Genomic DNA, 70484 nt, shown 5'->3' with positions numbered 1-70484 from the left:
GCTTGGTTTGCTTTGCCATTTGGGCATTATCAATTGTAAATATTAATGCTATTTTAAAAATAAACATAATATAAATTACTAGATAAGCTCTTGCAGCTATTTTTTTCCCGCTGCTGCTTTCTCCACCTTTCTTTCCAAGAAAGTACAGAAATTAATTCTGTCAGAGTATTGAGCCAGGAGAATCCACAGCAACTTTGGTATTTTAACAAAAACTTGTTGATGAGACACATTGATGGGTGTCAGAATAGCACTAATTTGTGTTCATCCTGAAAGGTATCTGCTTTCATTTTGGACTATTTGCTTTCAGCTATAGGCAACGTTCAGCTCTAGATTCCTCCTAAGGAGCTTTGGTGCTATCTTTGTGTGCTTCATGAAATCCTCTGTGAAGAGAACAACTTGTCTTGGTACTTCCTGTTTCTTTTGTGTTTGGTAGCTGGTGCCAGTTGATGTGGTTCTGTATGTTCATGTTCTGAGAGGGTATGGCACCCTCTGAACTGCCTTCAGGATGTTGGTCAAATTATTCATGAAACTGGGACAGCTTTGGGGACCCCCAAAGCAGAGCAAAAAGAAGATTTTACTGACTTGGTTTTTAACCTCTTTGACCTCCCAAAATGAATATTTCTCATAAGGTCTCATCTAAGAAATATGTTGCAACCATGCTGATTTGAAGAGATTAAAATTACCAAAGGACTTCCCATCACCACCCACCCCCTCTGAGTATGAACTCACTTCATTTTAGATCCTGAAACTAAGGCTGAAATGAGCAGAAGAAACAGATGGAACTCAATTTGCAATAGTGAATTTTGCCTGTATTGCTGTTTTTATGCAAACTGAAATCCTGATACACAGGATTTTCTCTCCCTAACATGTTGTAACAGTTTCTAATTAAAACCACTGATACCTGCCCTCAAGAAATGCCTAACTGACTGCCCTGGAGATTGCAATCTTCACACAGAAGGACTGCAAGTTTGAATACTTGATAAGCAGGACTTACAATACAATGTTAATGTGGCCTGTCCCTTAGCAATTGCAGTGGGGTTTTGAAGCTGATTGACACACAAAAGCATATCCATCCCAAGTGCTGAAGTGCTGTTATGTAGTGTAGTTGATGCCAGGAGCTGGTAGAAGAAAAAAATTTATAGAAAACAAAATTGCAGTTACAAATGACTGCTGCAATAGGCATCTGCATGTCCAAAGCCCCACTTTCCCTGCTGTAGTCATCTACAGTTAAATCTGTGCTGGCAGTAAAAACTATCAGTGGTTTGGATGTGTAAGTGCTGAAATTAATGAAGAGGCTCTGGGCTGGAACAAGCCTTCCTAGTGGGAAAAGTACTTCCAACACATAATGTTATCCCTCTGCCTCCTGACAGCAGCTGATTTGAGTGTGAGTGCTGCAGTCATTTTACAGCTTCTCAGCCTGCTCCAAAATATGTGTGAGGTGAATAAAACATGCTATAATCACAGGGATAGCTATTATCAGGGAGAGACAGCTGTGTAACAGCATTCTGGACAATAAAGATGGCTCCTGGGATACTGATCAAGAGACCAGTCCTGCCAGATGAACTCTGCAGGAAGGATGAAGATCACAAATGCCACATTGCAAGAATTATAATACACAAACAGCTGCTAACACTAATCCAGGTCTATTGGAATAAAATTATAGAAGAAACATCATGATGAGCCAAAGCAAGCATTTGGCATTTAGCAGCTTTAAAAATCAGTTATGTTCTGAATCTGCAAAGAAGTGAGCTGTTAAAAGCTCAAGAAGGTGCTTAGTGGAGCAGCAAAAACTGTTGTTGAATGAGGAGTTGGTGAGCTTAGCTTTTCTGCAAACATTGAAAAAGAGTTTTAGGTAGAAATTAGATCAGAGATTTAACTTGACTTTGCAAGGAGAGAAGATTCAGAAAATGGGAAAAGTAAATTGCAAGGTATGTGATATGTAATTACTCTGGAATATAGAGATGAGAACCTGAAAAATTTAAAATTAACAATGAAATATGGGTTAGAACTAGACCACTATTGGAAAAGGAGTCTGGACCTGATAACTGCTGCTTTAATTTCATTATGAAAGATAGTTTCTCATCATAGGCATAATAATGGCTTTGGTCTGGATCAAACTTCAGATTACAATGAGAAAATATTTGTCTTTTCTCTTGTTACTTCATTTGTATTGTTTAGGGTTCTCTAGTCCAGAGAAGTGGATAGTAACTGTTTTAAGTGAAGTTCACCAAATTAGCAATGTGCAGCAGAATTCCCAGGGATGTGGGGGGTCCTGTTTAAGTTTTCCAGTTAGTGGGAACTAGAGGATGGATGACAAATGTGTGTTCACTTAAGACACAACTTGCACAACAGGTCTGCGGGAGATTGGATCATGAGACTTGGTCATTTCTCTGCAATGGAATCCTAAACAAAAGCATGATGCCCTTTTGGTTTCCGGTAAAAAAATGAAGTGAAATAAAAATTATGATAAGCAAACCACTTCTTGTGAAACTCTAGCATCATGGTTTTGCGTTTGTTTCCTTGTTTCCAAATTTTCATGTTTGAAAGGGAGTGAAAAGTCACAGTAAGTTCAGAGACTGAAAAGTCACAATAGGTTCATAATTATTTTTGGAAATGTCACATGTACCTTGTGACTATTTTGACCTTTGTAAATATAATACAGTGGCACTGTAAGTCCTGAATAAAGTACAGCCGGTACAGTAACATGAAGTAGATATTTATTGGCTGAGGTGTGGTCAATGTGAATAAGCAAGCACTGGAACAGGGGCCTGGAAAGGTTGTATGTTCTTTTTCACAGAAGACATCAAATCTTCCACTGAGTGAGGTCCTGAGCAACCTGATCTAACTTTGGAGTTACCTTACCTGGGCCCAGGTGGCTGGACTAGATGACATCCCACCAAAAACCCCTTCTAACCTAAATTATTCAGTGGTGAGAGGCACCAATTTCTGAACCATACAAGCAGTGATTTTAACACATCATCTGCTAGTGAACAGAGGCACTGTGGACTGCACAGCCGGGCTGCCACGAGAGGGAGGAAATGCTGGGTTTTTAACAAGGCACAGCAGAAGCCTTGTGGGGCTCCCCCGTGGGTGTAGCTCAGCTAAAAGCTCGTGCACAGACCGTGCAGCTCAGAAGGAGGCAATTTCCAAATGCCTGCTGTGTGTGCAGCCTGTGACACGAGCTAAAGGAGCACAGGAGGTTTCTTGGTCGCTGCTGTGATGCCAGGTAGGCTCAGTGCCAAGCTTTAGCTGCTGGATCCAGCACAGTGGAATGTGGATTTCGACTCGGCTGTGTTATCTGAAGAAGGTAACTGCTCCAAGGAGCCTCTAGATAAACAAAAGAAAAGCTGTAAATCTTATTTCTGCTTCCACTTCTCAGCTCTGCTCAGTCAGCATGGGAAAAAGCTCTGTGGGGTTTGTATTTCAAATGTTGTTTAAACAGGGATGCTAATATCCCATGTTCCTAATTTTGTGTAGTGTTTGCAATACTCCTTCAGTTTTTGAGTACTGATCTCTGAATGATGATTTAATTATGAGTCTTTATTTATACCTAAACAGTTTCAAAGGCAAATGAGTCTGACTGTCAAAGTATAAAGAATATTTTGCATGAAACTGAGATGATAATTTGATATAGCAAATCAATAGAAAATTCTTGTAGCTACAAAGAACTGCATTTTTGTACACATACACAGAGAGGGGATTTGGTAATGTATATATGAAAATAATTTATTTTAGCAGTCAAACCACTGGAAGAATACTTAGTTCCTTCTGAAAAATCTTCCTGAAAATTGCTGTTGAATTCATGGAAAAAATTGTAAATATTTGGACCAAAATGTGTATCAGCTTTTATAGCCTCAGAACAGTTTTATTGTGTGAAGAAGGTTTGCTACATTTTTGTTAAGCAGTTTGAACAGACATGTTATATGAACTTCAATATGTATATGAGGCCAGAGCAGATAATAAGCTATAAAATCTTGGTTTTTCCTTTAGAGTCCTTTTGTCAGGGTCTGGCAGAGCTCTAGAGATTCAGGCTGCAGATCTGTCCTGTGTTTTGACAGATTGAGGAATTTGCAACCAAAACATGCCTACAGAAACTAATTTGCCTTTGTGGTACTAACTTGTCAGAATTCTTCTGCTTGGGCAGTTTTTTGACCTTGTCTTTTTAACATTTCACATCCTGAGCTGCCACAAACAAGTTTACCATTTTCTAGATTAGAGATAAAAAGACTTTTTTCCCTGTGGTAACAAAGTCTGCTTTTGTGGTAAAAGGGTAAGTCTGTATTTGTGCTTTGACAATTGAAGGAAATCTCTATGGTTGCCACAGAGCAGAAAAGAAACAACTTCTGATTGCTCTCTAAACTTTATGGCTTTGTAGAAGTGCTGTGCCACTGAAGTTTTTGGGTCTCACAATGCATGTATATTTCTGATGCATATTTATGAAAGAAAAACTTCTAAGACTCTACTGCTATCAGATGAAAGATTTTGAGGATGGTTTTGTTTCTAGCAAACATTGTTCCTTTCATCCCATCTGATGTTCTCTGTGCTTTAAGTTCACTTCTCAACTTTCTCAGAAAACAGTTTCAGTGCTCCTTTCAGTGTGACATTTCCCACAGAAAGAGAACAAGCAAATTAACATAATGAAAAAAATGATCTTCTTCTGCTGTTTTGGAAGCTGATTTTGGGAGCTGTGAGCCCAGGGTGTAGCAGGCTCAGCCTGCCAGCTCTGACTGAGCAGTTGGTTCCCTTCAGCACTGAGCTGGTGGCAGCAGCAGAGTTTAGGGAGAGGTCATATGTCCAAGAGCACAGATAGCCAGAGACCCTAAAATCTTTGGGAGAATGTAGCAGTTTCAGAGTTTCCAATGCTACCTTCCCTTCTGTTTACTATTATTTCTTTGTTTTTTTTCTTTCTTCCTCCAGAATTCACAGCAGCCTTATCAGAAGGAGGAGCATGCAGCTCTGCCTGCACTGTTAAGCCTACAGTCTCTGCAGACTGGAAATTTTGCTGTTTCATTGTCATCAATGAACAACTGTGGTATCCCTGTGCTCTAGCACTTTTTCCACTGGAAAATGGAAAAGAAGAGAAATATGGCAAAGTTATTGTGGCTGCTGATGTTCTTTTCTGATATTGTGCCATTCAGCTGTGAGAAGTCAATGAGAGAAAGAGCTATTGAGCTGATGCAAGATGCACGTTTGATAGATGGGTATATGAAATATGTCCAACTAAATCCTCTTTGAGAGTCTGACAAGTGAGGAGGAAATGCTCAAGTGTCAGATTAGCAAAGACATGGGCTGTTAGAGCACACAGCACTGAGCTACCATTGCAGTGATACATTGGGAAGGAATTTTGGTTCAGAGGGTCCTTAATGCAGGATTGTGTTACCCTAAACACCATTTTGATTTTCTGGCCGGTGTCACAGTTTAACCCCAGCTGGCAACTGAGCCTCACACAGCCCTTGCTCACTTGTCCCTCTGGTGGGATGAGGGAGAGGATCAGAAAAGTGAGAAAACTCGTGAGTTGAGACACAGACAGCTTAATAGGGAAAGCAAAAGCTATGCACAAACAAAGCAAGACAAGGAATTAATTTACTACTTCCCATGACTAAGGCATTCAGCCATCCCCAGGAAGAAGGGCTCTATCACACATAACATTTTCTTAGAAAGATAAACATCAGTATTCTGAATGTCCCCTGCCTTCCTTCTTCTCCCAAACTTTATATGCTGAGCATATGGTCTGGAATGTTCTTTGGCCAGCTGGGGTCAACTGTCTCAGCTGTGTCCACTCTCTACTTATTGTACACCCCCAACCTGCTCACTGGTGGGATGGGGGGAGAAGCAGAAAAGGCAGAAAAGAAGAGAGACTTTTAGGCATCCATTGCTGGAAGGACTCTTGGCAATTAATGGCCTAAGGGATTCCAAACAGTGGAAGAAATTACACTTGGGTCAGAAAGGGAACTACTTATTTCTATCACAAGCCCTGTTTGTTTTCCATTCTAGCCACAATGACTTTGTACTGCAGCTGAGAATACTTTACCAAAATAAAATCAGTGGAGTCAACTTAAGAGAACTCAACAGGACCCACACAAACCTTGCAAAACTTCAGGCTGGTTATGTGGGAGCTCAGGTATGTACTGCTGTGGTAGCGGGGCTCAGAATATATTTCTACGTTTGCTTCCTTCCTAGCCCTGATTTAGGTTCTTTATGTTGAAAAAGAAAAAAATAATAGAACTGAAAAGCCACAGACATTATTTCATGATGGTTGTGTTTCAAAATTTGGGTTTTATAATTCAGGTACTCTTAGTCAAAACAGCAGCCTTTGTTTTGTAATATATATATTGAAGGAAGCTAGCTTATACTTGCTTTCCTCCATGTACTGTGGAGTAGCTGAGTGTAGCAGGAGGCCTTAGTAAGGAGTTGGAGCTTTTTTGTCTGGAGTGGGTGCTTTTGCCTTGCATCTTAACCCTTTCTTTGGGGAAAAAGCTGTAGTGGCAACTCCCTTGTAAACTACAGGAAGTTATTTTGGTCTGTGCTCCTGAACTATGAGCAAACAGAAGTTTCCAAGTCAGAACACAAGTTATCTGGTTCACTTGTCAATGTCTCTTTCAGTTTTGGTCAGTGTATGTTCTTTGCAGCGCTCAGAACAAGGATGCTGTGCGCCTGACCTTAGAGCAAATCGATGTTGTCAAGAGGATGTGCAACAGCTATGAGGAGCTGGAACTTGTGGTGACTTCCCAAGGTGATGCTCCTTCTTGTAAAGGAATTTTTTAAAATGTGATTGCAGGAGGTGTGTACAGAGAGATGCAAGCAGGCAAGTTGTCCTGCTTTAAAGAGTAACTTCAACATTTCCTCTGAACCACAGCCATTGACTGTGCACAGACCTGGTCCACTGCAGTCATGAGAAAATTTGCCATATAAACATGTACTCTGTAAGCTCCAATTCTATGAAAATGTCTTTATTATTGCTTGCAATTTACACAGACAATTGCTGCTTGGTACTGCTGGCTTCTTATCTGTCACGTAATTACTTAGGAAGTATCTCCCTCTGTGTTTTCCAGGTATCTCTGACAGTAGAGGGATTGCATGTTTGATTGGAATAGAAGGTGGCCACTCCATTGACAGCAGCCTGGCAACACTGAGGATGTACTATGACCTGGGTGCTCGTTACATGACTCTAACACACACCTGCAACACCCCTTGGTAACTTTTGTGCATATTTTTGTGTGACTGTCTAATGCAAAGGAGTGGAAGCTGCATGATGGGAGGAGTATGGATTCAGACACAAACCCTGTGAAAGACTTTGAACCAAGTCAAGGTGATAGGTTTTGGGGATTAATAATTTTCCATGTATACGGTGGGAGACTACATCCATTATGTAGTGCTTGTTATGATCATAATTTGGACGCTTGACAATCTGATTGTCTTAAATTCCTTCACAAAAATCACATTAGTGAACCTGAAAGCAGTTATGAACATAAAAAAGCACTGTCCAAACAAGATTCCTATTACATACCTCATTATGCCCACTTTTGGCTGTGTGACATTGTAGTACTTGTGTGTAGTGCAAGAGTTTTCAGCTGCTGATACTGTATTCTCCAGAATAATCAGATGCTTCTTCTCCCTCACTCCCCTTTTTAAGGTCTGAATCATCATCCAAAGGAATACACAACTTTTATCCTAGTGTTATTGGTCTGACTGCATTTGGCCAAGTAAGGATCTCTTTCAAATGCTAATCTGGGCAATCTGTCATGCAACTAACAACTTCTGGCCTTATCTTCTCAAGAGCAAATTGACATTAAAAATTAATTACTGCAAGTTCTTGATAGGAGGTAATCAGGATTTAGTCAAACCTAATTCCCTGCGATGTTTCTTAGGGTAAAAGAAGTGTTAGATTTAATTACAATTGTTTAAATACAGACTAGATGTAAGAATTCATATGCTCAAGCAGAAAGATGTGAATAACACTTCCAATGACTTATTTTAGATTGACTAAGTTTTCTAAGTTTTGAGCATGCTGGCTAATTTTGAGTGAATAAATCACTAATGAATTAATAGGTACATAGCAACCAATACAGGCACAGCATGTTTATGACTAGCTGGCAGCTGCAGAATTAATCTATCTGTTTCCATATACCAGCCAAAGAGCTTCCTTTCAGGAAACTTCTTACTGACACTGTTGTCTGTACATCTGTTTTAGGAAGTGATAAAGGAGATGAATCGCCTGGGTATGCTGATAGATTTATCTCACACCTCACACTCCACTGTAAAAGCTGCACTCAACATCTCAAAAGCACCAGTCATTTTCAGCCATTCGGCAGCATCTTCTGTTTGTAATCACTCAAGAAATGTTCCTGATGATATCCTCCAGCAACTGGTGAGTGATATGGTTCTTGGGTTTGTTTTTGGAGGAAGGAATTTGTTGGTTTTACTTCTTGGGGGTTTTGTTTTTTTGTTTTAATGGCAATGTTTGCATGGGCTGCAGCAAATGTGCATTCAAATCATGATGTTTACTTTCCATGTCCTCATCCCAGAATTTGATTCAGGAGCAGATCCTTGAGCAGCAGCTTACAATTGCTTCTGAGGCATTTTCTTTGGGTTGTGTTTAGCCTTTGACTACAATAATGAAGTGTTTGCAAATACTTTGAAATTCTGGTTGAGTTTGTTTGATGTAGTCACTGCACTTCTGCTGATTCAGTCTACATGAAAGTAAAATGGACCCAGGGGAAAGGACAGGGAGGCAAAGCCTTGTGTTGCCATCTGAACTTTGACTTAGTGTTGCTGCTCTCACTGGTGGATGGGTGTAGAAGATTCTACATAAGATGCCCACGACGTTTGCAGGGCACGAGTGTTCACTCATCACCTGTCTCTCCATATTTTTCAGAAAAAGAACAAGGGAATTATCATGGTGACTTTCAATGCAGATGTACTGGCCTGTGGCAGAAAAGTTGTTAATATTTCTACCCTTGCAGGTTTGATGTTTATAAACTGTTGTTTTTGTGGGTTCTACAAATTTGTACAAATTCTGTGAATGTCCTAGGGCATGCATCATTTTCAAGGCTGTGTAAATTACACTGCTTGTTTATGCCATCTTCACTTAGCCCAGCTCTAGGTACTTTCTGAGCTAATACTCATTAAACAATAACAAGAGGTACAAGATGTGTCTGTAGCTGGAGGACACAATGCTCACAAACAGAGCCAACAACCATTAATCCCAAAGTAGTTGTTACTTTCTGGAGAGCACCTTAAGCCTACGTAATTAAGAGTGGGAATCATAGGTGTGTAATGGATAGTGAAAATTCTATTGGTATAATTGGGCTGCTTGTTAGGAATGAATGCACTGTGATGATCATGTCTCTTTCCTCATTTGCATTCCATCAGTGTAGCTGTTATTTTGAAGGTTGCTGCCTGATGGGGTGTCTTTGGACTTTTTAAAAAAGGATTTGATCAAGAACCCATGATTAAGGAGAGCTGTTACCCAGTGCCAATATGTGTGAACTGTAATATTTTTTTCTTTGCTAGGTGTTTAAATGTTGTTTCCTTGATATTTTCTTTCAGATCATTTTGACCATATAAAGGAAATTGCAGGCTCAGAATCGATAGGAATTGGTGCTGACTATGATGGAGTGGAACGGTGAGTAAGGTTGTACAGACATTGACATCTGCTCCTTAAATTATGTAGGTTTGGTTCATTTAAGGGGAAAAAAAGAAGGCAGACTAAAAAAGCTGGTACCAGATTAGCTTGTAACGAGCACTAACCCAAATTTTATGAGAGAGGGGCACAATAATTCCTTTTTAGAACTGCACGAGGCAGTGCTACAAAAGTAGAGATGGATCCTGAAGCCACGTGTTCTAGGTGGTGGTTTGTGCATGCAAAACCAGTGATAGAGGTTGCATTTCTCCAAAAGCCACTGATGAATGACTGAAAAGCTACCTCAACCTTTATGTGGTAAATGGTTCAGTTTAGAGAGGTGCTGCAAAACTCTTTCCTCCACTAACCTTGGGGGAAGCCCAAAGAGTTTGGGTGCTGTGAAGCGACTCCTGCTTTTGGGAAGTGTTTGAGGCAAGCAGAGCCTGGTGAGCAGCCTACCACAAAAGCTTTCCTCACTCTGGACTACTGCAGTTACAGCAAAAGGAAACAAATACAGATTGGGTGGCATTTGCTGCTGTAGCCTTAATATTTTTTTTTTCTTTTTATCTTTCTGTTAAATCATGATCTCCATTTTCTTTTTTCTTCTTCTCCTGGAGTCAGGCCTGCTTGGGAATGAAAGTCAGAGTCAGGTCCCCATCTGTGAAGTACAAACACAAACCCATTTTGTCAGCTCCCATGATATCATTGCTCTGAAAGGGTTATGTTCAAAATAAAAACACAGTTTGCAACAAAAGGACATATTTTATCATGAATTTTCTCCAAGACCATTAGTTAAATTGGTGGTGGAGTTGCTAAGGTCCTAATTCCCTCTAGTACTGCCACAGATTTTTTTGAGATATGCTTATCACCACACCTTCATGGAACAGAAAAGTAACAAAAATATTAGTCATCTCAAAACAACATCAAATTCTCATGGAAATACAATTTAAAACAGCTGTTTAATGCAAGTTTTTCAGCTTTTAATTTCTAAATTATTTTTATTCTGACAAGAATTAGCACAAGACATAAATCTGTTTTGCTTTTTTGAAATTTCTTCAGTAGAGGGCTCTGAATAGGTTTCTTTCCACTGCCTAAACAATTGGCTTAATTCAAACTAATATTATTATTCTAATTGGGGTATTTTTTTGTAAATAGTTTGTAAACATCAGAGTTCACAAAATTGCCTCCAACTCCAGAGCTCATCATGTGTTTGTAGGTTTCCTTTTGTTCTCTGTTACACCAGTGGGTTGCCCCAACTTCATCTGTGATGCAGCTATTTCCTCTTATTCTGAAGGCCTGATGGAAAGTGTGGATTACCATAAACATGAATTTCTGGTTGTTTTTTCCCCTTTTGTTCTTATATCCTCCTATGCTCTCATTTTGCCTCTACAGAACTGCATCTTCATTCCAGTTGTGTTCTATTTATTGGGTCCTATGTGAAGAAAAAGACTTTTGTTGTGTCCTAGTCCTGTTTCTGTTTGTGAGCTGAATTCTCAGAGGAAGAATCGGGTCAAAGTCAGCTCACTTCAAAAGTCAACATGTGCAAAAGAGTAATTAGAACCCTTTTTTTCCAATTTGCCAGTGATGTGTGTTGAATGTTCTTGTGTGACTCTTGCCAACAGCTTTCCCGAGGGATTGGAAGATGTCTCTAAATACCCTTCTTTGATAGAGGAACTTCTTAGAAGAGGATGGAATGAAATTGAACTGAAAGGAGTCTTGAGGGAGAACTTTCTCCGTGTCTTCAGGGAAGTAGAAAATGTAAGATTAAAATCCAAACTGACTCTTGATTCTTACCACGAGGGAAAGAGGAACTGTTGGTGTTTTGTTGTTTATTTTTTGGGTGGGTTTTTTCTTTGTTTTTTTCTCCATTTAATGTGTTTTGTCTTGGAAGGTTTTTTTTGCTCAATGAGAGAGGGAATGTAAGCACCTAATTCAGTAAATCCAAACGCTGGGAAAGAAACCAAGATGGCAAGAGAGTGTTAGCAGCATAAAGGAAAATGAGAGAGAGCAGACAAAGCTCTTTGGAAGTTTTTCTCTCTGCAGTAATCTGATAAGCACACATCAGTGACTTCTAAATGGAATCACTTCATGGTTTGGAGAAGCTGCGGATGCACCAGCATCACAGTCTGGCTGTGTTCGCTGGGGCAGCAAGGAATGTTGACTCCTGCAAATCAATTTAATTCTTGTCATGGGATTGGGCTGCTGTTCAAAAGGCTTCTGCCATGGCTGTGTCACTAACTAGCCATAAACATAACAGCTAGATCCCAATGAGCTTTAAGTATAAATGGTAGAAGTTGATCCAGAAGGATGGGGGAGGAGAGGAGGGAAGGAGACAGGATAAGTGCAGGGCCCCCTCAATGGTAACTTTCACAAATGCCTCTGCTGAAACTCCAGACTGCTTGCCTCCGACTGCTTTTATTGACAGGGATAGGTAAGTAGATATTACACACAAAACCTTATAGACAACAGATATTTCACAGTGACTTTTCTTCCACTTGTCTTTTCCGGGCATGTTGGATGAACTGAAATGAGGGAAATTTGTACTATTCCAGTTAACCTGCCAAAATATCTCCATAATGCTGACCTCATCGTGTGGCAGACTGACAATATGAAGAGGCTCAAACTGATCACTCCTAACCAATCTGTGGGATTTAGTAATGTTTTTTCCCTTCTAAATTAGAGATGTTGAAGCTCTGTCTTGAGAGTGAGAAGCTCTTGAGAGCTCCTTTCAGGGAAGAAAGATCACGAGTTTGTTTGCTCCATATGTGGAGAGAGCCAAGACAAAGAGCAGCCAGACGTGTGACTCTTGCCTGTAATGTGCTGAATTCTGGGAAGTGCTTCCTAGGAATGCAAGGAGCAGAACAATGATATGGATTTCCTCACATTCAGATGTGGTTTTGCAATACAGTTTGAGTTGGGTAAATAGCACTGAATTTGCTAGCTGCATAAAGCTTTTTGCTGTTGTGCCAGTCTGGCTTTCAGGGACAAACTTTTGAATTTTTGTAGGTGCGGAACACTTTTGGAGTACTGGATGCAGGTGAAAGTGAAATTCTGCAAGAAGAAAAACATTCCTGTCGCCTAGACCTACAAAAGCCTCAGGGTCAGCCATCCAGGTCCTTTGCATTGCCTTCTGGGGCACAACCTTTCAGCCTGACACTTGTATCATGTTTAATGCTGTATTATGAGATCATTGGAGTCTAGAGAGATTTTTGGAATACTCTGCAATGCAACTACTTATCTTTCTGTGATTTGTTAATGGAAGACTATAATAAATTTTAAACATAATTTCTATAAATTCATCTGCATACTTGAAAAAACATATAAATTATAAATGATGTAGCAAAAGTGTTTAGAATTTGAAGTGATAAATTCTGTATCACCTTGGCTGGACTAGGATCAACATTGTTAATGGAAAATATTCACATTTAAAGAATAAATTCTGTAATACTCGATGGATGGTTTTTGTACCCATATTGTGGAATAAAGACTGGAGTCCAGAACCAGCAGTTTCACAGAGGAACTAGAGATTATGATTAAGACATCTGTGCCAAGTAGTTTTCAAATATTGCTTCTTGCCAAGTAGTTTTCAAATATTGCTTCTTGTTACATCATACAACTTCCATCAATAGTTGATAGCTTACTCAGAGAAGACCATCCCCTGCCATATGGAGAAGAGTGCTTTCTTGGTTTGCTTGGGGTTTTGTCTTGTTTTTTAAGATGACAAGATGAGTGACAAGCCTATTCCAGTTTGAACTGCATGCCTACAACTAGCTTTAGAGACTCATCCTGCAGTACTAAACTCCTCTTTGTGATCCCTGATCAGGGCAGTGGGCAACTGGACAATCACTGAAGGGTGGAGGTGGATCTCTTACATTCAGGTGCAGGCAATGCTGTAGATACTTTTCTATAATTTGAGGACAACTGCTTGCAGCATTTTCATGATGATGGGAACTAGAACAAGTCAGGATAAAGCAGGAATTCTGGCTACTAAAAGGGTTGTGGAAATCTTTTTTTTCACATTTAAACAATTATCCTTATCAATGTCATGTTTTATTATTTAATTTCTATTCTAGCTGGTTAAAATGGATTCATAGACATGAGATTAGACAGAGATCTTTTTATAATAAAATCTGCTGTTTTGGCCTTTGGAATACATTTTGAAATACACAAGGTATGTGGGGATAGAAGCTCCTGTTGCAGAGAAGAGCATATATTGAAATAGGCCTGCTCAAAATGGCCATTTGAATCAAATATACTGAGATTTATTATGAAATTATAAGATGGCAGCACCACATCTTTGTATGGTCAGTTCCCAGTGCTTGCTGGAAAATGCTTTCCCATGATGCTTGCTGTTGATGGTGATTTTGTGATACCAATTTTTATTTACTAATATGACATCTACAGAGTTTAGACTTAGTGTAGAATAAAAGCCCTGTAACTGATCTAAGGAAAGCATTTGTAAACACACAAAGTATTTAACAACAAGAGAAGGCCGAGCATGAACAGGATGAAAAATCAGCACATTAGGTTTTTTCTAGAGGAATGTGAGACTGTTCCTACCATCTATTTCTGTACTCTGTGTACAAGTAGGAAGGACCCTGTTCTTTTACAGCTTCAAAATGAAGCTTCATTAATTTTTTTTATAAGATGGTCTCCTTGATAAATATATTCTAATTATACTTCTGTATGTTACCAAACTCTTTACAAATCATGGGGAACAATCCAGTTGCACAGAAGCCAACTTTAAAAGAATAGTTTCTCAAGAAACACTGATCCTGGATATGCATGTAGAAAGGGGAATTACTGATTCAGAAGTCTGGCCTCCCTGATATTGCTTGACTGTAATGAGAACATGTTTTACTGGTAAAATGATTAATTCATTAGGGCAAACATTTAATTCCCATCAGTACTTCCTCTAATAGGTTCATAAGCCATTGGAAAACTTCCAAACATGGTCTCTTTTCTCAGAACTAGGGCTCTGATATTTACTTCATAACACAAAATGCAAGATGCTTCTTTATTTCCTCCAGCTGTTTTCTTTATGCTGTGTTGTCACTTTACTGCCTGCTAATTTTTACTTTTTTACCTTCCCATACTACAGCATGGACTAAAAATATGTATTCCTTTTCTTAAAGACACATAAAATACTTTTCTACGTCTTCTTATCCATAATGTATTGCACTTGTTTGTTGACTGTTTGTGCAACAAGTAATTTGTAACCTTATGGCAAAACAGAGACATGAAATTTCAATAAAATACTGTTTAAAATTGTGTGAGAACACTGAAGTAATCTCACAAAACAGTGTAGGTGTTCAGGGGCCCATGAGAGCCTGAAAGAACCTCACACCCCTGTGGCAGAAAGAAGGCCAGAGTAACATGAGGACTCTGGGTTGATAACAAAGGGAAGGGTTGCCCTTCAAGCCCCTGCTTGAAATTCAAGTAGGTTTAATCCTGGATGTAGGCAGTCAGCCTCATCTGAATTCAGATACTGCTAAACCCATCCAAGCAAGTGCTTGGGAAGGGATCAGGCACTGCAGTGAGTCCATGAGGACAGTGGTACCTGCAGCAAATCCCTGCTCCAGCTGTCAAGGCATGGAGAACAAGGCAAAAGGGGCTGCCTGCATCAGGGTTAAAATAACCTGTGCCTCACACCACTTCTCACAGATGTGTCATCATCTAAAAGTCCCTTTTTCATTACCAGTTACAATGTTAATTCAGAATGCTTCAAATAAACTGCTTGAGAGAAAAAAAATCAGAAGGCAAAACCAACAGATGAAATCTTGTGCACTGATTATCCATGTTATCTAGATTATTTAATAGATGAACCTACTTTGTTTTCCTTAAATTATCAAAACCACACAACTTGAAGCATGGTAGGAAGGCATCTTATTAGAAATTAATTTCAAAAGTAAAACCAAGTAAGATACAACTGTGACTGCTCTCAGAAAAACTAGTGACCCTTCACTCTGGTTCTAGTGTCTCCAGCCCTGACAGCAACTTGTAGTCTTCACAACTCTGCATTTGTAACAACTCAAGCACAAAATGATTGTACTCAGTTTCCTGCCTCCCAATGGGAGGATGATTCATGCTGCAATTGAATGCCTTTGCCCTGCCCCAATTAATAACAGCCATTTGCATTGGTAATTCAAATGCATTCAAGTTCACCTGACAGATTCTATTATTGCTGCTGGTATCAGTGAAGTACCAGATATAACTGAGATGCAAACTTTGTAATAAGCTCTGTTGGCTGCCAAATGAAACAATGCAAGTCATGACTTACCTCTTCTAAATAACAAGTTGTGCTAACATGAATTCTGAAAATATTTATTAATATTTCTGTAAATCTCAAAATCTATCTACTATGAAGCACCTTAGGGTGATTTTCAAAAGACCCAAAGTTGAAGGCATCTGAAGCAATCAAAGGCTCATGTTTTTACATATGTGATGTGAGCAGCCAAGAACTACAGGGATAATATTGATGCAGACTGTTGATTTGGTTCTAAAAGGTTGGTGCCAGGGCCCTTCCCCCAGTACTATCCTTTTCCTGACTGTAGCACCCACAGAAATAAATAACTTCACTTCTGAGTTGTCCCATCTGAGCAAGTGGTTATGCTAGAAACCAAACCTCCAAAGTCTGACACACATGACAATTCTGACACCTAAAATCTGAGCAGTTCAGCTCCTGTACCAAACTTCCACCCAGCAGGTGACTTGTCTGGGCCATGGAAGGACTCCTGAATGTTTTACATTGGATAAAAACCACTCAGCTCTGCTTAACACCTACATTCCTCCTTGCATGTCCTTGAGTTGCTCAAGAAACACGCCAGCATATTCCTGTTTCAAGGTCAGCAAACACTGTGCACTCAGTCTAACCACCTATATGCATAAGAGTTTATTAACCTTTGATTTTACACCTAAGGTTCAATGAGCATCTACCCACAGAACCAACTTTGCCAAGCCAGCTGTTGCATCCCCTCCTGCAGTGGAGTGAGGAGCAGTGTCCCAGCAGCTCATGCCACAGCCAGCTGTGACTGCTGCACTGCTCTGTCCCTGGCTGCAGGTTGTCTCTCCCGTTCCTGGAGACAGCACTGATGTTTGTCTAAGCTGGTTCAGCCAGCTGGTCTTGCAGAAAACTTTTCTCCTTCAAGGAATGACTTTCCCGCTGATGGTGTCAGTGATTGGGTTAAGCATGCTCATTGTTTGGGGAGGGGAGGAATGAAAAAGCAGAGTGAGACTGCAGAAACTTGGATTTCTTCCATTTGCTATTGAAAGCAGAAGTTCTGTTTGCTCTTCTCTGGATTTATACATATGGAAATGATCAAATTGCTTCAAATTCTGAAAACATAACATGTTTAAACTACAAAAGAATTAAATAACCAGAAGAGTCTTCCCACTAATACTGGCTTTTATTTGCTCTTAAGATTTGTTGGATTTAATTTGCAGACGCAGAGCAGCATTTTAGTTGATCTTCTGAATCGTTTCCAGGGCAGAATGTGGTCCTGGATAACCCTGCTTGGACTGTTCTGGAAGGCTTGATTCAGTGGTTCACGAATTATCTTTTTCTTTTTTTTTTTTTTTCTTACTTCTTTTTTTTCTTACTTTTTTTTTCCCCTGGTCTTCATTTTTTGTCTTGCTATCTTACTTAGAACCCTTACATCTACATAGAACAACTTGACATGGGAATAGTTATTTGCTGGCATTATAATTATCTTTTTTTTAATCTTCTGACACCAGAGAAATGGAAAAAGTTCCTCACTAACCTTCATGTTTATTTATAACTTCATTATGACTTTTTTTGTTTGTTTACAAACAAAAGCAACAACAAACCCCTCTTTCCAAAAACTGTGACCTCAGAGAGGTATTGGACTTGGTTCAGTTGCTTCTCTGTCATGAGACAACAAATAGTGGAGGGGGAAAAAAAAACCCCAAGCTAAGTAAACAAAGTTCAGCATTTATCTTACAACAGAAAAATGTGGCTGCTTCTAATTAAGGATCTGGCCCTGACAATCAGAACTCAAATGACAGGGCACTTAATTCCATTCTTTTGCTGTTGACTCTCCCCAGATTGTTTTTAAAACTCCATTAAGATGATTGTTTCCTCTATATAATGGATATTTTCCTCTGAAGCCCTTTCTCAGCACCTGGTCTATCTGTTTTCATAAAACATTTCTTTTGTCGATTCTGCAATTAAAGTAAAGGTTAAGCCCAGGAAACAAGAATTCAAGTTCCCCTGAGGGTTGCTGCTGAGAAACAAAATAAAGATCAAACTAAGTGAAATTAAAACTGAAGCTAATACAAGTTTCATCACACAAATCAAAAGAAGGTCCCTTTAGTCTGGAATACAAACATTCAAAAAAAGTATAACGCAGCTTTGGATTTGGATTAATCTTCCTGAGTTTCCTCCTGTAAATAAACTCAGCATCTCAAGAATCTTGTCTAGGCCTGTGCTCAGTTCCCTCTCTGAGCCCTTTATTAAAAATTAAATAGACCATGACAAATCTACCCATGCTAAAAATGCAACTGATATGAAAATTGATCCACAGAGTAGTATTTTTTTCCCAGCATCTTTATTCTACATTAAAAATTACTGCCACATTTAACAAGTTTGTTGTAGAAAACCTTGATATAGTTGTTCTTATTTGAGTGAGCAGAACCTGGCTGAGTAGGAAGGAAATGGTATCTCAAAGACTAAGCAACTTTTCAGTTTCTAAAGATGAGATCAAGGTTTCTTGTAGAAATGGCTATTCTGTGCATCAAATACGGTTATAAATAATTTTACAAGTGAAGCAAAAGTTCCTTAAAGTAAATAAACTTTGAAGGTAAGTGGCACCATAGTGTCCTCTGGTGGTCTTTTAATGTTTAAGCTGTGATATGTTTTCTAGCAGAATAGCAAAATTTCCAGTTGTCTTTAGCAGAAGAGCTCCTGTCTTGCTCAGTGTGGCCTTTCCTCGCCTCACTTTTCTCCTGGAAATGGCCCGTGGAGGATTGCACATTGCATCTCCTACAAGCATTGATTACATGGATGCTGCTGTCGTGGTCCTCTCCAAAGGATCTCTTCCAGCCACTGCCTGGCCTTGCCATGGGCACTGGATCCTGCTCTTTGTGAGTGGGGAGCCTTTACAGCCAGGCTGCCATTCCAGCCTGCTTTGCCCACAAGGCTGGTGTGATCCTCACACGTGGAGAAGCAGGAATGTGCTGAAAACCAAAGTTCACTCTGGTGAAATGCTGGCCATGAACTGGCAGAATTCCTGCCAAGCCTGATGTCCTGGGAAAATATGCCTTGGCAGAGGTGAACTTTGTTTTGTTATTTTATTTCTGATGGTCAGCTCTTGGCCATTTGTCACCCAGGTTCCACTCTAGTGGGAAAAATCTTTCAAACCAATAAATAACAGTTAAAGATTCCTTGCTGTGTTATGGGCAGCATAATTTTAGAGATGAATTAAAAAATATATCTGAATTGCAGTGTAATGACTTATTTCTATAGATGATACTTTTCACTTGGTCTTGATTCTCCCAGTTAGAAAGAACGAAAGTATTTAAAATTAGATAGCTCTCCATGAAATTCAGGAAGAATGGAAGATAAGAAAAGCTGTCCTCAAACACATTTTCAGATGCTGTGTTTATCCTTTAAACAAATGGGAAATCACTTGCTTTGAGAAGGAATTGAAATGATGCTGCTTTTTGTTATTTTGTTGTTTGAGGCTAACATCCCATATGGCAAGTCTGGAAGTTACCAACACTCCAGAGCTGTAGCAGGGCCTTCCATGTGTGCACCACACCCCTGGTGAGGGCTGGACCCTTGGAAGGGCTAACAAACACTGATGGCAATGGTCTCCTGGAGGAACCTCTGCGTGCTGCCTGCAGGGAAGGGATGAACCCCCTGCACACAGCGCCCAGCCTGCCTGACAGCTGGGGATGTGTGCAGCCCCTGTCTCATGCTGGGCTCTGAAAGCCAAGCTCCTTTTTTAGTGCTTCACAGGTGGGCACCTGCAGTCAGAAGTGTTCAAGGCAAACTTGACCTCACTTGCCTGCCCTGAGGATTTCTATCAGGCTCCACAGCAGCTGACTGAACTGCCCTTCTGGAAGACTCAGAGTTTCTCACACAGCCTTTATGAGTTGAAAACACAGTTTCTACTGTGGAAGGGCACTGACCTTTCAGCTGGAAGCTCTACCTGCTTAAGGTAGTTCACAGATATCCAGTGGCTTACTAATGAAGAACTGAACTGTGCCTTTGATTACATGATTTGCAGTTAGGACCAATTTAAAAGCAGTTCCTGGTTGTGTATCAGAGGGGAGATGATGGATTTGCTGATCTCCAGGCTGCTGATTTCACTGATGCTGTAAATGTAAACTAGACTACTGAAAACACAGACCTTTTCACTTCTAATAATCTAATAAGATTCTGCAGAGCTGAACTCCTTTTTTTTTTGCTGTGAAACCACCAGGCTTTTTTCTCATAACTGCAGGTTTTCTCTTTTGATATTGGAGTGGGGTGTGTAGAAAGATTAAAAAAAAAGAGGAAACTAAAATTATTGTCTCTGCTTTTTGTTTTCACTGACCAGTCTGTACCTATATAAAACCATAATCCCAAATTCTATTTAGCTTTGTAAAAAACAGGCCATTTTTATCCCTTTTATTTAATGAGAAGATACAATGTTGTTTCATGTAAGCACTGTAGTATTGTAGAACATCCAGTTTCATTCCAGCATCATATTCATATCAGACAACTTTTGATGGCCACTCATACCATTCAGAGCAACAGTCACTTATTATCCTCAGGAAAAAAAAAAAATTAATCACCCAGGTCGAAATTGTGTTCTCTTACAAACCAGATGCTAAACAAAGTTGATCTGGGTAGATAACTTCTCAGCTCTAAATACAGTTTTTCTGCAAGTCAGTAAAGGACCCTTGTCCTTAGACAAAGAAATATTTTTGCTTCAGTAGACTTGAATGGTTTCCTAGGGCTCAATTCTCTGCTAAGGCATTTGGATATAGCTTCCATTCCAGAGAAGGGAGTTGCTGGTATATGTGCTTAAGCCTAAAATTTTTTTTAAACTTTTTCTGCTCATGGGTTACAATTTCAGTACCACAGATTCAATGATGCTAAAATGTTTTGAGATGGCATAGAAGCAGTTTTGGTGCCTAAAGAGTGGTGTCTCCTTGCCACATCTGCTTTCAAAAGTGCCATGAGAGGGAAGCACCCATTTTAATGCTTCTTCCTGAATAAGCAGGACTCCAAAAACCTTAACCTTGGAGACTTTTTCTTACAGTCCCTGCCTCCTTTTTCTAGGCCAGCTTACTTAGAGCAGACACTTTCACTCAAAAGCTTTATAAAGTGGAAAAGAGGAAAGAAGACTGAACATGAACAAACATGCTTAATGGTGAATTAGCATCTTGCCCCTTTTCTATATAATATTATTTGTCCCCTGTCAATTAATTTTCCTGTTTTCTTGGTGGGGTTTAGCTTGTTAGGTGAAACCTTTCATGAACACTAATGAAATATAATTCAACCATAGAGGGTAAAACAGAAAATGCTACTTTTTGGCCTATTCTACTTTCCTCTGGAGGATACAATTATTGCTTGCTCAGAGAAATTGCAAGTAAAGCTTTATAGATCTCAGGTGATCGCATTTACAAACATGCTCATTTTAGGGTTACTGGAAAAAAAAAATAATCCCAACCTAAGTCTTCAAGAAACTAGGAGTTTTCAACAGAACAAATTCTGTTCTTTTTTTAAAATCTCCAGAACTGATAAGGCTGTTTACAGAGATATACACGACCACATGAAGATCCTTGTTGTTTCCTCCAACAGAGATAAGTGTCAAAAGTAAAATGTAGGTTACATGAAAGCACAGGAGTCTTAGAAGTCTTTCCACCTGTCTGATCAATACCAAGAGGTGGAATTACTCTGCCTTGCCCCAGAGGTGGTCCACCAGCAACCTTGTGCTAAGTGAACTGAGAGACCTCTACCCCCTTGGCAGCAGTTGCTCCACAGCAAGGATCCTTCATGTTCATTTCAAACCCCAACTAATTAAAAGTAGACTTATTAGTCAGTTCTCGTGAACAAAGCATTCTCCCTCGTGTTTGTCTCTCTCCTGGTCATTACAAATTTTTCTTCCTCTCAGTGACCTGGGGGGTGCTTTGTCAGAAAGGCAGGACATACTCAGAAAGCTGGGGGTAAGGTGGGAGCACAGGAAAGGTCCAGCCTTAGCCCCTTCCTCTGCTCTAAGCTTTGCATCCTCCTGTAAACTCCTGCGTGATCCAAAGACAAATCTTACATCTGTGCTGGAATGTCTTGTCACTGTACACCCATTTCTTGATTAGGGAATATTTCAGTCTACAGAAATCTACAGAATTAGTTTGAGTTGACAGTCCACAGTAAAACACACAAACTGTTTTCCAGAGTTTTTTCCTGATGATTACCCAACACATTAAAAAGACATCCTTCTACTGTCAAGGCCAGCTTTCAAAAGCAGACAATAAATGGCATTATCCCCTATTAAATCCAGTTTAAACCCCACGTGAAGGCTACCATATGCGAAATGAAGGCCAAGATAACCGCTGCTGGTGCCAGCTTCTACAAATGTGAAGGCAATATCTAATTTTGCTCACTCGGGGGGAAGACGCTGGGTGGCTGGTGTGCGCTGAGCTTTACGGAGGGGATGTCAACGCTCTGCCTCTAGAGTGGGACCGAACAATGGTGTCCCCCGGCTTCGCAGCCCCGTGCGAGCGGCAGGGCCACACTCCATCCGTCTGCTGCCTTAGCAACCGGCTGCTTTGCATCCAGCTGCCGACACCCTCGGCCCCGGCCCGCATGCAAATCTCCGCAGGCAGCGCCCTGCCCGCGCTCCCAGCTGCCATCTTCCCCGTTTCCCCTGGGCTTGCTCCGCTTGCCACGTCCCTGCCCAGGGTTTCGTGTCGCCGGAGCCGGAGGAGCACAAGGGAAACCGCGGCTCTGCCACCGCAGGCACAGGAAGCGGGGACAGCTGCACATGGACCGGTATCGGCACCCTGCACACACCCGGCTCTCGGGGCGCCACTGCGCCTTCCGCCTGTCCGCCAGCCCTACGCCGGGCTGGAACGGGCTGCTGGGAGCCGTGATATCCCTAACTAGGGATAACTAGCTGTGATATCCCTAACTAGGGATAACTAGCCGTGATATCTCTAACTCTCAATCTTTAACTCTCACTGCCCAGCCCGGCGGGGCTCTCGGGTCCTCTGTCCGTGGCTCACTTGCTGATGCTCGCCCGCACCACCCCATCCCTCCGGGCGCTTCGGGACCAACCGGCTCCATGCCCACCACCGCTCTCCGCGCATCGTTCCCGCCTAGCAAATGGCGGCGGCGGCAGGGGAGGGAGCCCGGGCCACGATGGAGGGGAAATTTCCTCCCCGAGGCGGCCCGGCAGCGCCCGCAAGGGAGGGCGGCGGGCGGAGGGCGCCCGCCCGGCCCCGCCCCGCTCCGCTCCCGCCGCCCCCGGGCCCGGCTCCTGTCACGATGAATGCGGGAGGAAGGCTCCCCCTTCCCCTCGCCGGCCTCGCCGCCTCCGGCCCCTCCTCCGCGCCCCCGCTGCTGAGCGCGGCCGCCCGGCGGAGCGACCCCCGCCCCCGCGCCCGGTGCTCGCCCGGCGGCTCCGGGGGCGGCGGGATCCGCACCGCCCCGGCGCTCGCACTGGAATGGGTGGAGTTGAGGAGCGCGGTTTCCTGAGAGGAAGTGACCGCACGGGGCAGGAATGCGCCGCCGGCTCCGCGCCGCGTCCCGCCTGCCTCGCCGCGGTGCCGCGGGGAGCCCTCTCCGCCCCGCCAGCCATGCCGCACTTCACCGTGGTGCCGGTGGAGGACAAGCCCCGCGCCGAGTACGACAGCGTAGAAGGGCTCAGCTGGGTGGACTACCGGGAGCCGGCCGCGGCGCCCGCCCCCGGCGATTCCTACGACACCGTCAGCTCCGACGGTGAGCGGGCACGGCCGGGCGGGGGGCGGCGGTGCCCACGCTCCGGGGCCAGGGGAGAGCCCGGCTCCCGCCCCGCTGCCGCCGGCTGCGGCAGAGACAAAGGCGGGGGCGCTGGCGGTGGCTGCCGGGCTGCTCGGGGCGCCGCGCCCGCGGGAGGAGCCCCCCGGGTGCGCCGGGCGGCGGCGGCTCCGCTGTTGCCACGGCCGGGACGCGGAGCTGCCGCCCGTGTCAGCCCGCGGGCCGGGCCGGGCCGGGCCGAGCGGGGGCAGCGCAGCCCGCCCGGCGCAGCCGGGGATGCCCTGGACACGGGGTTCCCCCAGCGCACGGGAGCCAGCCCGGGGTTCCCTCCGCCCCCCCGGGCGCTTGGTGATAGCCTGGGGTGCGCCGGGGAGCGGGGCTGGCCCGGGGTATATAGCTCTTATCGGTGCTCCCACAAGCTGCCTTCCCCAGAGGTGATAAGAGTACGTGGAGATAGGCTCAGATGTTTTCAGCGCTCCACTGCCAAAATAAACGGGTGATAGAGAATTCAGTTATATTAGCCGAATTTAACGGTGTCTGCTTTACTTGTTTATATCATCTTAAAAAACGCGGCTGCCCTGCAAGGTCTCTCTCCCGCAAACCGGGCCCTTGAATACTACAGCAAGTGCTTTGTGCCTGTGTGGCTCTCTCAACTGCTCCTGCCAGGCAGAGCTGCTTTTTCTTAGGGGTTAATTTATTCCAATTTCAGAAGAAGATCACGTAAGTAGGAGGGGATTTTGGGTGGTGAGAAGTACATTCTTTAACTAGGCAGCTGATATGAGCGCTCAGCCTGTCTTGGTGTTTTGCTGTGACTTTTAGATATAAATTACTTTAAATACAGTGAGTGTTTCTAGTGGGAATGTGAAGGACACTTAGATTTGGGCAGTAGTATAGTCCTGGTACAAGGACTATACTACTGTGCAATCTGTTCTTTTTTTTTTTTTTCTGCCTTCGTTATGTTTAGCTTTCTGTAACCTTTAGGAAGAAGATCTTCCCATGGGCTCATCTGGTGAATCTGACTTACCCTCTGTGAATCATGAGTGACTCTAGGCAACAAAAGAAAAAGCAGTAAACACCTGACCTGATCTTCCTTGCCAGTGCAGTCAAACTTCTCAGACTGCAAATGTTACTGAATGTACAGTAATCCCTGAAGGGAGCCTGCACTGCTCAGGCCTGTGCTTAAGGAAGGCAACAGGGTTATTTTGCTGAGTGATACTCAACTGGCATAAGAACAAAGTTCAATTCCTGCCTTGTTGACTTTCTCATTTCTCTGAGAATATGCTTTTCAATCTCCAGTACTTGTGCATTGGGAGTTGCTTTCTTTCTTTGTATAATTTTCAAGGAAAATTTAGATTTTGAAGACCAAGTAGCTTACATAGCCCTAATGCCTGTTCTTTCCATGCCTAGTGTGGGTGTTTTCAGGTGATGAAAGGCAGGTGCTTTTCCCAAGCTGTCTGTTACTACAGACAGTTTGAAGCACTAGCCCTAAAGGCTGTGCAGGGCCTTTAATTTGTTTTGTAAAAAAGGACTGTTTTACTCTCAGGCTGCTTACCATGCAGTCCCTGTGTGTAGGAAAGTAACAGGTGTTTTTTACCCATCCTGGCAGGTCGAGGTGGACACCTCGTGGAATGCTTTTTTCCAGTAGCTAGCTTTGGCCATTGGTTGGTAAGTGTGGCTTGTGGAAGCTGCTGCCATGGTGGATAAAGGAAGGCCAACTCAAACCACCTCTTATTTAGGTATGAGGCTGCCTGAAGGATGTGTGCAACCAACCCACTTCAGGATACCCGCTCGGCTCCTGTCACAGTCCATCAGTCCCTGGCAAGCTGTGGCCTCTAATGTGCTGCTGTCCCAGGTGCAGTGCACAGCCATGCTGCTGGAAGTTAGCTGAGTCTCTCTATTTTAAAGCTGATAAATATCTAGTAATTTCTCTACTAATATATGGTAGCTAGTTCTGTTTTTGTGTGAACTCTAACTGCCTTCCATTTTTAAATTTACTTTCACAGTAATTAAGTATTGTTTCATATCCTCGGGGTGTGTGTATAAAGATATGTGTCTTGCCTACCTGTCCTGACAAGCACGTTCTTCCTTACCAGCCTTTTCTGTTTTTCTCTGGGTTTCTTGGGTTTGTAGCTCTGTAGAGGGGAATCTGAACTCAGTCTTGTGTTATTCCTTTTGGTTTTGGTGCTGGTTTCTACATCCTATGCAGTTACCCTGGCCTCTCACATAGGGGGTGTTGAAGATATGACACTGCACAGGTGGCAGCTCCTGTTGAAGGCAGAATATCTCAGAGCTGTTCAGCACTGGCTGGAGCCTGCAGACTGGAGGCAAAAGGGTGGCCCTGCAGAGCCTTCTGTGGCAGCTGATTACAGGGCTCATGGAGGGATTTGTTGGTGTTGGGGATGCCCCTGATTGGAGATAAGATAAACTGTTTGGCTTGAGTGCAGAGTTCAAGTTGTAGGTTGTGGCCTTACCGAAGTGCACACGGTTGTTACTGACACATGGATGCTCACAGAGCTGCCCGAGCAGTGCCCATGGGCCAGGCTGTCTGTGCCATCAAGTAGCCCCACCACAGGCAGTGTGAGAAACTGGTTGCAGTTGTTGTGGTGAACCTTCTGCTGGGAAGATTTTATTTTGTCAAGTTGCTGTTAAGAACCTAATTTCAGGACTTGTTTGGATTGCTCAGTTTGGTTGGGTTGGTTGAGGTGACTCAGTAAGGACATGGCCCTTCCAGAGTGTGGCCATGGCACTGTAGCAGTTTATAGCTGCTCTGTAACAGTCTGCAGGCTGTGTTGTGCAGTACTCCTTGCAGGATATCTTGAGCTGTTGCTTATGATTCTGGTGGATTCTTTTTTTGGTTTGATCTTTTTACCGCTGCCTTCATTTGTCATATCGCTGGTTTTGAAGGCTTCTTTTTTTTTTTTTCTTGAATTTTGCTTTTTTTAGGACATCAAGTTTCACATCTGCAGATGTGAAACTGTTCTGCAACAGAATTTCTTGTCATCCATTTCCATAAGAAGACATTAGTCAGTGTGCAATAATTTAGCCTTTTCAGATAGTTCCAGTGCTTGCTTATGAATAAAATCAGCCTTTTATTTCTAAGTAGGTTCCACTGACTGCCTCTGCTTGTAATAGACTTTGACATCTTTCATTTAGAAAAAGAAGTACAAAGAATTATCCTGTGATCCTATGATAAACACGTGAGCCCTTCTTTATGGATCGTCAGGGATGAGAAATGTGAATTTGGCATCTCCACTGTCTTTGAAATAAAGCCAGCATATTAGGTTGGGTACACAGGGCAAAAAGAGGGACAGTGGGGTCTGAATAGTGTTTAAAAAACCAAATACACTTTGCTTTATCAGAAATCTCAGCTCCACAGTCGTTGTGCACCCAGTTAACCAAAGTGTGGCAATGTCATGTGTCCTGTGGGAAGTTATTTATCTTCCCTTGACTTTTGTGTGGAAAGGAGACACTAATCAGCTTGGTGTCACTAACTAGCTTTGGTCAGCTGCCACCCTTGGTTTTGCCAAGGAATTGCTCTGCTTATGTTCCAGTTATCACATGGCTTCCTCCAAGCACAGAGTTCTCTAACTAGACTTGAGACCTTTACCTCGAGCTTACATTCTGTGTCAGTGTGTTCAGTGTTCCCGTGCAGCAGCAGATTGTGCTGCTCATTTGCAGTGAGCTGCTTTGGAAAATGTGGGTAAAGTTCTGGTGTGATAGCAGCGTGCTTTACTTCAAACTTCCTGGTTCCCTGCTTTAATGTGTGGTAACTTACTAGTAAAGATTTTTAGTCTTTTGCAAGACTTGAAACTGAGCTCACATGAGATGTGTCTGAAGATACTTTTAATGGGGACACATAAATCATTCAAAAATTCTTCTTCAGAGTGCCTGATTCTTACATGTAGGTGTTTTGGCCAAGTTCAGAGATAAGATAAAATTAGTCATGTAATAAATTAGACATTAGGGCTAAATAGGACAACAGAAACATGTCCAAATTTCCTTTAAGTTATCTTAAGAACTTCTGCTGGCAGCAGTGTGGCTAAATGGCACTGTTATGGTGGTCATAGTGGAATATTTTTGCATAACCTCTGTAGCACGAGTGTCTTCAGCATTTTTTGTGTTGCCTAAAAGCTGCAGAAAGGTCATAGAGGAGGGAGCCTGGGGTGGAGTTGAGGCAGAACCTCTGAATTGTTTCAGAGAAAAGAAAGTAACCTGAGAATAGCAATACTGATGTCAGTGAACTGTCTTTTCTGGTGGCTTGTTAACTGTTCTCTTACTGAAAATGGAATGGAGACTGCATCTTTTTCAGTGTAGTGGCATTTTGATAGGAAAGGTTTTTTTTTTTCTTTCTGTTCTGCTGGTATCTGGTTTCCCCTCTCTGAAAAGTATGATGTGTAAATTTGGAGATATCAAAGGTGTCCTGTCAGTGCTAAATATGTGAATATGTCAATATTTATTTTTTTCAGAAAGAGTACTTGTGGGATCCACAGCAATAGTTATGGTTTTCAGTGCAGATCCTGAAAGGGGTTTTTGCAGCAGGGTCATACTTTAGAAGTCCTGGAAGGTTTTTTTGTTGTTAGGGCTTTTTTTCCTTTTCTTTCCTTTTTTCTTTTATTCCCCCATTCTTTTGCTTTCTGAGCAATCAGCAATTAGCACAGCAATGATTGCAGTGCTAAATTCTAGAATGCTTTCCTCAGCAATACAGGTGCATAGAGAAGTGGACTCTTGCTTCAGATAAGGAAAGATAAGAGTTTGGCATGTGAAAAATGAGAGTGGAGAAGTGCTTTGTGACATAATTAGCAGTTTGTAATAGCTGGGTGGGTGAAGGAGGTGATATATACTTCTTCATACCCTGTAATCAAAGGAATTTTTCTGAGGAGCTCATTTTCCTGGAGCCCGTGGTCGATACCTCTAGTTTATTTTATTGGCTTGTAATGTAGTAAGGTTTAGCTTGTTGAAATGCTTGTCTAGGAAAACAAAAAAGTTCTCGTTGCTGCACAAACTGCTACTTTTGCTGAGCATGTCTCCTACTTCTAATTTGTGCAGTGATTAGGACTGAGCTGGAGAAGCTGCAGCTGTCCAGTACCAAGGGGATCGTGGTGCCAGCTGCTGGTGAACAGGAGACTTAGCTAAATATAGGAAGACATGGGCCTTTTTGTGGGTTCTCTGGTATTTCAGTTATTTGGACAAGCTCTGGGAAGAATCTCTGTGATGTGTCTGAGTGATGTGAAAGCAGCTCCCGTACCCACGTGTGTGTGGGGCTGCATGGTGCCAAAACCCAAGGGAGGATTGTTGAAAAAACCCCAACAGCTCTCTGTTGGTCTTTTGCAGCTGCAGGTTTTTGGTGTTTTGGAGAACACCTGCATTAGAAGGCTAAGCAGTTGTACATGAAAAGATGTGGATTTTCTATCTAATTCTCTCTGCCTGTGCTTGCTAAGCTGCCATTCCAAACTTGAGTTGAGTCTAATAATGCTGAAGTGATATCTCCTGTACAGTTTCTGAGCTTTTCTAAAGAATTTTAAGTATATTTTTGGGTGTCTTGTGTTTGTATTACATCTCTCTCTCATGTATAAAATTGATCTCTGTGTGTTACTCAATTTCCCCTTAGAAATTTCTTCAGTGTTTTGCTTCCTCAAAGAAAATAGTGACATCTGCTTTCTTTTCCCTGCTGCAGCAAAATTAAAGCATAAGTTTTTGCGTGCTTTTCAATGTAAAATTTAATTTTGGCTTTTGCTCTAAAGTTCTGTGTAGAATGAAGACCAAGGTAGCTTGCAATCTCATCGACTAGGAAATGTAGCCAAACCTAATAAATTTAGCCTTGTAAATGAAGCCAAACCTAAAAATGCAGCCTAATAAATGCTGTTGGCTGAGGCTGGAACAACCACCTTGAGAGAGATCAGAGTTAGTGACCACTGCCTTGTTTAGAAGTGCAGGTAAGAGGATGGGGAATACCCAGTGCCACAGGGAGAGGCAAGCTGCATTTGATGACTTTTCCAAGACCAAGTTAAGGATTTACATCTGGTTTTGGTTGTGATGCAACAAATAATGTGCAGACTGCTTTAAATTACAGAAAAATTGCTATTAGCACCGATGCATGGTGCAAGATTTCTTTGATCAAAAGGTCCATGTCTTTACTTGTTGGTTCAAGGTTGTTCTTTAAATACTTTGTTCTGTGACCTGAATTACAGAGAAAAAAAATGCACCATTTTAAGACATGGTTTAAATCCTTTTTGAATTACATTTTAGGGGTGTCTCCTTTATCTTCAGTAACTTCTGAATTGGAAATTTTGCATCTCTTAATTGTATTAAGCTGATTTTTATTCTCAGATAATAAAGTTTCAGGGTGTTTTTTTGTTTGATTTAGTAAAACCTCTTTCTTAATTATTAGTTTTCAATAGGCAACTATTTAAATGCTGCCAAGTGATCCCTTAGCAATGAGTAGTACTTTTCTTGTTCTTTCAGTTGAGCTGCTTTGGATGATTTCTTTCAGCATACTTGGATTTTTTCATGCATGGAGGACTGAGCATCTTTCACAGTGGCTGCTGTAGCAATTGCCAAGCAAACAATATCTTTGTTTTAAGCAAGCAACATAAAATACACAAAAAAATTAGTCTTTTCACAGACTCAAGTATGTGACAGTTAAAATGTCTGTCTTTAAATTTAAAAGGTCTCCACAAAAGTACAGCCCTTACAGTGCATGTAGGGCAAACCTCTCTGGAATTTGAATATGACAACATTTTGTATACTGTAACTGCATGTGCTTGTATGTAACTGTGTCTGGAGGTTATTCTGTAGCTTGTTTACTGCCTGTTCGTTCCCTATAGCTTTTATTTTAAACACTGTTTTACAAGTTTCAGACTGTCACTTCTGAACCATAAAGAGTTTCTGGAGTGAGTGGAGTAGCATTTTTTCCCTAACAGGCTTTTAACAGGGCTTTTAGATGTTGTGGTGGGTTCTAGGCATGGCTTGGAAAAGAAGGTTGTTTACTTTCCAGCAGTGTTAATCATGTCTGAGCAGCAGAGGTACAGGTCAGAACAGTTCTGGGAATACATTTTCTCAAATTTTTGTTGCTGTTAAAGGTACCAGGTGGAGTTCTTTCTTAATCAACTTTTGATCTTCTTTGTGCTCTGTAGGACAGAGAGATGGAATTTGATGTGCAGAATAAAGTGCTAATTGCCCCAAAAAGCTTTTACTCAATTAGCTTGTGGATGAATGGGGAAGTTTGATAAATTATGCTCTGCTGACTGGATGCAGCTTTAGACTTATTTGAAATATAAATGAAATGGCATTTTGCTGAGCAGAAGATGAGAGGCCAGTGCCAGGCAGGGCTGGGCAAGGGGTGAGGGAGGAGGTGGCTGGGGGTGGTGAAGGGGTGGTCATCATCCCACCTCTGTATGATGCCCACAGTGCTGCTCCAGGAAGCTCCTCTGTGTAAGGCATGGCATGCCAGCATTTCCACAGGTACTCACTTTTTGGGTTTGCCTCATGTCTCCGGGGTTTTTGGCCCACAGGTCCATCCTCTTGAATGCAGAGCCCTTAATTTGCTCCTTTCTCTCCACCCAGGTGACCTGCATTGTCCTAGAAGCCCAGCTCTTGCATTGATTGGCACATGGTCTGTCCTGTCATGAGGATGCAATCCATCGATTGCTTTAGAAAGGAGAATCAGAGCTGTGAGCTGCTGTTGGAGGCTGGCTTGCAGGGATTGTGTAACCACATCCTGGCAGAGGAGCAGTGCAGAGCTGTGTGTAGGGCAGAGGCACTCTGTGCTGTGAATTGGTTCAAGGTAATTGTGCCTCAACAAGACTGCATGTTTTTTTTTCCCTGCAGTCTAATTACCAACCTTCAATTTCATCTCCTACCAGTAGCCAGCAATTTCTTCTGTTTATCTGAGGGATTTAGAACATCATTCAATCACTGCATTTACCCTCTTATCATGAAGCAGACCATACAACCTTCTGACTTTCACTTCCATGTCAAAGGGAAAAAAGGATTTTTATGGTGTGCCTCTAGAAGCTGCTCATTTACTGAGTTAAGAAGGGCAAACTTGTTGAGACTTACTCTTGCATACTTTACATTGCTGATTGCTGCAGTTAAACACAGTTTTTATGCCCTGCAGTATAATTGTTTTCCATAAAATTATCTATAGCAATGCTGCTTTGTTTTATGACCCTGTCTCTGTTTGCAAGCTGAGTAGTCCTGTGTGCAAAGTCCACCCCTGGTCAGATCTGAGTCAGGACTGGGAGTAATTCAAGAGGATGGCACAGCTGCTGCTGTCTCTGATGGAGGACAGCACATTACTGTTTCTCTTCTGCCTTCCCTTTGCATTCAGGAGCTTTGTCTTGCTGATCCTCCTCTAAATGCTATAATTGATCTTATTTTTCTACTACTTGCTGTAGTATATATTTGTGTCCGGAGCTGACACAAAGGTAGAAATTTGTTAATTGTCTTGCAGATTTGATTTTAGAATCTACTGCTCCTGTATCTTTTGGGCTTTGTTCTGCTAAGGTTTTAACTGTCCAGTCTGTGATTTCACAATGTGAAGTGTTTGGCAGTGGTACCACTTGACCACTCCCATCCCCTCAGCAGCATCCCTTCCTTCCCTTTGATTCCTGTTTGTGTTCTGCACCCTGTGCTGGGGCATGGCTGCTTTGAGAGCATCACAAGCCAACCCTTGCTTCAGCTCCTGCATGGAACTTTTATCTTGTGTTCTTTGTCTAGGCCAACACAAACCACTCACTCTTGATGTGTTTGTGTTCCAGGAAATCTGGTGGCAATGTCAGGGGTTAATTTCTGACACATGGTGGCCAATCATGAAAGGAGGTGTAGCTGAGCCATGTTTGGTAATCCCAGTTCTGTGTCACCAGACAGTGGGATGATTATCTGCCTTGTGTTAAGATGCCTTTTAGCACTCATGCAAGGAGCTTTAAAGCTGTAACTCAAGGCAACACAGAGAGAATTATTTAATTGCAGTATTTTGCCTTTGCCCTTTTAAGACACTGTATTGTAGACTTTTTGGTAGAAGCATATATTTAGCAGGAGCAAACTCACTATTGTACGTCTTGGAGTGTTTTCTGACTTAGATTGTGTTCAACTGCCTAATTCCTGACTGGTGAAGCAGAAAAGTGATCTAATGTTGCTGGTTGCTCTTTGAAGAGTTTCTCTAAGCTATTGTGTTATACCCACTTTGCTCTGATGCTCTTGCAAACAGATGAACTTTCTGTAAAATGATGGTAAAAGCCACTGTGGCTTCTCCAGATAGCTGACATCTGTGCTGTGTTGCACTGTGGGAAATGTCTTGTGCTGTTTTGGGAGACTTGTGGACTCTTTGTAGATGTCTGTCAAAATATTTGTATTTTAGAAGAACAGTGGTTTTCTCTTTATCATGTGCAATGTCAGAGCTCTCTCCACCCTCTGAGATGTTCAGTGGGAAGGAGTGACTCCCTTTGCTTGGAAAAGTGTCATGCTGACTTGTAATTTCTCTAAGTATTATGACCAGAGTTGGAGTGAGTTTTGGCTTTTTGTAGCACCTCACACTGAAAGGTCATCCTTGGATTTGCTTAACTTTTATTTTTTCTTTTTTTTTTTCCTCCTCCTTGAAACACCCTTTCCCTTTCCTTTTTCCTTGGCTTAAAAAAAAAAAAAAAACAACTCTCATGAACTTTGTTTCCCAATGGAACACAGTACTTCTCAAATGTAAGAAATCTGATGTTCAGCACTTTCTGTATGAGTTAACTGACTTAAAACCAATGACATTCAGGGTTTCACAATCAGCTTGGAAGTGCTTACCAATGTCTTTGTGCTGTCTTCCAGGAATGGATGATAGGAGATAGATGTCTGTAAGTGTACATTGTGTAGTATGCAATGCACAGGATGTATATACATTGAAATGTTCAAAGCAATTAAATCTCCTCTCTTCTGTCATTTGCTGCGTGTCTGGAGCATATTTAGCATCCTGGCTCTTACCTTATTTCTTTCCACTTGTTCTCTGTAGGAAATTTTTTGGGCTGGTGGCAATACTGGCTTTTAGTGGTCACTGTTCCCATCTGCTTTCTGTCCCTCCAAGCTTTGTGCCTGTACAATTGTTTCTTTGGCCTGTGTTGAGCTGGAGGAGGGAACAGGTATGTCCAAAACAGTGCTGTGTGTTTTTTGGGCTTTTTTTTTTTTTTTTTTTTTTTGTTTTGTTTGTTGTTTTCTCTTTTGTACTGTGAAGCCATGGTCAGTTGAACATGTATAGAGCTGAAAAGAACTTTCTGTATTTGGTCTCAGAAAGCAAGGTGAATTTGAGTTGAATACTGCAGGGAATCTGCATACTGGTCTCATAGATGTATGTTGCAGTCTTTCTGAGAAAGTGAGAACATTTTGTAGCAAGACGAGAGGCTTTTCCTGAGGCAGGGAGAATATCAGAATGCTGCTCCCTATATTTTGATAGAAGGTGTGCTGTATCTGAGGGGCCCTCATGCATGTGAAGGGATGGAGTTTCGGGGAGGATAATCGTGAGAAATGGTTTTGGAGTCGTTCCACATGAAAGAACCTCTGAAGTGGATTACAGTGAAATAAAGGTTGTTTTTATAGTGGGATTTTTTTTTCATCTGGCAGTGACAGGTTATATTATGAAAGCTCCCAACTGATGTGAGTTCCTAAATCCAATTTCTCAGAAGCGACTTGGCATCTTTAATTCCACAGGTGTTCCTGGTGGCTGCACCTACCTCATCATGTAGCTAGGTCTCAGTGAGGTGTGTGCAGGTATGCAGAGGATCTCCTTGTGCATGGCCAGAATGGTGGGGGCTCTGGTAGTTATGAAGTGCTTAGAATCAGTGAGTTAGTATTTCTTGTGTGTCTTATATAAGCCTCCCATTTCATCCTGCTGGTTTTTTTTTTTTTGGTCATCTCACATGTGGTTCATCCATTAATGGGTCATCCTATTCTGTTGTATTGAAGATGGAAAGAAACTGATCACTGTTTTCACTTGAAAGCTGAAATGCCTGGAGGGCAAATGTCACAGAGCTACACTTGTTGTGGCACTAGCAGGTTTAAAACCCTGTCTGGTTCCACACTCAGCAAACAGCAGATTTGTGGCACACTTCTCTGAGTAAGTGTGCAAACAACTGCAATGTGCCTCTTAAATGTGGCTGGGCTTGGATTTCACAAGTAGCATTTTCTCTAAGATCCTGATTTTTGTATATTATTGCAGTGTTGAAAGGATTACAATGCCAGGATTATATCAGTGTCAGCTTAATTTTCTGTAAGGACCTCTTGCTTCTTGGAAGAGATCAGTCCAATTCAACATTGCAGCCAGCACTTTGGCAGAGCAGGTAGAAAGAGTTCTTTTGGAAATACAGTATTAAACTTGTCCAATCCTCAAGACTTCACAGAGGAAGCATTTACTAAAGCATGTGCTAAGAGCTGGAAGAAGAATAATGGTAAACCAAGTTACTGAGAATGTCAAAGAACTATTGCTAAAGGGTAAGTATTTCATGTTGATATTAGCACCTACAAAGAATTGTAAATGTTCTGAAGCTATCAGTGTATCTTGACTGAAAAATCAAGTCATAATGCTTTCTGAAACACAGGGTTATTAAATTGTTAAATCCTTCGAGTTGTGTAGGGTCAGACAACTTGATGGGTAAGGCTGTTCTCTAATCTAGTTTTGAAAAGTACAGTAGAAGTCTTCACACTTCCCTCCTGTTTATCTAGGGATAAATCCAAGATCTGTGCTTAATTGTATTCCTAATTTTGAACTCTGCTCCAGCCTGTCTGTTGCATAGGGTATTGCCTGGGAAAGTTTTGGCTGCTCCTCTCAAGCAGAGCACAAGCAAGTGCCATCTTTTAAACTCTGAACTGGTTCAGAGGAATAACTCTATTATCAATAATACTTTTTAGTTTTTGGTTACAGTTGTGTTTTGTTTGTATCCCTTCTATAGGTGCCATCACTGTTGCTGATGATAACTGTGTACTGCAATGTAGTATGTAATAAGTCTTAAGAATCCCTGCTTTACTAGTTGGGTAAAATCCAGTAAACTCAAAACTATATTGGTGTCAATTAGCAGTGAAGTGAACAATGTTATTGCATAGCATAATAATGTTATAATAGTGAATGACCAATGTATACTGTTAACACGAGCAGGGTGTCGATAGCTGGGTGTTTAAGCTGCAGTTTCTGATGGAATTGTGTGAGTGTTCAGTGTTGCCAGTGAAACTGATTGTTTGAGCCTGTGTTTCAAGTACAGAGGATCTCAAAGCTCTCCAGGGAAAGATCTGTCCTTTCATTCTGCTCTGCTTGCCTCTCATCAGCCTCATTGTTGCGTGGGTTCTTATCTAGAGTGACTTTGGCCTTTATTTTGATAAAATACTGGGTCAGCTGGGATTTTACACCTTGTGCTTTCCTCCACCTTCAGTGAAAATGACCTGGTAGCCCAAGGTCTTGTGTGAACTGACATTAACAGATTTCAATTAGTTATTTCATTAGCAATGCCTGGTTTGTAGTGTGAATGAGTTTTGTCTAACTAGATGAAATAGTGCTTATTTCCTGTTTCTCCTATTTCTGGTGTAAATACAATAATCCTATTAAAAAACCCTCCACACCTAAACCAGCCCAGCCACAAAAGAATTTAGTAGAGTGTTCAAAACATTTTGAGAAATGTTTTTTACTGAGCTTGGAATGTCACTTTGCTACTTTTTTCTCTTTCCTACTGCAAAATAAAGAAATTATTGTTTTCAGTTTTTAAAAATCTGAAAGTTGAGTCATGACTTTCTGTTTTTTCATTAAAAAAGTGCTTTGGGTACTACTGACTACTTTGTAGCTAAAGGGAAAATAAGTATTCTTTGTTATCAGATCCCGTGATGTCAGCTGTCTGTTCTGCTGCCATAAATGAGTTTGTGACCAGAATTTTCATTTTAGAAATTCTTTGTGTCTGGCTAGTTGTGTATTGTCCATGGAGAAACAAGCATTTCTAATAGGCTGTCTTTTTTATTATTGCTTAAAGTTATCTTTATTTTGGACTGCTGCTGGTGTTGGATTAGGATTTTGCTAAATTGTTGAAAGTAATTTAAGAAAAGAAGCAATGTCTGATTTCTTTTAATGAAATGTCAAGTTAGTGATACCTACAAAAGCATAATTGTGCAGTGATTTATTTGGTACAGTCTCACGAATGAACCAAGAAAACTATTCCATGACAGTTCTGAGAATGAATGAGTTTTGTTTAGTCCAGCCACATGTGAGGAACCACATGAACAGAAGCAGACTTGGAATGTATTTGAAATCAAATTGTTGTCTGCATGTTTCTTAGGTTATCCTAGAATGAGTCTCCTGGTTTACTTCAGCAGTGCTCCTGAGTGCTTGGCTGCTGAGACCTGGAGGTAGCAGGGTTCTTGGGCTGCTGGCAAAGCCCAGGAACCTTGCTGAGGGTTTTCTGTTTCTCAGCAATTCCCACACCTGCAGGTCTTGACGGCCTGTGAGTGATGAGCAGAACACTCTGAACATCACACAGCCTTGGGAGGAGCAGTATGAGCATGGTCCTCATTGGCATCTGGGATATGGTGTCTCAAGAGCTGCTAAAAACAAACCAAACTGATAAAAATGGACATGGGCAGCGTTTTGTATGAAAACTTTATCCATAAGGCTGTGAAGAAATGCCCTCAAAATAATCTGACTAATAAAATCTGATTGTGCAAGAATTTCTGTTTGGAGCAATCCCATTGTTTCTCCATTTCTTTTTTTTCCCCAGTAGAATACCTGCCTTGGGTGTATTCATTTGCTTCTAGGTCTTGTGGGAACAGTTAAGTGTAGCAAACCTATTTTGATTTTGTGGTCAGAAATCAAAGTAAATTGTGTCTTAATTGCCATTTGTATAGAAATTTGCAGAACTTACTGGCACATGAACATCTGAGAAAGCACAAATAAATCAGAACAGAACTAACTTGCTTTCCAAAGTGGGATACATTTTGCCTGTCTTAAAATATCTATAAATCAGCGTTTTATTTAGGTTAGGCTCTCTTAAGAGGTAATTTGCAGTGTGTCAAGGTGCATGCACAGGAGAGGCACTCCAGGGGTCAGCTAATTGAGCCATCTCCTTCTGAGGGAGAAGTGAGCCTGTGTTGGCTTTAACAGCCTGCTGTTTGATTGCTCATATTAGGGGAAACCTGCAGCAACTGCTTGGGTATCAACTCTGATTTCTGATCTTGGATTCCAGTGTTACTGGTAGATGAAATATTATAAGTTTGAATGTTTTTTTTGTTGTAATAAAAAAAAGATCAAGTAGTGTTCCCTGTGCATGAAAATGGCTCAGTTTGTGCCCTAAACTGTCACAGGTTTTGTGGCCAGTAATACTTGTGAAATAGTGTCTGAATAACAGCAAAACATGGTGTTAGCTGCTAGACAGGCTATTTCATCACCGTGTTTGTTACTGTGGTGGACACAAAGGAGCCTGTACATGCATAGTACAATTACAAGTGAGATACTAACTCTTACACTGCTCCAGAAATTAAATTACATTGAGGGGAGGAGTGTTGGGCTGTCCTTTGAGCTGGTTTTCTAGGAAATACCTGCTGTTTGTTGGTTATAAAGGGGTAAATGAACCAACGTGTTTCTTGGTCAAGCTGGACATTGCAGTTCCAGCTCTGGCTTGAACTCTGATTTGCACTGAAATTATCTGAAGAAATTTAGTCCCTCATTTAAGACTTGGCACTTGGGGCAGGGAGGATTGTGGCAGCCCTGCATGCCACCCTCACCTGTCCCAGCAGTGTCTGGAGCTTTGTGCAGCTTTGCTGCCTCCAGAGCATGTTGGAGGCTGTGTTCCTCCTGAGATGCTGGGAGCAGGCTGTGTGTGCCTCTGCCAGCTGGCATGAGCTCTGCTGTGATGTGCCTGGAGAAGCAAAGTGGCAGAAGTTTCTTATCAAAGTTCAGCCCTCTTCAGAATTTGCTTTTTCTTTAATGTTTTAACCTTGCTGTGGCTTAAGTGGCATTGCTCTGTTCACTTTGTTATCTGTGTGGGTCAGACTGGTCAGGCTCTGTCAGTCTGTGCCTTCTGCACATCTTAACTTGCCAGGTAGATGAAGTTTCCAGAAGAAGTAGGTGAGCATCTCTGGGTTGGTCATGTCCTGATGGAAGAATCTGTAGTTTTTTGAAGATGTCCTAATTTCTGCTCTTTATCTGAATGCGATGAAGTAGGGGAGTGGTGGTTTTTTGTGAAAGGGCATTTAGAAACTGGCAGTAGAGAAAAATAAAACCCTGACAGGTCAAGTCATGCAACTGCTTTTGCCACCTTCTCAATGATTATTTTAGTCTGGCAGACTAGGCCTTATCATTGTGAAGCTTCCTGGTCTTTTCTTTACAATACTGTGTAAAGTATGTGTCACTGTGCCTATTTGTTCCGCTTTCATTTATCCTCACTAATCTGTCTTTTAGTTACTTTCATATATGTCTTTTGTTTGTATTTCTCTCTAAATTCTGGATTTCATCCCTTTAGTTATTTAAGAAAACACAATGGCTTGCACAAAAGGCTCATTCAGCATGCTCAAGCAGTGAAACTGTCTCTGTCTGGCCTAATCCTCTTCCAGAAGGAAAGCAGTAGCCTGAATAGTGTCCTCCATGTTCTTAATACTTTTTAATTTTTTTTTTTTTTTTTTTAGTAAAGACAACATTAACCTTTTGGAGAAGAACAAAGTAAAACCAGTCAGTAGAATATCTGCTCCAGTTTAGTCACAGTGTTTTTTCTTGGCTGTGACGCAAAAGTTTGGACATCCGTTTATTGCTTTTATTCTGTTTTTTCCTGAGCTTGTGTGGGAGCATTGAGTGTTTAAGGTTTTGTTCCATGGATCATCTCTGATGTTTTAGATGATCAATAGGATTGGGAGCTTGTTCTCTGGACCTCTGCTCATATCTGAGTCGGGGAGTAGAATGTTCAGGGATCTCTGCTGGAGATGTTTAGATAAACTGTATAGTTGACGTGGTGGTTGCAAATAGAATTATCTGGTTTGGAAGAGAACTGGTTGCATTCAGAAATAAAATACCTTAATTGTTGAAAGATAATGAAGACTGAGAAGCAATGAAACAAGTGAAGAGGAAACATTAACCTACTTGGAAAACAGCTTGAATACCTCAAAATTTGAGATTAATTAGGGACTGAGGCAAATAAATTATTCTCTGTTGCAGAGTATTTAGCTCCCTCTTTGAGCAATGTTCCTTGCAAATCAATCTTGCATGATGAAAACTAACACCATAGCTACTGGCCAGGACCAAAGACTTGATAACTAAGGATGTGGAGCACTGTGTGCATGTCACAGGATGGTGCTTGCCCAGGGGACTTCGTGCCTGAGGATGTGAAGTGTCCCCGGGTGAAGCTGGGGCAGGAATTCCCCAGAGTAGCTTCCCGAGGTCGCATCCGCTCCCTCCCCAAGCTGATGGAGAAAACGCGCTCTCCCCGTGCAAGTAAGTCTCTTGGAAGCTGTGCTGTTGCTCACTGGCAGAGGGAATATAAGAAAGTTTTTCTGCACTGTGCTGCAGTCTGGTGTGTTTTGTCAAAGTACAGTTGTGGTTGTTGTTGAGGAAATGGTCATTTGCTGGAGGTTTTACTCCTGGGATGGAAACGCAATATGAGAAGAGAGAAAGTGAGAGGAATGCTTTGATTTAGAACATGTCTGTAAAGAAGGGACTGCACTGAACATGCAGCTGTGGTGAAGGTGATTTTTGGCTGTCATTTATTTAGCTGTATTTAAGTTAGCAATGTAGTCTTGAATGAGCACATGTCTCTGCAGCACCAGTTCTGCTTATTCCATCCTCGTGGAACAAGGATGGCACTGTGAAGAACTTGCATATAAACCTACACTCCTTCACTTCCTGTGGAAAGTGTGCAGTGTTTGAGAGAGACTTTAAAGTGGCACTTCAGTAGATCAGCAGGAAAGTTCACTTTATTTTTGCATTGTCTGCAGTAATTCATATGTATGTTATTTCAGGACAATGGAGCTGGTGCTGTGAATGTGGTAAAAAGCCAGTTGTACTTCTCTATCATCTGAACCATCGAGAAGGAAATGTGCCCTAGCAATTGCAAAATCAATACTATATTTCCAGTCACTAGTTCTACTGAATTTTCTATTCAGTTTGGGCTTCCTGTGTGCAGGATGGTGTATAAAGCCAGCATGCCAAGGGGTCAAATGGGAAGGACAGTCTAATGGGAAGGGTCTGAGTGATGATTGAACATATAAATGGAGAATGAGAGAGAAGATGGAAGCTCTTTATAGAGAGAGAGAGAGAGAGAGAGATCTTCTGAACAGATCAATTGTGAAAAATTCACTGGTGGTAAAATGAAGATGCATCTAATAATAACAATCAAGCTAAAGATTCATTTTAAATCACTGGCCTTTGTCAGGCTCAAGGAGATGGTATGAAGAGACCTTTCTTAACTAAGGAGAGGTTATGTGGATTGTGATAACAAGGGTATTTAGAAAGAGCAGAAGAATGATTAGCTTGTTTAAAAAACTGAGATTGAATGTATGAATGTACCTTGGCCACAGCAGGATTCTGTACATAAAATGGTTGAGAGTTTCTCCAAGTGTTAAGTAAAAGAGCACCCATTATGCTGACTTGAGACAGTGATATGGTAGGGTTCCAAATGGAAGGAGGAAAACTAAGGCAGCAAAGAATTGCTTTAAAAATCACTCAGTGATTGAAAAAAAAAAAAAACAACCCAAAAAAAACCCCCTCAGGCTGATATTTCAAACATTGTCACCAGAGTCAGTATATAGGGTTTCCTATATAGTGTAGAATACAGGAATTGAGGAAACAAACCAAAGTTGCTCATGACCTTGCTGTGTTTAATAAATGTAATGGAGACGATACTGCAGAGACCAGAGTCTTGAAGAATCAAGCAGACAGTATTTCTGTTGATGTCATAATTTGCACCATCATTTGTGTCCAATTTAATGAGTAAAAGGTGTGTGGTAGATAACTCCATTTCCTCAGCAAAAATTGTAAATGTACTTTAACCACAACAGGATGGGGGGACTGCAGCACACGCTGCAGCAAAATTGATCTGGTATATTCCAGGATAGGCATAACAAATACAGCAAGCAAGCAGTTTTTGCAGATTTTAACCTTTGCTTAAGTTGATAACTGTTTGATTTTGATGCTGTGTTGTTAAGCTTACTGATGTTTTTCTAGTAATGTAAAAAATTCTACAATTACAGCAGAGTGAGCATCTCTTATGTGTAGGTGGGGTCAGCAAATAAGCTGAGCCCCCTTGTTCAAGGCAGCTGCTCATTAACATTTTGGGGTTGGTTGTCAGAGCTGTGAGAAGGGCACCAGGCACTTAAACACAATAGGCTGCTCTTTTCATATATTTTTGGTCAGCTAAGTATTTACTTACAGAAGCTTAAAAATCCCTCTGTTCTTTGTGAATATTGTTTTTCCAACAGTTTTGTTCAAAGCACCTGTCAGCAATTTCCAGAAAATTGTGCTGCTTTCCATGCATGCCTTCCCCTCAGTAAGAGTAGGACTGAATGTGCTCATAATTTTTTTACTTAGAACAATTACTTTTGTAACAGTGTGGTTTGTGCTGATCACTATGTGTAGGGGAGGACTTTCCACTTTGCCTGTTAGGTTAACTTTGTAAGTTGATGCAAATTTCAAAATGCAGAGAGATTTTCACTTGAACTGTATTACAATAATTTAGTGTAGCCTTATTGAATTGATTACTATAATCATTGGACAGATGCACCCAAAAGTCCAGATGTTTAATTTCTTGCTTTTGGTATATTCATTGTAGAGTATTTTAACTTGTAGTATTTTCATTTGGGATAATAATGTCTTTTTTTTCATTTTTAATTTCTGTAGTGGTTACATCCTTTGTAAATAGAAAAAGGTATTCCTTGGATTAATCCTTTCTTAAGGAGATGCTCTTGGAAATAATTCATTTGTATTGGCTGGGAGAGCAGGGAGTGAAGAGGTACAGGCAAAAGAGAAAAATTTTTGTTTGTTAAGCAGAGGGTAATGGGAGACATAGGTCCGAGAACTTATTTTGGAGATGGAAATCAGTTTAATTTTTTTCCCCCTCAGAAGTTGTTTTAAACTATAGTGCCCTTGCTGGTTTTTTTTCTTTTTTTCTTTCTTCTTTTTTTTTCTTTTTGTTACTATTTGCTACAGAAAACTCAACTCTACTCATTTTCCAGGTTCTTTTTTTTTTTTTTTTTTTTTAACCTTGTTCATTGCATATGGGAATGCTCTGATTTTAGTGTGTATTAGGTTTTAATATAGGAGTATAAGAGGAGCCTGAAGTATGCACAGCTTAAATGTTCAGAGCACAGTGAGGGGGTTGAATGTCCTGGGATTGGTGGGCATAGTGAATAACAAACAGCATTTAAGAACTGAAAATGTGCTTTGGGGGCTGTTTTGTATTGCCATTACAGAATCTGGTCTTTGAAGTGTTCATTCTTACTAAATGTATCTCACTGGGCTGGACACAGCTCAAAGGCTGCTGGTACCATTAGCAGCCATTTCTAAATGCACAGGAGCTGTCCCAGTGCTTGTCACTGTTCTGAATAAAAACAGTTACAGGAGTGAGCACACACAAGGCAGATAGAGCATTGTAGCTGTGACCCTACTTGTAAATTTTATTTTGAGGTGACTTTTTATTCTATTTTAATGAAACAGAGGAGTAGAAATAGAAATAACTCTGCCTTGAGAGTAACACCTTTGATATTGCTAACATTGCATGACTTGAGATACTAAAAAGAAACATATTCAATTAACCAAATGAATTTTTTCACTATGGATTCTTCAAGGTTACAGCATCATTTTCTGCTTATCAAAACCTGCTTCTTTTTTTCTCTACAGGTCATGGCAACCATAAAGAAAACAGTCCTTTCCTGAACAGTTCAGAAGCTGGCAAGGGAGGTGATTACTATGACAGAAATCTGGCCTTGTTTGAGGTAATTTCTAGCTGGTTTTTGTACTTCTGATGTGATTTGTGATCTTCCATGATGGGAGGGATTGAGCACATCTTTCTCCCCCACGTGCCTTTTTGTGGGTGTCCATCTGTTGTCAGGGGCACTGGTAGGCAGGGAGATCCTGTGTGGTGGCAGAGCTCAGGTGTGGTGACAGCTGGGTCTGTGAGGCAGAGTTATAGCTCTGTACAGCTGTAAACATCTGGAATTAAGGAGGGGCAGACACTCCTGCTGGAGGCCTTTTCCATGAGCACCAGGTGTGCAGGCTCTTCTGTGGCACAAAGCAGAGGGAGGATCCACCAGGGTCCCAAAGGCCGTGCTGCTCTCCTGAGCAGGAGGTCCATGTTGTCTCAGCCCCTTTCTGAAGGAACTGTAATCAGGTCAGATCACAGGAAGGAGTAAGAAAAGGGGTGCTTGGCTCATGTCATCCCTTTAGGGGTGACCCCGTTTGGGGTCCATTTCTGCATCATGCACACAGCACATCATGCTGCTGATCCCACCTGAAGCTGTTCAAGGTGATACCTAAAGATAAAGCTGCAGACAGTGGAATCTTTCTCAATTGGTTTTTATTTCCTGTGTGGAAAGTTGTTTCTCTTCACCAGACAGTTGTTTCTCCTTATCAGACATGCAAGACTTTCATTTTAAAGAGAAAGGGAAAGGGGATGATTTTGGTCTGGGGCTTTTTTCCTCCCCCCTGCCCCCAAACCAGAAACAAAACTGGATGGGATGAGTGTAAAGGTGGGAGGCCTTCCATACATGTGGCTTTTGGGAATTTTGTCTAGATCCACATGAATTAGATAACATAGTTTGGAAAATGTAGTAAACTCATCAGAGTGCATGCATGTCTACAATAAGCAGAGTTTAATCACTAAATCTCTGATTTGTTTGGCAGCGTGACCTTTTTAAAAGTATATCTGTTGATGTAAGTTGACATTAGAGATACATGCAAGCTACAAATTCATTTTCTCACAGTTCCAAGGCTCAGACTTCATTGCTGTAATTATGCTTTTCAGCACCTAAGGAGAATGATTGACATGGTGCAATGATTTTGGCCTTTTCCTTTCAGAAGATTAAACCCTCTCACCAGTGGTTGAGGCACAGTGAAATATTCTGTCATCTCCTGGATGATTTTTCTGGTGTGTTCCCTGGTAGCCTCAGGCATGCCCAGGAAGGTGTGATCCCAGCCACTCTTCAGAAGTGCTGTGAACTGCAGAACTTGACTTGTTGTTTTCTTCCACAGGAGGAACTTGATATACGACCAAAAGTGTCATCTCTGCTTGGCAAGTTGGTCAACTACACAAATCTTACTCAAGGTGTCAAGGAACATGAAGAAGCAGAAAGTACTGATGGATCGAAGAAGAAAGTATCAAAAGTAAGTAAAGATTCTCTCCATGGCCAGAAGTGATGAATGGGATGACTCCTTGTGGGATTTCTGGGGAACTGGCCTCCCTTCTGCTTGTTCTTAACCTCTCTCAGGAGCCATGACAATGGTGCAAAGAAATGCCATGGAAGCTGTAGGGACCCAGCTGTTCCTGGGAGTTGGGGCAGATGTGGTGGGTAAAACTGCCCTGCAGTGCAATTCCCTGTGCTTGGTGTGCATTTAGATAAGAAGGCTTTTAGTGGGCCACAAATGAAAACTCAACAACCCCTCAGCTTTTTCCTAGTGCTGCCCAGTGGTATCTGACACATCTCTACAAGGCTGGAAGGTAATGACACAGGGTCTGCAGGAGACAGCACCTGTCTGGAGTGGAGGGTGGAGCTCAGATTGGACACCCTGGGGCAGCTCAGGAGTCATTCTGGTGTCAGGCACTTAGGCAACTGAATTTTGCCCCAAAGCATCTGCATTTAGATGGCAGGCCCTGGAATGGCTGCAGCAGGTGAGGTTGGGTTGTTGGGAGTTGATTTCTGTCTGTCAGGAGGGCAGTGTTTAACTGCTCCTCTCCCCTGTGGCAGAGCCACAGGTGCTTTGGTTACTGCTGCACCTGCAAGGGTGTGCTTGCATTTTATGGCTTGCAGGCCTGTCAGTTTGTTTACAAGTTCTGTCAAAAGAAAGGTTTCCAAAAAAGCTGAGATAGCCCTTGAATTCTGCAGGTTTTCTGGCATTGCCCTACGAAGTATCAGCCATTCCAAGAAAGAGATGGCAGTGATAATGTTGCAAACCAATAGTGCTCTCAGGAGCAAGCGTGTTACCCCATGTTGAATGCCCTTACTCACACTCTGCAGTTTTACACTTGGGATAACAAAATTCTTTTGTCAATGTGAAGCTTAAAATTCAATTTTATTTGAGACCACATCAACTAAAAGTGCTGCAATATTGTGGTTAATTTTACATCATGACAGGACTGAGCTAAGGTCACCTGGGTGAAGTAGCTGCATTCTGGTCCTATAAGCTGAAATTAAAAAAGTAATTTAAATGTTTTAATTATGATTTTCTTTTGTGTGGTACTTGCTGTTATAGTAATGACTGAGTCTTGTCCAAAGCTTTTACCTTCACAGTACTAACAAGGAATGTCAGCACAACAAGGAATCTCTGGTTTAGCATGCTTTTGGTGGGAATAATGTCAGGCATCAGCTGCTAATACGGTATTATTGCATAATCTAAAATAATTTTCATCCTCTTTCTATCAGAAGCAGATTGATTATTTCCATGGCAAAAGTTGAATGGTGGAGGATACAATAGATACAGCTGTTGTGATTTTGAGGAAGTTCTGATCACTTTTACTCTTTATTTCCTTATTAATTGCCTGACCAGAATAGCAGGGTAAGCTAGTCCCTTGCTTCCCTGATGGAAAAAGGATTGGGAGAATTTGGCAATGGGACTGTAGTATACAGTTGGTTAAAGCAAACATATATAAAACTTCACAGGGTAAAAATAGGTCAAATACCAGAAAACTGAGAACTTGTTTTCAATCCCTGGTAGAGTACCATGCATGGTATGGTGTTAATATTTCTGCATTTAGGTGTGATTCATGTTTGCATGTTTTCAAGCTGATAATGGCCATTAAAAAGGACTATTATCTTTATTAAAGCTTTGCTTCTGTGGCAAAATGGAGTTCAATTTTAATAACTGTGTTTTCCTGAAGTATGCTTTCCCATGTCCCAAAAATGTGTGTTCACAGACTTCTCAGATGTTTTTTGTAGGAAGGGTTTGGTGACCTTTCCAAAAGTGACAGTATCATGCTGTATTAATATCTCAGTGTTTTCTGTGTAAACACTGCAGTTTCCTTAGGCAAACCTTTGTCTGCATGTCTGTCTCTGGGATAAATTACATCAGCTGCAATATCATAACTGCAGCTTGAATTTCTTCTCCCTCTCTTGCCATGAGCAATATAAAATTTTAGCCATCATGCAGAATATAAGATGACTGAAAACCTTGGCCAATAATTATAACCATTAAACCCAGGAAGTTTAAAGGCAGTAACTGGACAAGGGTATGGATTGAAGGTGTTTAGAAACAGTGCAAACAGAATTCTTCTACATGCTTCTTTTTAGTCATCTTTGAAGTGTAAATCACTGTGCTGCTCTTCCCTTATCCTTCCCATTTGAGCATGAGAACAGGAGTCTGGCAGTCCATTCCAGCCCCTGCAGGTCTGTTTTTAATGGACAGACCCCTGCTAACCCTCCCCTGGTGGGTGCTGCACTGGGTGTGCTCAGCTGGTGTGACAAAGAGTGACCTGCCTGTCACTTGCTGGAGTTGGCATGTCGTAGGCAAGAGCTGGAGCAAGGCAGATGAGCAGGCTCTAGATCTGATATTTAAAAATGATCTGAGGAAAGAAATCCTGTCAGTAAGTGACTGTAATTCTCTGAGCAGGTAAGACAGGTCTCTCTCAGTGAGGACCTTTTGGGACCTAGCACAGCCCTGCCTGCCAAATCACATCCTTTCAAATTCATTTCAGTGCAAGGCATCTTGGTATGAACATATTATCTTGTTTCAGCCACCCCACTAAATACTTTTGGTGGTAGCATTCTCTGTTAGGCACACATCAGGTAAAATTGACACAACTCCAATGTAATAAGGTGGAAATTGGGTTGCTTTTTCTTTTCTAAACCCAGTTTTGCAGTAAAGCACTTAACAGTCACTGTGCTGTAGATATATTCCCTTCACATGATGGAAAAAATGAAATAGTTTTGGTTCATGTATCTTTAACAAGGCAGTTAATTTCTGTGCTGCTGTCTGTCCTCATGCTAGAGAGCAACCATGAGAGCTGTCCTTGCTGATCAATGTCCCTCAGCCCTGCAGCCAAGTGCTTTAATAACCCATCACACTGGCACAATGGAAATAGTGTCCTCCAGACTCAGATCAATATTTACATAAATTATGTGTCTGCAGCTGATGAGAGTGAGCAGAAACATGATCTACATCACTGAAGTTGAGACTGTTTTTGAGATTTTTCTGTCCCTTCTGGGTTGTTCTAAAATGGTCTTCAAAATGTCTTTTATTTCCTTTATGCAGCATGGGGTGTTACATTTTTTCATGTGGTTACTGTGGAGGCTGAACATAATAATACCCTTGTTTAAGATCACATTTTGTTGAAACTTCAGCACTGGTTTAGTATCACTTAGTGATGAAAAAAAGGATCAAGTCACTGCAGATTACTGGTGTTCAATATTTCTGTGAACAAGCTGCTTCAAGTAATGTTTGTAAATCGTTCTTTCTTATGAGTAATTTTCTTTTCCACAGGGTAAGATGATCCAGACTAAACTCTTAGGCCTGAGATGCACTTAGTAATACTTGCTTGGGCAGGCACTTGGGCATTTCCTAGGCTGCTCTGCTCTGCAGGGTCTCACAAGTGTACAACTAATGCACAATTTCTCTTCCTCTGTGGTTGAAGTGAGCTTGTAACTTGATAGACTTAAGAGGCCATTTGGGAGGGAGGGGAGAAGGTAATGGAACAGTGGAGCAGAGCTGCAGGGACCACGTAGGGCAGAAGGCAGGAGAGACTGAGCTGAAGTGGATTCTTATGCAAAGGAAGCAGGTGTTGGGAGGTGTGTAAAGGGCAGGCTGAAATCTCAGCTGCTTTCCTGGTGTGTGGAGGGCTGTCATGTAGAAAACACAAAAACCATGGTTCCATTTACTTCTGTGTAGGACCAACAGGATGGGCTTCTTTTCCCAGGTGCCAGTTTTGACAAACTCTTTAACTCCTTTATCCTGAGATACCCACATATCTGATAAATTCACTTGATAGGCTCAGAGATGTTGTGAGGGAGGGACTGATGGATGAATGGTAAGATAGATGATGATAAAATTATGTGGAATGTGTCCCTGAGAGGCCAAGGGTGCATTAGTGTGACAGTGGGGAGCCCCAGTGCTGGGCAAGGTCTGTTTAGTCCTTTCTGAGTTTATGTTTATGGGGTTAAAGACACAGTGTAAATCAGATGAAAGTGTTGGAATCAGAAGTATCTGCACCTTCCCTTCCTTGAAGAAACAAGTACACTGTAAATAATACTCCATGAAGATCTTTCTCAATTTTAGCACTGGAATAACTCAGTAAAAATTCCTTACCTTGCCCTCATCAGGACACTTATGTAACAAGTGTCATTTCTGTTACTGTGAGACAATTCATTTTGTCCTCATACATTGTCCTGGCAAAGCTGATCAGGTTAGATATTTAGGATGGTAATTTGTATAAAATGGCAGGTGATGGTTTAGGGGATTGATTTGTTTTGTTGCTGTGGCACTGGAACAGCTGAGGAACAGCTCTGGCCCGTGCTTGTAGGTCTCCTAGGGTAACTCCTGTGCAAACCCTCAGCACATGATTCTGTCATCTGCTTTCCTTCAGGAGGCTCACCTGAGCTGTGGTGTGTATGAGAAAAGTCTGGTTAATCTGTTTCAGCTTTAGTCAAGGATTTCAAAGCTGGCTTCAAAAAATTCAGTCAGCAGCTCCTGGCACTTCTCAGGAAGAGCAGCTCAGATCGTGTTCTTGGGCACTGTTCTGTTTCATGTCTGGCAGGGCAGGTTTCTAGTGCAGGTGAGGAAATTCTGGATTGTAACATGTAATTGCAAGTTGAAGCACTAAATTCCTTGGTTGCTTTTGACCTGGAGATCTCAAACATGTGATTCTTTAAGGGTTTTGCTTTGTGTAATGAAACACACTCTTGAATTACCTTATGTAAAGTTTTTGGCACACGTTTTATTGCTTGTCTTACATACTGTTGCTCTGGGTTCATGACTTCATTTGTCTATTAAGGTGCTATTTATTTTTGCACCTAGTTAATCCTGTGTGGAGTCAAATTTGAACAAGTTTTGTCATCTCCCTTTAATATCCTTCTCATCTGAATGATTATTCAAGGGCTTCTTTAAATGCTGTCTATCCAATGTGTTTTGGAATTCATGTTTATTTATAGAAGGGAGTATGAAACGGGATGAGCCTTTCAGAAGTCACACTCTATTCCCCCTCTGTTTCAGAATTCAGTATAATTTTAAGTGCAAAAGGAAACCTTAAAAAGCAGAAGCAATGGAATGTCTTGGCAGGAAACCACAGAGATTCTGGTCTCTGAAATGCTGCTGGTGCCAGGTGCACCAATGCAACAAACATTTTTATATTCCTTGGAATAAAGCCCTAAGTGGTGGCATTTTGATGCCTTTATTTTGGATGATTATTCTGCAGGATGCTGTGTTGAAGGCCAGTCATGTGCAGTTCCTGTGAAGTCATGTCATTTGTGTTTTCTCAGTCACTGACAAAAGCAATTCAGAGTCTGATGCTGACGTTGAACTTAAGAAAGGGTAGCACCATTAGTTTTATATGAAATATATAAAATGGAAGAAAATACATTATCCATGTCTCCAGATTGCTTCCAAATCTTTTCTAGTTGTTACATGACAAAAGTATGTTTTCCTTGAAACTAATTCATGAACTCTGGGCAGTAGGATAAGGATTTATCTTGAGGTCTGCAGCACTTGACATGTTTCATACTGAAAATTCTATGGGTCTACAGAAAACCAAATAAATGTATCTCCTGCTGTTACTATTTAGTGTTAAATATTGAGGTTAATTAGTTAAGTATGTGACAGGGACAGCATTTTGTTCAGGAATTCATGGTTTTGGAGCTTATGTTGTATTTTGTGGAAGTCCAGCAAAACAGTATTTGAATATGTCTACCTTAGGTTTCCCAGGTTTCTACCCTTAAAAAAAAAAATGAACTTCAAGGCCTTTTTGGTTACCTCTGCTTTGAATAATTTCAGTTAATGAATATCAACTATTTCTTTCCCAGTCACCCAGCATGGGCACCCTGATGGGGGTGTATTTGCCATGCATGCAGAACATCTTCGGGGTTATTCTCTTCCTTCGGCTGACTTGGATGGTGGGAATGGCTGGAGTTCTTCAGTCCTTCCTGATTGTGTTGCTTTGCTGCTGTTGTGTAAGTACTTGGGTACAATAATGCATGTGACAAAACCTCTGTGAAGCTACTGAGAAACTTGGGGAGGCAGCATTGTAGGTGCTTGTGTTAAGAAAAGTCAGATTTAAGCCAGGCACTTTTGCCATGTTTGTAGCTGCAGGATTTTTAATTTTTTTTTTTTTTTTTACTGTTACTTCTTAACTGGCAAACTGTAGTTTAAATACAGCCTTACAAATAGTGTTTGTTCAGCAAATAGCTGTTTTCCATGCCTGCCCCAGGTGTGGGCTGCCTGCTTTGCTGGACCAGCCTTGGTTGGAATCACAGCTCTGCAGATGGAGGAACACCTGCATTCCCTTATCTTGCTTTGTCTGCAGACACCCACAGTTGGACCTGATAAAGCAGGGGCCATCTCTCAAACAGAAGTCTCAACAGCTCAGTGATTAAATTCCTGCTGCCCTTGTTGTCTTTTAGATAGTGAGAGGCAGAATAAATAGAAATGCTGTATCATGTATGCAGAGGCAGCTTTATTTTATCAAGAAATAAGTTATGTTTTAAGGAATGTTGTTGACACAATTGCTTCCTTTTCCCTGTTTTCTCCAGACTATGTTGACAACCATATCAATGAGTGCAATTGCCACGAATGGTGTTGTTCCAGGTAAGTGTAGTTAGCAAGTGTCTCAGTTGTGTTAAAAAGGTAAAAAAAACCCCAAAACCTAAGTTGCTATAACTGTTGACATGGTTTTATTCTAGAGAAATTTGCTTAATCCAGAATACAAAGTCTGAATTAATATCTAATATTTCTTCTTGTTATCAATCAGGCTAAAGATCAATTTATTTGGTTTTTACCTGCGTGCTAGCAAAAAAGATACTTCAGTTGAACCTCAAAATAGCAGATACACTGTATCTAATTCTGTTGTATTCTTTTTGTGAATATTTAAACATTTATAGCAATAAATTATAATTTTGCTCTCACTTTTCTTGTTTCACAGCTGGTGGCTCCTATTTCATGATATCTAGGTCATTGGGCCCAGAGTTTGGTGGAGCTGTAGGGCTGTGTTTTTATTTGGGAACAACATTTGCAGGAGCCATGTATATCCTTGGTGCCATTGAGATTTTATTGGTGAGTAGTACCAGAGCAATCCTGCTTTAAAGACAAATAATATGTAGAAAGTGCCCCAGTACTCTTGTCCCATGTTTGCATACACATTTACAGGAAGAGAGTGGAAGGTCTCCAGTTCCTTGGTGCCCAGTTCTTTACCTCTAGTGCTTCCCTTTGGAAGCTGCACACTCTGAGTTGCAGACTGGGAGCTCTTCTGACGAGGCAGATGAAAGTGTGACTTAATCCAAGACTCAAATGCTCACCTTTGATAAAGGTGGCTCAGTTGTACTGGTGACATAGACAGGGCTGTTATCTCTTGGCTTTTCCTGTAAAAGATTCCCAGTGAAGAGCATGCTGCAGAATGCAAAGTGATTTACATTTCTGGTACAGTACACAACCCCAATCTACATATGCATTGTTAAATACCTTAAAATACCCTAAAAAGTGTCAGTGACTGTAGTTGGCCACTACTAAAAAAAGCAGATGTTTTCCTTTTGGCTGTATTGCAAATTTGATTTTAGCTGTCACTTCTGTAATCTTTCAACTGTGGAGCTTAAGTACTAAAGTTATTTAAACAGTTAATAACTAGTTAATAGTTAATTGTTTTAACAATCCCAGTTATAACATAGAGTTCTGTGCTGGTGTTCCTCCTGCTCACTTTTGCTTTCTCTTGTTTCAGACATATATTGTGCCACAAGCAGCAATTTTTCATCCCTCTGGTGCCCACGATGCATCCAGTGCCATGCTGAACAACATGAGGGTCTATGGCACTGTGTTCCTCATCCTGATGGCAGTGGTGGTGTTTGTAGGTGTCAAGTATGTCAACAAATTTGCTTCCCTCTTCCTGGCCTGTGTGGTAATATCCATCCTGTCCATTTATGCTGGAGCTATCAAGTCCATCTTTGATCCACCTGAATTCCCGTGAGTAGCGTTCCTGGATGGGGGCTGTAGCTTTGCCTGTGGCTCTGGAAGTTGGGCTTTCATGTGGGTTACTTAGAGCTTGTGCCTGATACTCTGGGGAAGCTCCTTTTTCTGAGAATTACTTCCAGTATTTTTGACTGTGCATAGTGGCAGTGTGCAGGGCTCATGGAACTGAAGTTTCTCAGGCTAAAATGAACATATTATTGCACTTAAATTTAAACTGTTTTGGTAGAAGGAAGTCTCGTGGTGAGGCTGATGGAGGCTGGCACTGCTCTGCTTCCTGCAAAGCCAGTCCAGTCCCTTGGCCTGCAGCTGCTGTGGTTGGAGTGATGGTGTAGCTGGGTTATTTCTGAGTTCTTAGGGAGCAGTTTGGCAGGCCCCTTTTCCCCAGCCAGTCAGACACCACACGCTGCCCTCCTGGCTGGAAACTGGTCCTGTGGTCAACTCCTTGCTGAGAAACTGGGCAGCTCTTGGGAGTGTGCTGTGGGGCTGTGTGAGGCTCCACAAAAGCTTCCCCTGTCTGTCAGGAGCCTGCCCTGCACCCAGCAGGAGCTCCTTGGCATGTTGGCAGCTAAACATGGGATCTGCTAAACATGGGATCTGCTAAACATGGGATCTGCTAAACATGGGATCTGCTAAACATGGGATCAGCTTCTTCAGCTCAGAGCTGGGGCAGCAGTGATGTGGATGTATGTGCTTTACCAGGAATGCAAACTGTGTTTGCTGATACTGCTGACAAGAGATGAATGGAATGGAAATAGGGCAGTTGGATCTGCATAATTATTCACATCTTGAGGTGCTTTGACCATAACTAAGTACTTGCAGCCCTCAGGTGTTCCCTTAGGATATTTAAGGCCCAATGGTGATAGTGTTTTACAACAGTGAAGGTTTACAGCAGTAAAAGTAAAGCAATGTCTCTACATCCCCCTCATTATCTCTTAGATTGTTCTTGAATGTTTTCCCTATCTTTCTTCTTGGAGTGTAATCCTTTTTTTTTTTTTCTGAAGTAATAAGATAGTGTATTTAATTTTATTTTTGTAGGGAAAGGCTTCTTGGAAGTTCCAGTTCACAGGCCTGCAAACTGTGCAAGAACAGCCCTGTGTTTTCCATTTTCCTGTCTTCAGTGATAAATAGGACCTGTGAAACAATTAAAATTGAATTAAAATTAATTAAAATTAAAATTGAAGAAGCTTTATTTTCCTGTGGGTGTTTTCTGACAGTGGGAAGAAAAGTTAAATGAACTTTTAGGAGCAGGAAGCTGTTACATCACTGTCTTGTGGAATTGTCTTTAGAGAAGTGGATTAAAAATTTTTCAGTGCTGAAACAAATGATGGTGGTTGTGGTTAAATGAAACAACAGGCAGTGGAGGATTTTAGCAATTAAGGACAATATCTGCTGACATGAAGAACCTTTGCTTATTGTGATTTTAATGTATGTTCCTAATTCTGAATCTAAAATGTCTGTATTGCAATTCAAGCATTGCAATTTAGAAACTGGGCTAATGAGATTCCAAATATCTTTAGATATTCTAAGTATCTAGTAATTTGAATTCTAATACTCTTCACATTTTTTCCACTCCAGTAGTTCTGTTTAACAAAAAAAAAGAAACCAATGCCAAACAACAACAACAAAAACCCCCGAAAGTTGTCCTAAATTATTCCTTTTTATTCTTTAACATAAATCAATCAAATTCCATGAATCAAAAAAGTAGCTTTATGTTTCTGGCCCTCAAAGGGACAGATACAGTCTTTGTTGTGCTACCACCATTCTTTTGAAGGTGAGAAATGATGTAGCACAGTAGAGGCTCTTGAAGTTTCCACATTATATAAAAGAATAAGTATGGGTAAGTGTGGATTTCATTTTCCCATCCCAAATCTCTGGTGTTCATGTTTCCCTTCCAGGATTTGCATGCTGGGCAACAGGACTCTGTCAAGAGATCAGTTTGATGTTTGTGCCAAAACTGTAGTTAAGGATAACATGACTGTGGCCTCCAAGCTCTGGGAACTCTTCTGCCACAGCACAAACTTAACCACTGAACACTGTGATGAATATTTCCTGATGAACAATGTCTCAGAGATAGCAGGAATTCCAGGAGCTGCTAGTGGCATCCTAATAGGTATGGTAGAACCTTTTTTTTTCCTAAAAGAGGAGGCATGCTGAGCAGCTGAAATGGGTCAAACTCTTCCCTGCTGGTTAAGAAAAAAGGAATGAAGAAATATGATTACAGTGAAGAAAATGGTCTTCAATAAAGAAAGTCTTATAACCTTTAAAAAGAGGAGATGGAACTTTTGTGCTGACACAGTACTTATCTCCTGTAAAATTGATTACATTTCCCTTGTTCATCTCATAATTTCAGTCAGCTGTAATTTTAAGTTATACTAACATGAATAAATTATTAAAATTTTTCAGAACTCCATAGTGACAGCTCTCTTTAGACAGGTGAAGATTATACCCTGAAAGATAAGAGTATTTTTATAGAAATAACGTGTGTCCTTCTTTGCCCACTCCTGAAGAAAGTGTAATTGAAAAGTGTTCATTATTGACAAGAACACCAGAGAGCAGGTACTGAGTGCCAAAGGTTCCCATTTCCACAGAAAGCAGCACTCTAGTTTCTAAGATTACAAGAAGACCTGGCATTTGTTAGTGGAATTTCAAATGCCAAACATATAATTCTGTAATTTTTTCACTGAGTGAAGAGCAAACCCATTTCTGTCTAGAAAATTGGTTGATATTGCTTTGCATTCTCTGAGCTACTGTGTTGTGTGGTGGCTCATAAAAATACTCAGTGTATTTCCTTTGGTTGAAGTAGGTATGAGGTTAAAACATGTTACATATAGTAATAATAAAGTTTAAGTTGCTTAGACTTCTGTAGACTATTGATACATATTTGTGGTTTTCCTGTGTTGGTCACTGATTGCATTTGTAACCCTCAGTTGTAAACCCATTCTAATGAGACCAGGTTTGAACTGAAACTTTCTTTTCTTTTCTGTGGTCTGATAATAACCTTGAAGACAACTTATGGAGCAATTATTTGGAGAAAGGAGAGATACTGGAGAGAGCACATCAGCCCTCTGTGGATGTGGCAGGCCAGAAGAGCAACCTGCACCTGTACGTGCTCTCGGATATCACCACGTCCTTCATGGTGCTGGTTGGCATCTTCTTCCCTTCAGTGACTGGTGAGAATGCTGGCATGAGGGAGCTGCTGGGGCTCTGAGCTTCCTCCTGCCCTGTGGTCTTACCAAAATGTACTTTCAGGTATCATGGCTGGTTCAAACAGATCAGGGGACCTCAAAGATGCACAGAAGTCCATCCCTGTTGGAACAATTCTTGCCATTGTCACCACGTCACTGGTCTGTATCCTTTTCAAATTGCTGGAGTGCTGGGACATTGTGTCTGATTTCTGGAACTGCTTTCAGCTCACCAAATTGTCAGTGCAAGTATGATTGGCCAGCAGGGAAAAACCCAAAACAACAGAACATTAATCCTAAAGCTGAAAGAATTGTAATTATTATCCCATTACTTTCCATCTTCTTTTTTTGTGGTGGATTCTTTTCTTTTGCATTCCCATTGCTGTTCTTTGCTACACAGTGATCTCTAGCTGTTCTTGCTGGTGGTTTACTTGGAGATTTTTTTGTTTTTTAGGTTGCAGTGAAACATTAAGATGAGGGGAGGCTTTAATGGGAGAGTTCATAATTTTGGTTCCTATTTTTAAAAGAAAGCCTTTTCTTTGGAGTGACTTTAAGGAGTATAGGTTTTCTTGAACATTTTAGAATAAGATAAGCTGGAGTCAGAAATTAGACAATGTTCCCAAATGTTTTTTCAGCTCTTCAGGGCTTAGGACAACAGAAGCTTTGCTTAGGAAGGACTGTCTTCATCTCTGCTCTCCTACTCAAGAAGAGATGAGCCAAGATCTTTCAGCTTTATCTAGCTCTTGGTGTCCTGAAGGACAATTTATCAACATAGAAAACTAAAAAAAAATAAGTCAAAAGAGTTTTGTGAATCAGTTTCACCAAAGGGCAGCTGGCTGAGACAGTGACTCTCCTGGAAATTCTGCTGTTTCATTCCTGTTTTTTTGCCAAAACTTGCCAAGCTGTAAATCAGGATGCAGCTTGCTTGTCCCAGCTCTTTAGGAGTGCAGCATTTCCCTGCTGTCACTTTGGGAACTGACCCTGTACCACGAAGTCAGCATTTCCTGTGGATGTAATAAATATTAAAAGAGGACACAGCCTTAACCCCCAGCTCTGCTGGCAGCTCTGGCCTCACCCAGTGGGTGACTGGATGTGTCCCTGTTCATGCCACACCAGGGTGACACTGTCACTTTCAGAAGGAGTGTTTCTCCTGTGATTGCAGTTTGTAACTTATAGTTGCATTTTGGGGTAGAATTCAAGATTTAACCGTTTGTGTGAACTTAATTCACAAGGTCAAAAACTTTACTGGAATGCCAGATCCAAAAAGCCTGAGGTATTTTGTACTCCCCAGTGCAGAAGCAGTGCAGTTAATGACAAACCTGGTAGCCAAAGACTTATTGGTGATGTGAATGCCAGCAGAGATACAAAAAAAGAATGTGCAAGGTAATGGTTTGCTGTATGTTCAAAATATCAGACACAGGAGAAGAAGAGAGAAAAGAAAGATTTTAATATCAGCTTCTGTACTAGCAGAAGATTAAATTGACATTTCAGTATAAAAATTCTTCATTTGAATTTTTTTCTCCTTTATCGTAGCATTTAAAGCTGTCTTTTTTAAAAACTGAAACTTAGAAGAAGCTTTCTCTGTAACATTAGGAGGTGCATGTGAGCAGTGAGGCATTAATTTCCTTGCCAGCTTTACCATGTACTTGTGGAGAAGCTGGAGTGCAAGTGCCACAGGATGGAGGCACATACTGTCCTTTCCACAATGCTTTCATCTACCACGTCTAAATAAATTCTGCTTCCTTAGCACACTCTGTTCTCCAGACTTCAGTTGTGTGTTATTATTTGGAGCCTGCATAGAAGGTGTTGTCCTAAGAGATAAGTAAGTGTTACTGCTTTAATGGTCTCCTTTGTTTTACTTTTTTTTACAGTGTAGGTGTGTTCTTGCCTGTTTTCTCTGTGTGCCCCACTCCTCTCCTTGTTGTTCTTTTCTTTTTTAATTATTTAAAAAATTTTTAAAAAAAAATTTTTACTTCTGGGTGCCTTTTAAACCATATTTGTGTGTAAATTGTAAGCAGAGTTTTTGGAATCTTCTTGCATTCCATTTGATATTTTGTGGCATAGCATCCTCAGATTTTCCATCCCGTGTCTTAGTAATTGAGGGGTTTTTTGGTAATTGTAAAAAAATAAGGTTGTGATAATAATACAAGAATTTTAAAATATGTGTAATGAAAAGAAGTGTTGAAATCAAGCTGGAGACACTTCCAATCTGTATATCAGGGATATTTGATTATTTGCATAGATATGAGATTATTTGATTCTTGGCTTAGATATGAGATTATTTGCTACTTTCTGTGTTCTCTAGTTAAGAAAATAATATAGTATTACTAGTAATACAGCACAGCATATTAAAAATGCAGTATTATTAATAATAGTATTTAAATGACACACTAAAAGTGCCCTGAAAACCCCAAAGATGAGTCTCAGGGCAGTGCTCAGAGTACGAGAGCGGGTGTGTTGCTGCTGCAGGTTTGGGGACGCGGTGAACAGGAACCTGGTGGTGGGCACGCTGTCCTGGCCCTCGCCCTGGGTCATCGTCATCGGCTCCTTCTTCTCCACCTGCGGCGCGGGGCTGCAGAGCCTCACCGGGGCGCCGCGCCTGCTGCAGGCCATCGCCAAGGACAACATCATCCCCTTCCTCTGGGTTCGTACCTGCACGGGCTCCCTGCTCCTGCTGCCTCGCCAGCTGCCTGCCTCACTGCGGGCCCTGAAAGTCAGATCTGCTCTCCCCAGTTTGCCCAGTGCTGAAGGGAGGGGCAGTAGTTTTTATTTCGATGGGTTTTTTTCCTTTTGTTGAAAACAAAGAATACTTTGAAGGATTTTTAACTAGACTTATGGGGTAAATTTATCTAGAAGTTGAACATTTAATTTTGTGAAGCATGGCAAGCCATTAGAATAATTGGACTCCTTGCACTAGAGAAGGAAGTATGAAGGAGAATTACTGTTGATTAAAAAAAAAATATAGTTTTCTTTTTTCCCATTACAACCTTATGAAATACCAGGAATATGTGCTTAATGTTTCTGTTTCTTCAGATCTTTGGTCATGGAAAAGCGAATGGTGAACCCACGTGGGCTCTTCTGTTAACAGCATTAATTGCTGAGCTGGGAATCCTCATTGCTTCACTTGACATGGTGGCTCCAATCCTCTCAATGTAAGAAACAGCCTGGTTGCTATCTCATGGGTGGGAATAGAAATGCTCTTGACTTTTGCTAGTTTGGTTGTTATTCAGAACTATGTCTTAAACCAGTAAAGCAAATTCCCAGAGCTGAGTTCCATGTCTGTAATTTCTATGAATCCTCTGACTTCAGGCTCTACATATAAATCTGTTTGTTTCTGTTCTGGAGTATTCTGTGAATGAGCAAGTTTTTATTATGTTTTTATTTGGTTTGAAAAAATGTTTTAATCACAGAACAGTGACAGCATTATGTTGTGAACAGATCTAACTTGATCCAATTAAAAAATTGTTTCAGCTACTTTATGCTGATAGTTCAGGCTAATAAAAATCAGAGGGGTAGGGGTACAGGGCATGGGACAGGGCAGGGGGGTTTTGACTTGAAATCAACCATGTAATCATAATATATGCCAGGATCTATAAATGTGCATGCTAAAAGGTTTTGCACTTCTGTTTTGCAGGTTTTTCTTGATGTGTTACCTCTTTGTTAATCTTGCATGTGCAGTCCAGACACTTCTGCGAACCCCGAACTGGCGGCCCCGCTTTAAATACTACCACTGGTGAGTGGAGGGCTGGCACCTCCTGAGCCTGCAGTCTGCACCTGGGAACCTTCTCAGGAGGGCAGGGAGCTCTTCTATTGCTCTGGGTATCAGTTGTACCCGAGAGCCAGACTCAGATATGTCATGGCACAAGAGTTTCATTTTAACAACAGAACGCTAAAACTGGTGGGACTGGGGACATCCGGGGCTTTACTTTCACTGCCAATTCAGCACAGACAGTTTAAATAAAAAAGACCAAGAATGCAATTGACTTGTTTTTTAAGCTTTTCTGCCCCACTACTTATTAATACCTTTGCTTTTTGTTTTAGGGCCCTCTCATTTTTAGGCATGAGCATTTGCCTGGCACTGATGTTCATTTCATCCTGGTATTATGCTTTGGTAGCTATGCTTATTGCAGGCATGATTTACAAGTACATTGAGTACCAAGGGTAAGTATTACCTGGATAAGAAAGGGTAAGAGGGAGGCTGGATCTCTTGAATGAATTATCTCTAGAGTCTTCACATTTGGAAAAGGAACTGTCCAGAGATTACTTGGAGGGCTTTCCTTATTAGTTAATTTTTGTTTTCATTATTTTACTGTGTCTCTGCTAAGCAAAAGTCCCTGAAATACTTTGTTGTTAAGCCTCTAAGGGTGTTAGGTGAAACATGAATCACAGGAAGTAGAAAGCTGGTTGGGATCTATCTGCTGTGTACTGAGCATGATTACTTCAGGCCCAGAAGAGCTGATGCCAACCATTATATTCCAATTTATCTGGTGCAAAGGTCTGTCTAGAACAGTCCTTGAAAAGTTGAATTGGCTGCTTGGGTTGCTGGAGATAGCATTGGACGGAGTCAGGCTGTAGTGTGGCTTTCTAACTTAATTTGGCCTAGGAACTAAATTGGGTGTTGAAATGCCAGGTGTTTGTATATGCTTGGGAAGCCTTCTCTGTAGTGTTGATTGCAAATTAAGCCCAGAATGGTGGTTCCTCATATATATTTGACTGAAACATTTTCACTTTTCTTTCGTGATCTGTGGTATGGCAGACATTCATGCACAAATTATAAATGTAGATGCCATACATATCATGGTATTAAACTCTCTGTAAGGTGCTCAGTTCTCTACAGCTAATGTAAGCATGCAGGTGAGTGCTCCTGGAGCCATGTGTTGGCTGAAGTGTTTGTTCTTCACAGAGCAGAGAAGGAGTGGGGTGATGGCATCCGGGGCCTGTCGCTCAGCGCTGCCAGATACGCCTTGCTCCGGCTGGAGGAGGGCCCTCCACACACCAAGAACTGGAGGTACTCACCCTGGACTGGTGAAATGGCTGGCATGGTTATTTGCTTACACTCAAGGAATTAAACTGGACCCTAAACGAGTGTGTGAACTTAAATGGCCAGGATATTAAAAAAGTGTTGAGTTTGCAGTAAGCTGTCCTGTCTGCAGTGACTACCAAGCTGGTACTGTGTGGACCCTGTATGGGCAGACCTTTAGTGCCCTTTGGATCTTTAACTGGACTCCAAATTGGTGAATTCAGAAGTGGAACCTGGGGAGACTGGAGGTCTGTGAGTACAGAGGTGTAGAGGCCAGGAAATGAGCAGTGGCCAACATTATTCCTTCTGATGTCATCCCTTCTTGGTGTTGAAAGCAGAGTGGGCGAGAGCCCTGTCTTGGTGTGGCATTGCACAGCCCCTGGGCTCTGAACAAGAGCAATAGGAATCCATCAAAGGCAGAGCTTTATAAATCTTTTTATACTTGTTCAGACAGAAGGTGACTGGATTTATTGTGTAGCAATACCTTAAGGAACAGCAGGCAGGTGGGATCTGTGTTTAGATGAAAATATTTGTGTTTTCCATGTGCCAGGTTTCTGGAGACAGAATACAGATATTTTCTTGGCACAAGAATCCTGATAGATCTGGGAGAACAGCCCTACAGTATGAACACTATGTGTGCTCCAATAGTACTTAAAAGAGCCTTGAAAAACATGCCTGTAAATAAAACACTAATGCAAGCCTCTCAAGCTGAGTCTATCAGCAGGTTTTATAACTCTCAGCACAATGCAGCAGCAGAATTCCCACCGTTTCACATCTACTTTTAACCAAGAGAAACAAAATATTAAGTAAAATCCCTCGAATGTGTGAGAGACAGAAAGAATGCTTCAGAGTTAAAATTTAAGCACAATATAAGTGATGAGAGGCAGTTTTACCTTTTATTGTTAAAATTTAAGTTAAAAAATACATTGTTTTTTTTATTTTCTCCAGGCCTCAGTTGCTGGTGCTTCTGAAACTTGATGAAGATTTGCATGTAAAATATCCTAGACTGTTAACGTTTGCATCCCAGCTGAAAGCTGGTAAAGGTTTGACTATCATAGGATCAGTCATCCAAGGGAATTTCTTGGAAACTTATGGAGAAGCCCAGGCTGCTGAGCAGGTCAGTGTCCTAAACCCTGAAGCAGAAAGGGGTGAGTGGGCAGGTAATGCAAAATTTTGTTTCGTAATCATACGTGGAAAAAAGCATCTTGATAAGGCTTCCATGAAACACAGAACAAGTTGAGCAGTGCTACAGCTGTTCAGTGAGGGACTTGCATAAATGTTTCAGCTGCCAGTTGTGCCTTTGGGATTGCAGATCAATGCTCACCATTGTAAACAGCTTTACTGCATAAAACTGCCTTCATTTATAGGCAATCATGACTGTAGAAGTTTCTGTATGCAACTTCATGGAGGGAAGGGGTCCATTTAGTTTTCTGAATATTCCAAGTGAAAAGCTTTTTGTGGAAAGAGTGATAAAGTAGTGGAATGGTCTGCCTGGGGAAGTGGTGGAGTCACCACCCCTGGATGTGGCACTTGGTGCTATGGGTTAGTTGAGGTGTTAGGGCATGGGTTGGACTTGATCTTAAAGGTCTCATCCAACCTAGTGATTCTGTGAGTTCAGTAACTGTTAAACTTAGCAAATGTGTTCTTTTTCAGTGTGTTGATAAATTTATTACAAAAAGCATCGAAGGATGGTCCTGAAAATTTTTTAATAAATTGCTTAATCTTCCTCATTGTGTAAACAAGACATCATAGCCCTGTTTGCATCTGTATAGCTTCAGTGTATTCGCTTTCTTCCCCAGAGGCTTTTTCTGTAGGAAAATTGTTACAAAAGGAAAGCTAATTAATGGGCTATGTGTTGATCGAGTTTATTTAGTTTTTAAACCAATTAAAGGTATACTTGCTCGTGTGGGGGATTAGGTGCTTATATTTGTAAATTTAATATAACACAGCATGTTATATGGAAATCTGAAACTGGAAATCCAAATGAAGTCAATTTGCCTTGGGTTTAAAAAGGTGAATGTTATAGAATTAGAAAATGGGAAGTAGAATAGTTCCACAGATACCACTATCTACTAATATGAATAAGAGATGATACCACAAACCAAAAAATCCTTACTTTAATCTGTTAGAAATGCTGATGTCTGGAAAGAAACTGTGTTTTAAACAAGTGGGTGTTTTCCCTTTTGTTTTATAAAGGAAATCTGATGAGCAGAACTTTGCATTGTAATATGTTTTACCTATGGACATGTGAACCCGGAATTTGCATTGTAATTTCATGACAGAAATATTCTGTCTATAAAGGAGTTCTTTTTGGAAAGGAAAACTGAGATTTTTCCTTGTCTGTCTTTCAGACTATTAAGAATATGATGGAAATTGAGAAGGTGAAAGGATTTTGTCAAGTAGTTGTCGCCAATAAAGTTCGAGAAGGAATTGCTCACTTGATCCAGTCCTGTGGACTCGGTGGCATGAAGCACAACACTGTGGTTTTGGGGTGGCCCTATGGCTGGAGACAGAGTGAAGATCCAAGGTCTTGGAAGACATTTATAGGTGAGCTTTAAAGGTTTGGTGTGATCAGAAATTGTGAACAGAGATGTTAATTACACACATGTGATTTTAACAGAATCTCTGTAAGATTGGTTTTGAGTTTGTCTTTTTTTCTAGTATTGATGGAGAAGCAGGTATTTTCTCACAAAACTGCTCTGTTTGAAATACCAGTTCCTTTAGGCAGAAGACCTAAGAAAGATCTTGAAAGATTAATCTAGTAGCTAAAACTCCTGTTTCTAATGAATGGTTAAAAAATTATGGGCTTGAGACTTGCCGGTTTTGTGGCAAACCAGCCAGGTTTTGTTTCCTAGATAATCCCTGTTTTGTCAGTGGTTCTAACCGATCCTTCTCTAGTGGATAACACTCTCCTTTGCCTCTCTCTTCTTCTACTGTGTTCCAGTTGCCTAATCAAATTAGAACAGAGCAGATGCTGTCTCCTCATACTTAGCTTTGAAGGTTGCTGCTTTACTTTCCAGTGTGAAATAAGGCTTGTGTTCCTTGAGTCTGCTTATCCTGGCTTTGTCACGGGGACTGACCTGTCTGTGCAAGCCTTGCTGTACATACTTTTCTTTAGTTAAGTGATGACTTCTGTGGTTGGCTGACACTTGCTCAGTGAGTAGTGTTTTTCTAGCCATAAGTGACTGCTGCAGAATTGGAAGTAACTGTGTTCTTCCCCTGCTGGGCAGGTACTGTTCGCTGCACAACCGCAGCTCATCTGGCTCTGCTGGTTCCCAAAAATGTCTCTTTCTACCCCAGCAACCACGAGCGTTACAACGAAGGCAACATTGATGTGTGGTGGATTGTGCATGATGGAGGCATGTTGATGTTGCTTCCTTTTCTTCTCAAACAGCACAAAGTAAGCAGCTACGCAGAGAGTGCCCCCCACCTATTTCTGCATTCTTTAGTTTAAAGAAACATGGTCCAGTTGTAGAGCCTGTATTGATAAATGAGAATGGACATGTTGCTAAGTTTCTGTTTTGTAGAGCAAAGTGTTATTGGTTCAAATAACTGAGAGTTGGTGTTCCCTCACCAGGTTTGGAGAAAATGCAAAATGAGAATTTTTACTGTTGCTCAGATGGATGATAACAGCATCCAGATGAAAAAAGATTTGGCTACCTTCCTCTATCAGCTCCGAATAGAGGCAGAGGTAGAAGTGGTAGAAATGGTAAGGGAATTGAGCCCATTTTTCACTTTATTATGCATGTGATGATGTTTGGTTATGACTTGATTGCAATATTTGTTCTTATTTCTGCAGCACAATAGTGATATCTCAGCATATACTTATGAGAGAACTCTTATGATGGAGCAGAGATCTCAGATGCTGAGGCAAATGAGGCTGACAAAAACTGAGAGGGAAAGGGAGGTATGTCATTTGTGGTTGCTCTCTGTGGGCTGCTGAGGGGGATGACACAAAGGGCCTTCCTAGCAGTGTGTTATGTAGCTGCTGCTTAAATTTAACTCCTGTGCTCTAAAGATGTAAGGAAATACTTTTAGTGCAGCTTTTTTTGTTTCCCAAAATTGCATGTAGTTCTTGTTTTTTTTTTTCTTTATATCCGGTATTTGTCTCAATTTATAGCATATCCTGTTTTCCTACTGAAGATGTCTTTCCAGTTTGGACTTGTAGGACATGTGACTATGATGTCTATGACATGTAGCTATGAAAGATGATCCATCTTTTCTGCATGGGTTTGTTAAGATTTTTTTTTTTTTTTTTTTAGTTGTCAAAACTAAAATACATTTTTTTGGGGCTGGTCTTGTCTGTTGTTCCTGACCATGTCACGATGTGAGCTGGACTGACATTTTTTTCTTGTATAGATGCAGGCTTCTGTCAGTCCAAATTCTGCTTGGCTTACACCCATCAAAACTGTTCAAAGTCAGTTTGGTATGTAAGACTTTTGGCTAGGGCAGATGTCTGGTATCAGAACTCTCCTGAGGGCTAAATTGAGTGAGCAAAATAAAAGATAGAATGGAACAAAAGGTCTGTAATTATTTAATGCCTACCAGAGAACATAAAATCAAGTCTTAGTTCACCTGGTCACTCGTGTGCCCTCCAGGCTCAGCTTGTCAAGGACAGACATTCAATAGCACGTTTGGAGAGCCTCTACTCAGATGAGGAAGATGAGGGGGACCCTGTTCCTGAGAATATCCAGATGACCTGGACAAAGGAGAAATGTGATGCTGAGAAGCGGAACCGAGGCAGTGCTGTGGGGAGCTTCAGGGATCTCATCACCATTAAGCCGTGAGTCTTCTCTAAGTCTACACTTTGCATCTCTTGAAGCTCTACATGTGCTGTGCTTTTATTATCTTTTGTTTCCTCATCCTTGGTTTGGACTTGTGCTGTAAAGATTGAGACCTGGCTATGAAAAGACAGCAGTTAGCCTCTCCAGAAACCTCTAACCAATCAAATGTGCACACATCCCTCAGTATTTCACTTGGTATAGCCAAATGCTAAAGTGGAACTGTTAAATCCTGTGACAACTTCCCTACTGTCTCCCAAATCCCTCAATGAAACACCCTGATAATTTCACTGATCTAATCAGAATTTAAAAGAAAAGGTGATAATTTCACTGTCTAGTGTGTGGTGTGGATGTTTAACCCACAAAGAAGAAGCTGTGGAGATGGTGATGAATGACTTGGAGCAGCATCTGTGTGTGATAAACCCTCTGAGAGTTGCTGCTGCAGGAGCACTGGTGTGTAACAGCAGCTGGGCTGCTACCACTGAAGAGTGAGAAGTAAAGGTCTGTTATGGCTTTGTGTAAAACTGTGTGAATCTCCTGTGACTTCTTTGTTGTCCTACATCTCACATGAAGAGCTCAGTTTTGCATACTTGGCAAAGTTCCAGATTTTTTTTCCTCATAAATCAGAATTCAAATCTGTTTTAGGCTGAATCCTACTGTAGAAATTCTGCTGAATTTGGTGTTAACTACCTGTACTTTTTCCTCTTCCATGCTTTCAGAGGGTGGGAAATCGTGTAAGTTTGTTATTTAAATTAGAAGTACATTAAGATGGTTGAGAGGAAAGGCTTAATTTCCTCAGATAAAAGCAGGAAAACTGTGTGTACTGATGGAAAAGGCACTAGAGTTGAGCAGTCTCAGCAATGTTTTAAAGGGAGCAGGATTAGCTACTTAAGCTAAGTATCATTATAAGTAGGATGTAACAAACTACAAGAGTTGTCCTGATGAGAACTAAGGATAGAAAACAATTCCAGTCTGAACCTATTTTCCTAAGCAGAGTATGACACAAGGAGGAGGAAATATTACTCATTTAGAGAAGTCTCATTGCACAACACTGCTAGGATGTTAGTTCTGGCAGTTTCTGGGCACTAAACAAGCCCTTTCTTGTAGCCTACACCTTCAGATCACTGGGGAGATGCCAGTTTTAAATATCACCTTAGAGAAAACCACACATTTAGTTTTCATCTTCCTTCCCAAAACTATACATAGCTAACAACTGCTATGTTCCTGCTGCTGGCTTTTTCCTCACTTCTGTAAACATAATCTGGCCTCAGTGTTGTCCCTGGCTTTCTGAAGCTGATGTGGTAAAGACAGAGGGTGTCCTTGATCCAAATTGAGTAAGAACATGAAGTAACAGGGAGGTAATTCACAGTGGTAAATTATTCTGTTAGCATAATAAACATGGTTCTTCCTACCACATTTTCTTTCTGTGCATATAAATTATTTCTTTGCAAATCTGAATATTCAGAAGACCAGCAAGGTTATTAAAGAGTTTCACTCATCATGCAAAGCTGAATCAATGAAAGCACAGATTTATATTTCATTTGTTTCTACTAATACTTATTTTTATTACATTAAAATGAAGACAAAAACTCAAGTGGAAAAGCCTCAAAAGTATAAATATATTCTAATATATAAACTTGGATAAGTTTATTTATTTCTGTATTCCTTTTATGTTACCAGAATAATGGTTGATTTCATGTAAGAAGGCTTGAAATCCCCAAAGATTACTTTTGAGTTTTATTCTTGCATGAATTGATGTTATTTTGTGTTAATATATTCCAAATAATTAATGCTTTTACCTCTCTTAGCCTGGATTCTTATGGAGCGGAGGTGTGTGAGATTATGCTGCACCTATTTCCCTTTTCTCCCCTAGCTTTTGAACTAAGTGGCTGCTCAAGTTTGAAAATGTGATTGAGATTTTAGAGACATCTGGGTAAAAGTGTTTCCTGTAAACAGCCAGGCAGAGAGATTGGTTAGTGTCCTGAAGGAGGGCTTAACATCCATGTAACCCTCCAGAAAAGCCCCTTACATCCATCCTGTTCTGGGCTGCCATCCTGTTTCCCTGTCCTGTGACTGCAGTCTGTAGTGGCCCAGCCTTCCTCTGGAGATGCCAACTGCTGTTCAGCACCAGGAGGGAAGTGTGCTCCTGGCAAGTGTGGCTGAGCACAGTGGTGCCAGGCTCCTGCTGGTCCCCAGGCCACTGGGGGAGTTTGGTGCTGCTGGTTCTGGAGAGGTGCCTGTGCTGCCAGGGCTGAGGGCTCCTGGCAGGGCTGCCCACATGGGAGGCCCTGCAGTCAGGACTGACCCTGGTTGAAGAGCACATCCCCTAGTGCAACTGTGTTCTAATTTCTTATGCCACACTAAATCATCTTTATCAAGACTGCTTTTTGAAGAGCAGTGTAACTTTCTAAACCGGACTTGACTCCAGAGATCTTAAAACCAGCAGACTAGCTGTACCTGAGTAAGTCTGGGAAATGTCTTATGCATCTTCATCATGAAGTTTGAAGGAAATCGCTGTGTGGAGCTGACATTGAACAGGATATTTAGGAAATTTCAGTATGCTTTTTGAGGAATTGAGTGTTCAGAGGTGTGTTTCTGACAGTAAGTCTGAATGTGCTTCTCCTACAGGAACCAGTCCAATGTCCGAAGGATGCACACAGCAGTGAAGCTCAATGAAGTCATTGTAAATAGGTCCCATGATGCCAGACTTGTGCTCCTCAACATGCCTGGTCCTCCAAAGAATACTGATGGAGATGAAAACTGTATCCTTTCAGGCAAGGCCTGGGCCACGCAGAAGGTTTTTCTTTAGTCTGTTCTCTTGAATTCACTTGGCCACCAGTGCTGTTGAGCTGTAATATGTGACCAAGTTTTCCCTGAGTGGAGGGTACTGGCTTGTGGCTGCAAGATGGTAATTGCTTATAACACAAACTCACAGTATTTTGGTCCTTGGAGGGATACCTGCATTAAGTGAGATCAGAGCTGAGGGCTGTGAGCTGGCCCTGGTCTAACTCCTGTGTGTTTTGGTTTTGGTGCATTTTGTCCTTGACTTGACTGAACCAGACATGGAGTTTCTCGAAGTCTTGACTGAGGGTCTGGAGAGAGTACTGCTTGTGAGAGGTGGTGGCCGAGAAGTCATCACCATTTACTCCTGATTTAGAAGCTTCTAACCCTGGGCTACATTTTCCTTCTTGGCCATTACGGACATTCCAGTTCTAAACAGAGAAGAAAAAAAGGTTTTTCGCCTAACTTTCTCCTCATCCAGTCCTGTTCATTGTTTTTCCATTTGCAACATACATATCTTTTGGGATTGCAGTATTTGTTACACCATCCAATTAGCAACATAAATTGTGAAGCTGCCACATTATTCAGTTTCTGCTTTGGTACCCCAGCATTTGTGCATGTAGTTTTAACACTAAACCTATTTTTAGTCAGCACTGCTATGTGCAGTATTTTTAGTAACTGTATGTAAAGTTAGGACATGAAAGCCAGTTACTGTAAAAAGATTAAAAAAGCTTTTTATATTAGGTTTGGGGGATAGAAGTGCATTATATAGCAGCTAGTTTCTGCTGAAGTTCAGCTATAAAGCATTTTCTAAGAGCACACTGAATTAAGAGAGGACTGAAAAAGCTTTCCTTTTCTGGGTTTATTTCCAGAACTAAACTCTCAGTATTGGGTAAGAATTTATACTTTTAATACATTTATTGATAGAGATTTAAATAAATTATGTTGACCTAGTTGAAATTATGTATGTAGCTTGCTAAAAGTTTTGTTGCTTCTGAGACTTCAGGTTCTGTGAGGCCAGATCCCTATTTATTTTTGTATTTATTTGTCAGAAATATTGGATATGCAGATGCAGACTGTTTAGGAGAACAGAGATCTCACAATAAATTCTGAATCACCAGTGGATTGAAGGACCAGTCCTGTGCAGTTCTTCCATGCTTTAAATTTCTTGCAGACCATCCATCAAAAGTACTTTGGGCATGTTGGAGTCCCGTGTAGAGCCAGGTGCTGAGCTGCACGCACAGCGATGGGATTGCACTTGCACAAGTACAGGGACCTGCTGCTTCATTGTATGCTTTATGCCCTTAGAGGGAAAAGAAGACAAGAAGACCTATATTAACCAATAAGTCTCTGGAGATTTTATCAAGCCCATTAAGTTGTACTTTATGTACAGAACATTCGTATTTTTTCAATAAAATGTTGCATACACTTTGAACCTGCTCTCTGTTCTGTGTGTGGGGTGGGTTGGGTTGTGCAGGTGGAGCCTCTGCCTGGTCCAACACTGGCACTGCTGGACCCACCAGCTGAGGGCCAAGGGGCTGGGTGCTCACCCAGATGGCACAAGTCGTGCATGGGCGTGCTGCCAGCTTGGACTTGAGAGCAGCTGGGTGTGTGTGTGAGGAGGGAAGCCTCTGGCACTGCTAGAGTCCCCAGCACACAGAGCTCTGCACCTGTAGACTATTGAACACACACAAGCTGAGAGATTTCTGTGTCTGGCAGAGTGGTGATCCAAACCAGGGGCAGGTGTGAGCTAACATCCCTGGGACCTGGAAAAAGGGAAGGGATTGACCCATTTCTGTCCCATGGGCTCTGGCTAGGTGGTGTGCTCGTTCT

General features: G+C 41.4%; 2 protein-coding genes across 4 annotated transcripts; both read left to right on the top strand.

Annotated features, from left to right (window-relative positions):
* The first annotated feature begins 2855 nt into the window (after nt 1–2855).
* On the top strand, nt 2856–13074 carry LOC132332639 (dipeptidase 2-like). Of its 2 annotated transcripts, XM_059857127.1 has the most exons (11): nt 2856–3307; nt 4918–5201; nt 5995–6121; nt 6604–6733; nt 7053–7194; nt 7634–7703; nt 8192–8368; nt 8876–8963; nt 9550–9625; nt 11245–11380; nt 12629–13074. In XM_059857127.1, exons 2-11 carry the CDS (start codon nt 5068–5070, stop codon nt 12821–12823), a joined length of 1275 nt encoding a protein of 424 aa, XP_059713110.1. In that variant the 5' UTR covers nt 2856–3307; nt 4918–5067; the 3' UTR covers nt 12824–13074. The 2 variants fall into 2 exon arrangements, with proteins under 2 accessions (XP_059713110.1, XP_059713111.1); XM_059857128.1 differs by lacking the exon at nt 2856–3307 and having other exon boundaries at nt 5061–5201; nt 6630–6733.
* A 10207-nt stretch (nt 13075–23281) lies between these two features.
* SLC12A4 (solute carrier family 12 member 4) lies at nt 23282–70086 on the top strand. 2 transcript variants are annotated; one of them, XM_059857126.1, is made up of 25 exons: nt 23439–23570; nt 39739–40014; nt 43414–43508; nt 44764–44895; nt 50736–50882; nt 51462–51516; nt 51851–51981; nt 52640–52881; nt 54783–54997; nt 55893–56057; nt 56137–56235; nt 57834–57891; nt 58539–58713; nt 59103–59221; nt 59704–59802; nt 60111–60230; nt 60973–61077; nt 62038–62206; nt 63441–63636; nt 64320–64489; nt 64667–64798; nt 64889–64996; nt 65688–65872; nt 68499–68632; nt 68931–70086. In XM_059857126.1, exons 2-25 carry the CDS (start codon nt 39843–39845, stop codon nt 69020–69022), a joined length of 3315 nt encoding a protein of 1104 aa, XP_059713109.1. In that variant the 5' UTR covers nt 23439–23570; nt 39739–39842; the 3' UTR covers nt 69023–70086. The 2 variants fall into 2 exon arrangements, with proteins under 2 accessions (XP_059713108.1, XP_059713109.1); XM_059857125.1 differs by lacking the exon at nt 39739–40014 and having other exon boundaries at nt 23282–23570.
* The last annotated feature ends 398 nt before the right edge of the window (nt 70087–70484 follow it).

This window comes from Haemorhous mexicanus, chromosome 12 (assembly GCF_027477595.1).
Source record: "Haemorhous mexicanus isolate bHaeMex1 chromosome 12, bHaeMex1.pri, whole genome shotgun sequence".
In the NCBI taxonomy this organism is placed as follows: Eukaryota; Metazoa; Chordata; class Aves; order Passeriformes; family Fringillidae; genus Haemorhous; species Haemorhous mexicanus.
The sequence above is the reverse complement of the archived record's forward strand: the minus strand, read 5'-3'. Positions and strand labels throughout refer to the sequence as shown.

What these genes read in the sequence shown, in the direction of transcription:
- SLC12A4 (XM_059857125.1), top strand. Translation starts at nt 23,297, where the DNA reads ATGGGTGGAGTTGAGGAGCGCGGTTTCCTGAGAGGAAGTGACCGCACG. An exon ending in TGTCACCACGTCACTGGTCT is followed by an intron (nt 56,236 to 57,833) that starts GTATCCTTTTCA and finishes TCTGTTCTCCAG; the next exon opens with ACTTCAGTTGTGTGTTATTA. An exon ending in AGGTAGAAGTGGTAGAAATG is followed by an intron (nt 64,799 to 64,888) that starts GTAAGGGAATTG and finishes TTATTTCTGCAG; the next exon opens with CACAATAGTGATATCTCAGC.
- LOC132332639 (XM_059857127.1), top strand. Translation starts at nt 5,068, where the DNA reads ATGGAAAAGAAGAGAAATATGGCAAAGTTATTGTGGCTGCTGATGTTC. An exon ending in ATGATATCCTCCAGCAACTG is followed by an intron (nt 8,369 to 8,875) that starts GTGAGTGATATG and finishes CATATTTTTCAG; the next exon opens with AAAAAGAACAAGGGAATTAT. An exon ending in GACTATGATGGAGTGGAACG is followed by an intron (nt 9,626 to 11,244) that starts GTGAGTAAGGTT and finishes TCTTGCCAACAG; the next exon opens with CTTTCCCGAGGGATTGGAAG.